At 33.7% G+C, this 72,089-nt stretch overlaps 2 protein-coding genes across 2 annotated transcripts; one reads left to right on the forward strand and one right to left on the reverse strand.

Moving 5' to 3' along the window:
- Positions 1-19,093: 19,093 nt before the first annotated feature.
- LOC149945843 (uncharacterized protein F54H12.2-like) lies at positions 19,094-19,921 on the reverse strand. Its single transcript, XM_090173416.1, has one exon. It carries the CDS (start codon positions 19,919-19,921, stop codon positions 19,094-19,096), a length of 828 nt encoding a protein of 275 aa, XP_090029542.1.
- Positions 19,922-61,046: 41,125 nt separating this feature from the next.
- LOC149945844 (ATP-dependent DNA helicase PIF1-like) lies at positions 61,047-62,069 on the forward strand. Its single transcript, XM_090173424.1, has 3 exons — positions 61,047-61,445; positions 61,501-61,633; positions 61,726-62,069. The coding sequence occupies exons 1-3, from the start codon at positions 61,047-61,049 to the stop codon at positions 62,067-62,069; spliced, it is 876 nt and encodes a 291-aa protein (XP_090029550.1).
- Positions 62,070-72,089: the final 10,020 nt, after the last annotated feature.

Raw genomic sequence — 72,089 nt, forward strand, 5'->3', positions numbered from 1 at the left:
ATTTTGTTAATCACATCTTGTGTTAATGAAATGGCTGTTTATTAAGAAATTTCAGGAACTACATTATGATGCGATGTATATCTAGATCCAAATTCTAAACCATTTGCTTCTTGAAGTGCGCATAAATTTGGAAATTGATTGAAGGAAGTACTAGACTTTTCATTATAATAGACTGTGCGAAATAATTTTTCTATTTTCATTTTTCATCCAATTTAAGAATAAGGTTTCTTATTTGTTTTTCTGGATTTTTCGAGAGTTTATCTTTTTCTGAATAGGTTTGGTCGCCAGAAGTTAGTTCGTGTCGTTTGAAAGTAGAAATTCGGTAGTTTTTGCTGCTTTTGACCATGGTACTGACTTTTTCTTCCGGTGTAGTATCGTTTTTTTGACAAACTTTACAAATTATATTACCGTTTTCGAGGCAATCTACCTCTTCCAGGATAACAATTTTTTTTCTCTTCTTTATATCCAATTTGTCTGAGTTTGATACATTTAAAGCTAATGCTGAGGTAGAAGCCGTAGCACTTGGTACACCTTCAACTTCAAACTTGTCGGTTGAAACGCAAGTTGCCATATTCTTGTTGATTTTATCAAATCCAGAAGTTGAAGTTGAATTATTTTTTCAAGATCTTCGTTATTTGAAGCGACGAAATTTTCTTTTTCTATTTCGGTAGATTTCGATCCTTTAAGCAACGTTTTCAATTACGATATTTTTCAGGCTTTTCGCTTTTGCTTTTTTGAATCGCTTTTATTTCAAAATAAGCCTATATCAAATCCAATTAGACAAAAAAGCCGATAGAAAAGGTTCTCGTGGTTGGTTTTGACGCAAAAGCGTGATTTTTGTTCGGAAAAATCGTGATTGATTTATCACATTGATTATACCAGATATCGAGTTTCATCAGGGTTTATTAAGTGAGAAACCGGAAGAAATATTTGATAGTTCTATAAATAACTTGCTCGTTCTCGACGATCTATCTCAAAGTTGTTTAAATAACGCGTACGTTTCGGAATTATTTCGTGTTGGTAGTCACCACTTAAATTTAACTATATTATTCTTAACCCAAAATGTTTTTGGTCAAGGTCGAGCGGCTCGCGATATTAGCTTGAACTCATCCTATATCGTTCTATTTAAGAGTCCGCGTGATCCTAGTCAGATTAAATGTCTCAGTCGACAAGTATTTCCTAATAACCCAAATTTTCTAAGTACTGTGTACAATAATGTAACTGCTTACCGACCCTATTCTAATATTGTTTTAGATTTAAATCAAGAAACACCAGAACAAAGTGCGAACAAATTGCTTATTTGAAGAGGGCCCAATGATAACTTTTCTAGAGTAATGGTGACGGGTTTAAAAATAATGTTTAAAAAAAAATTTAATCTGTTAAATATATTCTATAAAAAATATGTGAAAATGTTTTCATTGTATAAATTCTGTGTGTTTTTGAATAAATTTGAATGTATTTATAAAATTGTTTCATTACGTAAGATGACTTGGCCACGAGCGATACGGGAACATAAACCTTATTTAACGCTCATTAAAAAAGGCTTCCCCCAGTCAGCGCAAATTTTTAATTAAAAACGCTAGTCCCGAACAATTAAACTCTATTTCTAATATTTGTCTTAATATTACCCGGGGGGCGCTACCTGTAGGCGCAAATAGGAAAAAAATATTACAGCGCTATAAAGCGTGCATCAGAAAACTTGCTCGTAAAAATTTAACCGACTTAAACCGTCGAAAAATTCTAATATCTCAGCGAGGCGGATTCTGGGGTGCAATTCTCGGTTCATTAATTCCCGTGTTTCTTAACCGTATTATTAATCGATGAAAAAATTCGTTTTAGTCCCCGCTGATAGCTATTTTAGCGATACGGCCAAATTAATAGACATTATTCAAAATCAAATGAAAAGTATCATAAATAAACCGATTAAAGTAGGGAGTAAGGAGGATACGTTACGAGAGTATTTAACTATGCTTCAAAGGTACTTTAAAATTAAAGAATTTCAAGGAGTTCCCGCCGTTCGTTTAGAGCCCCCACCGATGCCTCCTCCATCGAATACATTAGCTCCTCTTCTCGCAACGGCGCAGATTATACGGCCCGTGGCCCCTCTTCTCGCACCGGCGCAGATGATACGACCCGTAGCTACACCAACAAATTCTCCGAGAAATGTCTCTCGCGGTTCCCCCGTTTCACCCAGTACTACGTTGATTTCTCCCGATCCGATTCCCGTTTATCTACACGCGGAACCGAGACCCTCTCTTCGACCTACTCCCCCAGTCCCGGCGTTTCTACCGGATCATTTGATAGCGGAGTCAACACCGAATATTCCCGAAGCCGTCCACGAAGCACTCCGTCGCGAGTTTGATCCTCTTTCAAGTAGTACACCACGCCGTTCCGAAAGTACCAGTAACATAAGGAACCTCTTCAATACGTCTGAAGGCGCGAGGGGTACTACACGAGACAGCGACGCAACGTACAGGCCATCCTCTGAAAGCGTGGAGAATTTATCGGAGGCTGTGTCTCTACCATTTTCGGATAAAGATTTACAAACGAATGAAAGGCACGTGAAGAGGAGACTAAATGTTCGCAAACCTTATCCGACACCTAAAAACAGACGTCGCGCATTAAGCCCTCTCAAAAAATGGAAAGATTGATACAATAAAAATGTATTGATTACAATATTTATTTTCGTGATTCATTAAATGCAGACACATATTCCATAACGAGATTATGTCATTGATATATAGAGTATCATTATACATATCTAATATTTCTCTATAAGTTTACCCCGTACATTTACATACGATATAAAATAAACAATGCGCACCGCATGTTTCCGAGTCAATCGATTGGATAATATTTTTATTATATACCCACTTTTTAGCTAAATGACCCAAGTTAAAATTGTACGTAACAGGTGAATTTCCAAACGAACAGAAAAATTCTCCCTTTCCCGATTCAATAAACACAGCGACCCAATGAGAACCTGGTTCCGTCGAATCGTCCGTATTTATAATAAAACAATACGTTTTCTGTTTCGGCGGTTTTTTGGGAATCGCGTCTTTGGAAATTGTACCAATATAAAATGGGCGCGTTCTATAATCACATTTCAAAAATTCATCAAGCTGATTAGTATTCATGATAGAATCTTTTGTAGTTCTTCGGGATAGAATGAACCCAAGATGACTTGTTTATTTTGATCTTGTATGACGTAAACAGGACGAGGTCTATTAATCACTCTCTTAATAGTAAACACTTCCTTCAACCAGTATCCCTTGTAGCCTTTAGTAAACGCTTTCGGGGCTTTTGTTAATCGAACACGTTCACCGACTTTGAATTTGGCTTTTTCCCTAATTGATTTTTTACCGTAAAGATTTTTCCAAACTAAATGCTCATTATCAACCGTTACTTCACACGGTTTGAACCCGGTCGACCTGTGTACACTGTTATTATACGATCTAACAATTTTCGGTAAATTCTCAATAAAATTTGGTTTCTTAGTTTTAGTAATTAAACGATATATTTTGTTCTCGAGAGTTCTATTAGCGCGTTCTACGATTCCGCATTTTATGTCCCCGTAACTTACAAAATGTTTTATATCGTTCTTTTTTAAATAATCCTGTACGGTCTTATTAAGAAATTCCTTCCCTTGATCCGTATTAATTTTCATGGGTTTATTAACTTTGTGAATTTTTTAGCGCCTGTAGAACGTCTTTCCCGCTCTTTGTTTTCAAAGGTAACGCGGATAAAAAGCTTGATAAAACGTCAATGTTAACTAAAATATAATTATAATCCGGTTTCAACTCGTCCAAAACTATTAAATCCATTTGATGAATTTCATTCAGTGACGTCACATATGTTGGTGTACGAGCAAATTTAAGCTTTCGGTCTCTATGCAACGTATAGGAGTAGAATATAACTAAATATGAACCATTTTTTCCAAGATGGCCGCCAAAACAACCCCCCCCCCATCCCCCCAAAATATTTTCAAAAACAAAAATCGAAAAACATATTTTTCTTTTCAATCTCAAATTTCACCTTGAAGATGATCTTTGACCTCGACGCCTGACACCTGTCCACAACCACTAAGCCTCGGTCTATCTAATCAACAAGTTTGGTCACGATCGGACAAGGTCGGCCCGAGATATGGGTGGTAATATGTGATCCCCCCGATTACGTCAACTTATTTACTTTTGGTGTCATTTTTTTCGTTTTTTCGTTTTTTCGCCGTTTAAAATGCTAATTAGTTATTTGCGAGATGCAGAAACCTTCGCTTTATATCCTTGGCAACGTTTGGCCACACCCAATCACGTGATATCCAACTTACCCCTGTTGAAAATTAAACTTTATTTACTTTTTGGAAATAAATAAATAAACAATCAATACATAGTTTGCATCCCTACGTCATCAATGACGCAGTTCCAAGTATAGATATAAGAACCAAGAATAAATATTTAATTTGAGCTAGAATGAACTATACCTCCATTTTGCCTGTGTAGATTTCTTAGTAAAACGGGAGGGTTAACAGTTTCAATCGTCTGTTTGCGGATTTTAATTATTTTCAAATGATTAGGAAATTAGTTTCACGTTAAAAATGGTTATCTGCCTGGTTAAAAATTGTTCGAGTAGTTCAATTACCAAGGGAGAGCGAAAATTGTTTATTTGATAGCGAAGGTAATTGTAAAAAGGATGACCGCAAAGGCCTAACTTTGATAAGCCCTTATGTATAACCCCGGTCGAAATAAAATACAATTTAACTTACCCTGTCGAAATAAAATACATATTTTAAAACACAACAAATAGGCCTGATTGTTCAATATCCACCCAATAACTTATGTTTTACCCCTGTTGAAATGAAACTTTATTTACTTTTGGAGATAAATAAATAATACAATAACGACATAATAAACAATCAATACATATTTTAAAAACACAGCAAATTACAATGAATAAAAGCGGTATTTATTTAAGTAATTGTTTGTTTTTATTTAAATAATAGGCTTATTCACTTTCAATTATTTAAACATTTTGCAATTTTTATTAAACTATTGGTTATTTAAATAAATATTGAAATATAGCCGAGCTTATTTTATTCATGGATTAATCTACTGCCGAGCACTAACTTTTGCAACTCGAAAGGCTATAATTTTACACAAATGGAGGCTGGTTAATTTTTAATAGTAGAATAATATATTCTAAAGTTGGAAAAACATTTTTAAGTTACATAATCAATAAGAATTCCAAAACCATTTATATAAAATAAATAAAAAATAATTAACTTTTTAAATTAAAAATAGCAACATTGTAGATAGAATTTTCTCTGACTATACACAGTAAACGAACGGCCGATTATTGGTGACTATATTAAAATAAAATTAAGTTTATTAATTTGAATTATTTTCAAAATTAAACATTACTTACATTGATTGATAATTTTAACTTTCTGCTGAAACACGTTACCAGAAACACGGTCTATGAAATTCTGCCGGATTGAGAGCTATATCTTTAAATTCGTAAATAAAAAACTACCTCTAGGATATAACTGGTTCAACATTGTAACCTTGTAGAAGTAATTTGATACCCACCCTTTAATTATTTTTACGTGTAAATGTTATCAACTACAATTACAGCCTTCTAAAACTAGTTTGGATTTTTCAACAATTTTCTAACAAACGATAAAATTATAAACGCAGATCACGTTTCACAAGGAAACATTCAACAGAGCCAGTGAGAAGAAAAAACTGGTTTTTACAAACAAATGCTAGATATTAATAAAATATCAATTTATAAATCCTCTAATTTGAAAAAAATTGTAAATAAAAATGAATGTTTTTAAAAACAAAGCTTATTGACAATTTACTTTTTGAAGATAATTGTTTATATTACTTAACAACTATTAATAATAATAGTAATAATAATAATAATGCTTCTTTCGCAAAAGACTAAATGTATTGGCTACCAGGATATTGCAATAAGATAAAAAAATTTACACCAATAAAATTATTTTTTAAACAATTGCAAATTAAATTATAAAATTAATAAGCATTTTAAAAATAAGACAATCTCAAAATATGTACAAACTAGCCTATTTAATTAAGAGATAATTAGTAATATGAAAAAAATTAAAGGTTGTAAAAATAGAACATTAAAAAAATTATAAATATTATAAGGATACAATTAAATATATTTATATTTACCTTAATCCGTAGAAGATATTTCTTTACTACGAAATTAGGTATCAGGTTTGAAATTCGGGCTAAAACTTGTAATTGTTAACTAGTATAATTAAATAAATATAATGATAAATATTAACTAACAAATTATTTGATATTATGCTGTTGTAATGTGTTTACGTTGTTAAAAGAGCGGTTTTATGCTGAATTTCCCTACACATTTGAACAACAGCATCATTGCTAATAATGGAATGGATTTGGTTTTGAATATAAAAATGTTTTTAAATTTAATTGTTTTCTTAATTTTACATTAACTGTGGAATTCAAAATAGAAATATTAATTGCAGAAGCATGTTCCTTAAAAAAGAGGATATTTAAATCTATTTTTTTAATTTTAAACCTTAATTAACGTGTCATTATTAATTCTGTTTAATTCACAATGCGCTTCTGATTTGATCTGTCTGTTTTAAAATTTAAATATTCAGTTTTTCATGTTTGCAGATTGAATTTCGTCAAATAAAATTAAAAAAATACTGGTAGAGATAAAAATATTAAATTAAAATTGATAAAAAGTAAATTAAATCTTATAAAGAATCTGGAGACTTTAGTTGATTGAAGAGTAGGTTGGTTTCTTCGTAGTACACCTCTGACAGGTGGCTCAAAAGTTCTTCCTCTTCTAGCAAAACGTATTCAATTAATATTTCACACATGTTTTCAATATTAATATAAAATTACTCTTTCGTGTTTATAATTTCAATTCTTAAATTACACAACTTAACAATAAAGAACCGATATCATATTAGTGTTCTTTTCGGAAATGTGGTACTGTAGAACTCAGGATTAAACTTTTTAAAGGCTTAGACTACACTACAGTAAAACCCAAAATTTATTAATAGGGCGTGAATCACCAGATATTATCTATCACACAGATAACACTTCTATTTTTTCGAGTTAAAAGTATAAGAAATAAAAGGTAATTGTCATGGTACATACATACGTCTTATTTTATTTATTATTTATTTATTTATGGTTATTTACTGTTTATTGCTTTGGAAAGCAAGTTTTCTAAAACCACCTCAATTTGTCAACCATTGGATAAAATATTTATTTGAACCGTGTTGTATTTAATAACATTTTTACATAATTTCACCGCTAGGTTTAATTATGGATTCATATTGTACCCGATTAATGTTTTTATTGCATTTATCAGAATTACGTTAACATAACATGAAATATTTGACTTGATTTCATATTGTCTCGGATATATTTTAGAATAAAATGTTTTAATTTTTATTAATTTTGTGTAAATCATTATGGATTCATATTTTACCCGATTAATGTTTTATTGCATTTATAACATGAAATATTTGACTTTATTCCATATTGTCTTCACGCGTACGGATATTTTTTTAGTATAACAAATTTGTATTTGTATTATTTTTGTTTTAAACATTTGCAGTTAAGGATATAAAAACAGATATAATTGGATTGAAAATATTGCAAGATAGTTGGAAGAGAGCAGAAAACTAGAAAGCGTGTTTACAAAAGGTTCTTTTAAACGTAACTTAGTACATTAATTAAGTATTTTTAAATATTTGAATATCGGAATTGTATTTTGTTGCATTAAAAGTAGAGTTTAGATGTTTTTCTAGTATTTTTCTATGTATTTGGATATCTGAAATATATTTTAACCGATTTAAAGTAGAGTTAAGACATTTTTGTAATAATTTCTATGTATTTGCGTATTGGAAAAGTATTTTAACGTATTAAACGCCAAATTTAGGTGTTTTTGTACTATTGTTCCACCTATATTTGCGCATTGAAATATATTCTAACGTGATGAACGTAGAGCATTTTCCGACCTTTATTTACACATTGGAAAGTTAATTTATCGTATTAAAGTTGATTAAAGAGTTTTTATAGTATCTTTCTGACTATATTTGTGTGTAAAAATTTAATTTTACCGTATTTAAAATATAGATAAGTAGTTTTTGTCTTATTTTTATAAATATATTTACATATTAAACATTTTTTTAATTTTAATTTTCCTATTTACAACACTATCTTTAATATATAAGTTTATTCCTAAATTTATAAGCTTGTTACAATTGACATATCATTTTCGACTAATCTTACAAAAATTCTTTAAGAAATAATATTTGTAATAGGAAAATCGTGGATGTTAAATTACTTGAAATACCGTAAGCCTATGTAGTATTTTTCTACCTATATTGGCATTTCGGAAATATATTTTAACGTATTGAATGTAGAGTATAGAGATTGTTGCAGTATTTTTCTTCCTACGTGACTACACCAGAAACGTCAATGTTATTCTCCTTATTAATCAAGCCGACACTGAACATATGTTTTACACTTTGTTCTACGACGTTTTAACATAAACCATTTCAATACATTCTTAACTTATTCCATACGCTATTTAAAACACATGAGATAAAGATAACGAGGAAACAAGTTGACTCTGAACAAATATGTTTTACTCTACGGGAAGGATGTTGTAAGATTAAATTCATAATGGTTAATGTGAAGTATTTTTCTACCTTTTTTGGTATTTCTTTATCTATATATGTGTATCGGAAATGTGTTTTAAAGAATCGAACGTAGAGTAAAGAGTTTTTTTAGTATTTTCTGTCTATATTTGCGTATCGGAGTTGTGTTATGTAGAAGAAGAAGGAATTTTTATATTATTATTCTACCTATTAACATATCGGAAATTTATTTTATCAAATTTAAAAAGGGATTTTAGTAGTATTTTTCTATTTATATTTTAATATTTGAAATGTATTTTAAAGTATTAAAAGCAGAATAAAGTTCCATAAGAATTAATCTTTCTCACAAGTCTTACCCATCATACATACATCTAATCTGGAATTTATGTTTAACAAATGGATGAATTCGTGTTTACAAAAGGTTCTTTTAAACGTAACTTAGTGCATTAATTAAGTATTTTTTTAAATTTGAATATCAGAGTTTTTTTTTATTTTAAAGTGTAATACCTAGAAGGATGTAAGACAATTTTTCCGAAAAAATAATATCAATTTTACAAGTATATTTAATTTCAGCTTCCGAGTTGAAAATTATCTTATAACTGTATTATTCATTTTGAATTTTTGTTTAAAAACAAAATTTGGAAAAAAGTTATGTTATCAATTTTATTCAAATAAGCAACACTCGTTAGTTGTAAACTAGATTAAGTGTTAAAAACTAAAACCCAAAATTTGTTAGTAAACCATGATTTCCAAAAATTTTCCGGTTGCTTTTTAAACGAAATACCAACAAATACCTAACTAGCGTTATATTTTGACCAACGTGTGAACAGCTCTAAAAGGAACTGCACCGAGTGTCTATATTTTACTTAAATGAATACGGCATATAATTGTACGTCTTTCAAAACTTAATGATATTTTGTAGTTTAAATTGTTTGCTCTATCAAGCGAGGATAATTTCAGAAACAGAAGAAGGGCATTAGAAAACTCACGAATCGAGCCGAATCGTTACGTTTAAGGATAAAATTAGTTCACATGGTTCGTGAGGCGGTAATTTAGAACGTTTAATTGCTTTTTAGGTCTTCAACTTTTTGTAATGGCCCGAAATTGTGGGATCCTAAACATTTCAACCTTGGCAGTAGTTTGAAGAACGTTTATATGTTTAGAAAATGACGTCTTATCGGAGACGCTTCCTATCATTATATCGATTAACACAATTTTATGGGATTTTAATCAAAATATAAAAAAACAATATTTGAATTGTTCTAATATTATTGTAATTCACACAATATTATTCGAATATACAAATAAAAAAATTCAAATAACCCAAATATAATTAGAATCTAATAAAAATATAAATATAATCAACTTTTTATTTACTTATCTTTATATCAATTGACACAATACTATTGGAATTTACTCAAAACTGTTTAAATGTTAACTAGAATATTTGAATCGACCAAGTATTATTTGAATTTATTCAATATTAATCAAATATACAAAATATTTTTTATATTTAGCCAAGATACAAGAATTTACCTAAATGTATTCTAAATTTCACAATTTAATACGAATTCAAGTAAAAAATATTTAAGTTAATTCAATAATATAAGAAGTTACTCAATATTATTTTAATTTGCCCAAATGTATTCAAATTTACTCGTTTAATATGAATTTGACATAATTTTTAATAACAATGATAATATCGAATTTATCACACAAAGAGATACATTAATATGCGCTTATTTGCAAAACGAAACAAGATTTCTTTCCAAATAAATAGGATTTTTTTAATCGGTCAGATAATTAAACATTGTTATTTTCCCATGTTATTTTACGTTGAACTTTTCTTTTAAGTTGTCAGAAGCATTTTTTTTTGGTTTCCATAACAAAACGGAAGCCTAGCGTAATTTTCCCTTTATTGTTTTCGTGTTACATTTCGGACTTTATTCCCCAACATTGAAGAAAATCAGTGAGAAACACCTCGGGTTGTCTCGTTGTATGTGAAAAAATATTATTTACAAAAATATTATTAAACTGGGACTAAAAGAAATAGATTTTTAATAAAACAAGTAAAACCTGGAAGATTTATAAAACAATCTATATTCCAAACATTATTTAAAATAATCAAAGTTGTGTTAGTGTTAAAGTAGTTGTAATAACTAAAAAATTATTTCACGTGGAATAAAATTTAATAATCACATTTGCAACAACATAACCTATAATATCAAATTGATAGTTTTATATTGATAATTGCATATTCCATTAAAAACTCACTCTATGAAAATGTTTCTTAATGCGATATTTTATTATAATTTTCATTAAAAAACACTAAAAATAATTATATCATCTTTCAAAGATTTCAACTCTATGTAATATATAATATGTCAAATCTGATTAATTGGAAAAGTTATAATAAAGTTTATATTTTTAAATTAAATAAAATATTTAAACTTTGACCATTTATCTAAGGGTGTTTTTGACTTAGAAATATTTTACCTAGGACACCATTTTTAATAAAATTTAAAGCATTAATAACTTATCGCTGTAAAGTGTATGTCAAATCAATCTCCCGGAATAAATAAAACATATCGTAATCATTGTAGTAATTATAACAGTAGCCAACAATCAAGACGACGGTCAATAAATCCTATTTAAGCGTATAGGAGTTAAATGTTAACGTTGAATAACGGACCATAAAAATAATACATTAATAATCGCCTAATACCAAGGTGGACAGAATCGGCCACCCACTAACCTCACAGTATTACCAAAGGCTTGATTGGCTCCATTTCCATCACTCTTACTCTCAGGTAAAAATGACAAGAAGTCAATTACGTTTCCTTAATAGTACAGCCCTTGGCTAGAATGCGCTTTGTTTTCTCCGGGGTAAATGTCGCTTAGTCTTTCCTTGTTACGTTTAAAATATTTTACGAATTAAAGTATTTAAAGTTTGAAATAACCATAATCATCTCGATAACGATTAATTCTTATACGTATTATTCAAACGGTTAATTCATAATCCATCTAAACATGATTTAGTAGAAATTATACTAATATTTTCGTATAAGTGTTAAATTTCTTGTCCTATAATAATCAGACAATTAGTATTTTAAAACAGATCAAATAAATAAACAGGTACTGTATACGAAAAATGTGTTACAATGCAAAAAATAGTAGCCCGAAACCACAAGAAATTTTTTAAATGTTTGCGTAATATTAGAAACGTTTGCCCCGAAGATAGATACAACATTTTATTTTTTTGCTTAAAATGTAGATGTTTCATTTCTTAATATTTTATATTTTTTTTTAAATTTCGTGACGAAGATTTTGCGGTTTGATAAAATCTCATTACGAGATTAGCGGAGGTAAAATATTATTTAAAGGTTTTATTGCATTATTTTGGATATTTTTTCTTTATAATAAATATCATGAAAAACTAAATTAATTGAAATTTAAAAAATGGAGTCGATACATGTAAGCGATCATACAAATTACCAAGCGAACAATTTAACTATCCGAAACACCTTTATTTTGTAGGATTTATAATAACTTTTAAATCAATCGATTTTATGACTCTCTTTACTGTCTGATAAGCTTAGCATTCTGTGAGGTTGATATGAAAATTTTTGGAAATCATGGTTTACTAACAAATTTTGGGTTTTAGTTTTTAACACTTAATCTAGTTTACAACTAACGAGTGTTGCTTATTTGAATAAAATTGATAACATAACTTTTTTCCAAATTTTGTTTTTAAACAAAAATTCAAAATGAATAATACAGTTATAAGATAATTTTCAACTCGGAAGCTGAAATTAAATATACTTGTAAAATTGATATTATTTTTTCGGAAAAATTGTCTTACATCCTTCTAGGTATTACACTTTAAAATAAAAAAAAACTCTGATATTCAAATTTAAAAAAATACTTAATTAATGCACTAAGTTACGTTTAAAAGAACCTTTTGTAAACACGAATTCATACATTTGTTAAACATAAATTCCAGATTAGATGTATGTATGATGGGTAAGACTTGTGAGAAAGATTAATTCTTATGGAACTTTATTCTGCTTTTAATACTTTAAAATACATTTCAAATATTAAAATATAAATAGAAAAATACTACTAAAATCCCTTTTTAAATTTGATAAAATAAATTTCCGATATGTTAATAGGTAGAATAATAATATAAAAATTCCTTCTTCTTCTACATAACACAACTCCGATACGCAAATATAGACAGAAAATACTAAAAAAACTCTTTACTCTACGTTCGATTCTTTAAAACACATTTCCGATACACATATATAGATAAAGAAATACCAAAAAAGGTAGAAAAATACTTCACATTAACCATTATGAATTTAATCTTACAACATCCTTCCCGTAGAGTAAAACATATTCGTTCAGAGTCAACTTGTTTCCTCGTTATCTTTATCTCATGTGTTTTAAATAGCGTATGGTATAAGTTAAGAATGTATTGAAATGGTTTATGTTAAAACGTCGTAGAACAAAGTGTAAAACATATGTTCAGTGTCGGCTTGATTAATAAGGAGAATAACATTGACGTTTCTGGTGTAGTCACGTAGGAAGAAAAATACTGCAACAATCTCTATACTCTACATTCAATACGTTAAAATATATTTCCGAAATGCCAATATAGGTAGAAAAATACTACATAGGCTTACGGTATTTCAAGTAATTTAACATCCACGATTTTCCTATTACAAATATTATTTCTTAAAGAATTTTTGTAAGATTAGTCGAAAATGATATGTCAATTGTAACAAGCTTATAAATTTAGGAATAAACTTATATATTAAAGATAGTGTTGTAAATAGGAAAATTAAAATTAAAAAAATGTTTAATATGTAAATATATTTATAAAAATAAGACAAAAACTACTTATCTATATTTTAAATACGGTAAAATTAAATTTTTACACACAAATATAGTCAGAAAGATACTATAAAAACTCTTTAATCAACTTTAATACGATAAATTAACTTTCCAATGTGTAAATAAAGGTCGGAAAATGCTCTACGTTCATCACGTTAGAATATATTTCAATGCGCAAATATAGGTGGAACAATAGTACAAAAACACCTAAATTTGGCGTTTAATACGTTAAAATACTTTTCCAATACGCAAATACATAGAAATTATTACAAAAATGTCTTAACTCTACTTTAAATCGGTTAAAATATATTTCAGATATCCAAATACATAGAAAAATACTAGAAAAACATCTAAACTCTACTTTTAATGCAACAAAATACAATTCCGATATTCAAATATTTAAAAATACTTAATTAATGTACTAAGTTACGTTTAAAAGAACCTTTTGTAAACACGCTTTCTAGTTTTCTGCTCTCTTCCAACTATCTTGCAATATTTTCAATCCAATTATATCTGTTTTTATATCCTTAACTGCAAATGTTTTAAACAAAAATAATACAAATACAAATTTGTTATACTAAAAAAATATCCGTACGCGTGAAGACAATATGGAATAAAGTCAAATATTTCATGTTATAAATGCAATAAAACATTAATCGGGTAAAATATGAATCCATAATGATTTACACAAAATTAATAAAAATTAAAACATTTTATTCTAAAATATATCCGAGACAATATGAAATCAAGTCAAATATTTCATGTTATGTTAACGTAATTCTGATAAATGCAATAAAAACATTAATCGGGTACAATATGAATCCATAATTAAACCTAGCGGTGAAATTATGTAAAAATGTTATTAAATACAACACGGTTCAAATAAATATTTTATCCAATGGTTGACAAATTGAGGTGGTTTTAGAAAACTTGCTTTCCAAAGCAATAAACAGTAAATAACCATAAATAAATAAATAATAAATAAAATAAGACGTATGTATGTACCATGGCAATTACCTTTTATTTCTTATACTTTTAACTCGAAAAAATAGAAGTGTTATCTGTGTGATAGATAATATCTGGTGATTCACGCCCTATTAATAAATTTTGGGTTTTACTGTAGTGTAGTCTAAGCCTTTAAAAAGTTTAATCCTGAGTTCTACAGTACCACATTTCCGAAAAGAACACTAATATGATATCGGTTCTTTATTGTTAAGTTGTGTAATTTAAGAATTGAAATTATAAACACGAAAGAGTAATTTTATATTAATATTGAAAACATGTGTGAAATATTAATTGAATACGTTTTGCTAGAAGAGGAAGAACTTTTGAGCCACCTGTCAGAGGTGTACTACGAAGAAACCAACCTACTCTTCAATCAACTAAAGTCTCCAGATTCTTTATAAGATTTAATTTACTTTTTATCAATTTTAATTTAATATTTTTATCTCTACCAGTATTTTTTTAATTTTATTTGACGAAATTCAATCTGCAAACATGAAAAACTGAATATTTAAATTTTAAAACAGACAGATCAAATCAGAAGCGCATTGTGAATTAAACAGAATTAATAATGACACGTTAATTAAGGTTTAAAATTAAAAAAATAGATTTAAATATCCTCTTTTTTAAGGAACATGCTTCTGCAATTAATATTTCTATTTTGAATTCCACAGTTAATGTAAAATTAAGAAAACAATTAAATTTAAAAACATTTTTATATTCAAAACCAAATCCATTCCATTATTAGCAATGATGCTGTTGTTCAAATGTGTAGGGAAATTCAGCATAAAACCGCTCTTTTAACAACGTAAACACATTACAACAGCATAATATCAAATAATTTGTTAGTTAATATTTATCATTATATTTATTTAATTATACTAGTTAACAATTACAAGTTTTAGCCCGAATTTCAAACCTGATACCTAATTTCGTAGTAAAGAAATATCTTCTACGGATTAAGGTAAATATAAATATATTTAATTGTATCCTTATAATATTTATAATTTTTTTAATGTTCTATTTTTACAACCTTTAATTTTTTTCATATTACTAATTAGCTCTTAATTAAATAGGCTAGTTTGTACATATTTTGAGATTGTCTTATTTTTAAAATGCTTATTAATTTTATAATTTAATTTGCAATTGTTTAAAAAATAATTTTATTGGTGTAAATTTTTTTATCTTATTTATTGCAATATCCTGGTAGCCAATACATTTAGTCTTTTGCGAAAGAAGTATTATTATTATTATTACTATTATTATTAATAGTTGTTAAGTAATATAAACAATTATCTTCAAAAAGTAAATTGTCAATAAGCTTTGTTCAAATTAGAGGATTTATAAATTGATATTTTATTAATATCTAGCATTTGTTTGTAAAAACCAGTTTTTTCTTCTCACTGGCTCTGTTGAATGTTTCCTTGTGAAACGTGATCTGCGTTTATAATTTTATCGTTTGTTAGAAAATTGTTGAAAAATCCAAACTAGTTTTAGAAGGCTGTAATTGTAGTTGATAACATTTACACGTAAAAATAATTAAAGGGTGGGTATCAAATTACTTCTACAAGGTTACAATGTTGAACGAGTTATATCCTAGAGGTAGTTTTTTATTTATGAATTTAAAGATATAGCTCTCAATCCGGCAGAATTTCATAGACCGTGTTTCTGGTAACGTGTTTCAGCAGAAAGTTAAAATTATCAATCAATGTAAGTAATGTTTAATTTTGAAAATAATTCAAATTAATAAACTTAAATTTTATTTTAATATAGTCACCAATAATCGGCCGTTCGTTTACTGTGTATAGTCAGAGAAAATTCTATCTACAATGTTGCTATTTTTAATTTAAAAAGTTAATTATTTTTTATTTATTTTATATAAATGGTTTTGGAATTCTTATTGATTATGTAGCTTAAAAATGTTTTTCCAACTTTAGAATATATTATTCTACTATTAAAAATTAACCAGCCATCCATTTGTGTAAAATTATAGCCTTTCGAGTTGCAAAAGTTAAGTGCTCGGCAGTAGATTAATCCATGAATAAAATAAGCTCGGCTATATTTCAATATTTATTTAAATAACCAATAGTTTAATAAAAATTGCAAAATGTTTAAATAATTGAAAGTGAATAAGCCTATTATTTAAATAAAAACAAACAATTACTTAAATAAATACCGCTTTTATTCATTGTAATTTGCTGTGTTTTTAAAATATGTATTGATTGTTTATTATGTCGTTATTGTATTATTTATTTATCTCCAAAAGTAAATAAAGTTTCATTTCAACAGGGGTAAAACATAAGTTATTGGGTGGATATTGAACAATCAGGCCTATTTGTTGTGTTTTAAAATATGTATTTTATTTCGACAGGGTAAGTTAAATTGTATTTTATTTCGACCGGGGTTATACATAAGGGGCTTATCAAAGTTAGGCCTTTGCGGTCATCCTTTTTACAATTACCTTCGCTATCAAATAAACAATTTTCGCTCTCCCTTGGTAATTGAACTACTCGAACAATTTTTAACCAGGCAGATAACCATTTTTAACGTGAAACTAATTTCCTAATCATTTGAAAATAATTAAAATCCGCAAACAGACGATTGAAACTGTTAACCCTCCCGTTTTACTAAGAAATCTACACAGGCAAAATGGAGGCATAGTTCATTCTAGCTCAAATTAAATATTTATTCTTGGTTCTTATATCTATACTTGGAACTGCGTCATTGATGACGTAGGGATGCAAACTATGTATTGATTGTTTATTTATTTATTTCCAAAAAGTAAATAAAGTTTAATTTTCAACAGGGGTAAGTTGGATATCACGTGATTGGGTGTGGCCAAACGTTGCCAAGGGTATAAAGCGAAGGTTTCTGCATCTCGCAAATAACTAATTAGCATTTTAAACGGCGAAAAAACGAAAAAACGAAAAAAATGACACCAAAAGTAAATAAGTTGACGTAATCGGGGGGGTCACATATTACCACCCATATCTCGGGCCGACCTTGTCCGATCGTCACCAAACTTGTTGATTAGATAGACCGAGGCTTAGTGGTTGTGGACAGGTGTCAGGCGTCGAGGTCAAAGATCATCTTCAAGGTGAAATTTGAGATTGAAAACAAAAATAGGTTTTTCGATTTTTCCAAGGACAAAAATTTTTGTTTTTGAAAATATTTTGGGGGGATGGGGGGGGTTGTTTTGGCGGCCATCTTGGAAAAAATGGTTCATATTTAGTTATATTCTACTTATAGGGGTCTTGCGTTAACAACCATTTTTTTAATTTTGGTCTTTGGAACTAAGGGCAAACTTTTTTCTAATTGCTTGACACCGCCTAATCCCCCTGGATTTTCAGTATCGTAATAGACTTTCTCTATGGTTTTATTCATGGCCGCGCGCTTTGACCTTTTAACTTGTAATAAAAATTAAAAAACCATATTCTTATATTTATACCATTTATTAAAACAAAAATTCTGTAATAATTTCATTTACATCGTGAACCATTGCATGAAATAAATTATGTATGTTTAAAGAACAATGTGGGTAGTTTTCGTTAAAATTATTTAGAGTCTTTTGATAATTGACCAGAGAAAGAGCTCTTTTCACATTAGCCTCAAGCCTTTCAGACCAATGCGAAGCTACGGGAAGGCACGTAATGTCATGAGCCAATTGAAAGTGGCAAGCTGTATTTTCACAGGATCCCGTTAACGACATTAGAATCTCGGTTAATTCGTCTATAATACATTTCTTCATACACTGGTAATAGTTTTTTCTCTCCTGAATTTCCGTAATAAGACTTAAACGAATAATTTTTAACCGCTCCCAGCTTGTTTTACACATTGCAAAACCGTTTGAAGTCGAGTACAAGACATTATACTTGTCATTAGCTCCGCGGACGTGCGAACGCAAATCAATAAATTTACCTCTTTGACATATAAATCCTTCGAGTTTTACGTAATCGGTTAGCCAACTATGAAATCGGGTTGGGGGTTTTGTCAAGTCAAAGAATTTGGCAATTTCATCGGAAAATGTCCATAAGTTTTCCCAAACGTTAAGAATAAATGAAACATATTTTCTATGCCCTTGGCGTGTAATTTTAAGATCGGTACCCGGAATGTCATTTGAAAGAAAAATTTCCAGTTTATCGGAGAGATAATGAGCGCGTGACATGGTTGAACGATTGCGCGCGAGGAACTGTTAAACGGCTTAAGGTAAAGTGCTTTAAATGGGTTTTATTCGGCGTTATAAATTACTTTGCGATCGCGTGTTATCAAAATCTCATTATCGAATTCAAAATACATTATACATGTCACATTATGGGTTAATGCGTCGAGTCGTAAACTACCGTCCTTTCTAAGAGACATATAATCCCCACTAGCGTTGTTGTCACTTGTAAGATCGAACAGAAACATGTTTTACCCGTATTTAAAATTTTTAAAACTTATGAAATTACCACGGTCAGCCCCATCGATCCCCATCGCTGAAAATAAACTCTGATAAGGTAAACAATAATTCCCTTCGTCTTAGTCCATTTGGAACCCATCGGGAGGATAACGATCAGGACCCACCGAGAGGGACAAATCGGTCACGTTTAAATGTTCAAATTGTAAACTATTACTATTCAATGACCCGATAAACGCATCTTCCTTGACAAAAACCACAATAGCTCGTTTCGGTAATCTACCTAAAATGATGTTATCGCGGTTTATACTCGTTAGGCCTCTCGCTACGCTGAAATTTTTAACAATCGTTTGCGTTAAGGTATAGATAGCTGGAATATCTGATTCTAGCATTTTTGCATGCGCCAATACGATTGAAGGATTAACTTTAACTTTTGTCACGTACAAGTACGCTTGGTCTATAACTAATTTATAATCCTTGCCAGCTTCCATAGACATGACGGTAGTTAGACGCGGGCTTCTAACTAAACGAAATCGTACCGGAACTTGGTTTAACATAAACTTATTAATTTTGCAAATATCAACAGACAAAGGCCCCATTATTTCAAAGGATTGCCATTCTTTTGATCTTGAGCCTCTCTTCAGGGCCCCGTTGGACTCTGACTTGAACGTATCTAACCACATTTCCGTTGGTTTGGTCGTAGAGTCCATATAAAAAAGGCCATTTTGGAGTTGCGAATTTTTTGCATCTTCTCCATAGTTGACTAATTTTTCAATGTACGAACTGTAAGCGTAGCAGTTGTTCGCGGACTGGGTAGAAGTATCCCCGAGATAACAATCGCATTGACTAAAAAGCGACCCTATAAGATTATTCGTTGGTGCCACTTTCGTTTCAACGGCGGGGACATTCGATCCATCGTTATGTAAAAGTCTCAGTTTCAATTTTAACATAGTTTTTGATAAATCCATATATAAATCTTCCGACGCGGGAATAAAAAATTCCAGAGGGCCATTGTCCGATAAATTGTTTGTTGGTAATTACATTAGTATTGACCAATGGGCGTTGAAAAATATCAAGCTGACTTAGCATTCCCTCGTAAACCGCCATTATTATCCTAAAAAGTCAAGTTTGGTTCTTTTTGTAACTCTCCGTTTGGACACTTTTTTCGTTTCCTAATGGGGCCCGTTCGTCGTTTACGGCAGCCGCTGCCAGACTGATTTCTCGTTAATCGATCAGCCGCTTTATGTAATAAATTGCTACCGGCGATTCTTAAATTGTTCTTTAACGTTTCTTTAGGGTCATGTCCTTGTTTTAAATCTTGCCACCATCTCTTGCCTACTCCAAAAGCCTCATTGGTCACGGGTTTGATAATGGGTGTTATATATTTTATCAGCTTTTTAAAAAATCCGCCCACGCCTCTTCCCCGTTGATAAACAGGTCCGGCAAAAAATGGTCCGCCACCATATTGTTTGAAATAACTTTCACTGTCGGCCATTTCGTCTCAAATGAAGTCTAACGACACTTTTACCATTTATAAAGGCTATTGTTTCGCCAAAATCCGTTTTCATGTCAATGTCAACTATTTCTGTATTATTTGTTCTCAAAGGATAGTAATCAATTTTGTCAAAAATAATAGATTTTTCAAACGGTTTATCATTTCCAGCTAGCGGTATTATTTTCATCAAAGGGGCAAACGTATCGCCTACATATTGAGGGTATATTAAATTTGAATATATATATAGTGTTCTGGCTCCCATTGATAAATCAGCAGCGTAGAGACTGTTTGTATTAGCCAAGAGTTCACTAAAGCGCGTAAAGCCTAGCATTTCACCGAGACCTTTCTCAGATGAATGAAATATAATTGCAAACCCCGCCGCGGCTCCAATGTGAACGGATCCATTATGGTTATTGGTTAATTTAAATTTATCCATTATTTCCTCATCCAAGGTTAAAATCATTGCGTCTAAAATGTCTTGGTCACTCGAGTAAGCACCAGTCGGTATTTGATAATCGATTCGAGTTTCGACTCTAAACGCGGCGTCTTGTACATTATCACTTCTAATTTCAATGTAATTAAAGCTATTTAACGACAATTACTTTATATAACCAGCAAAAGGTTTTCGTACAAAAATATGACCCAATATGAAATCAGTCTTTCTGATATGGATTTATGTTAGGTTCAAAATCGAGAAGCTCTTTAATTGGTCCATTGGGAATTCTAATATGGTAGTTATTGGTGGTTATCAAATTCCAACAGAGCCCGTTTGGAGTTCAATTTTAATTTCATGATCAAGCCCGAATTCTTTTAAACTTTCATTAAGCGCTGCAATAAGTTTTCGCACGACACTATATCGAAGGATATTTCCATTCTGGTCTTTCTCCGCTTCAATTTTACCCACTTTCACTAATATTTTAAAGTATGTAAACGGTTGCACGTTTTTAACGGTTCTCGTGGAAACTGCTAAAAATGACCGTTTTTTTTTCTGTAATATTTTCCCATGTTGGCGGTAATATAATTTCGCTAATTCGAACTTCCAAATTTGAAGGTACATTTAAAGGTCGTCCTAAATTTACTTTATAAGTAGACGCTATATTTTCCGGGTATAAATCGCTCGAAGCGTTACTCGGTAATGTTAAAAATAGATCGTCCATTGCAAAAATAGTATGGCCATTAGCCTGAACCACCACGTAAACTTTAATTAGATACGATATTAACAACCGGTTATATACTATGACATTCCTTTCTAATTTATAGGGCTATTCACCTCTAGTTATCGATAACCTGATTCTGATTTCCAGTTTTTCCTGGATTTACTGATACAAAAGGACGGGAATTTGTCCATGTATTCTCACAATTCGTTAATGTTTCTGATAAAAAGTCTTACGTTCCTTATGAAAAATCAACAATCTACTAGTAGCTGGGATCCCTCTCGACATGGTAATATACTTATAATAGCCTTCAAATTATTTTAAAATATTCCACCAAAAATGTGTGTAAAGCTAGTCTTAAAACAACTTAATGTTTCCCCGATATACGTTCTAAAACGCCTCACTTGGTGGCGCTGGAGAAACTTTTTGACGGGGCCTCGTACCCAGTTTAACCCACCCGACCTCCCATAAATCTTTCTATCATACACCTTATTTAAATTGAATAATACAATATATATATATATAATATATATATATATATATATATATAAACTAGCTTAAAATTATAGTTTTTTACCTTGTCAAATGACAATGATGAGTCCGTTACTGTTCGTTGAGCTTTACCAATGGCCGTTAGTAATGGCGTACATCCTAGAACGTTAAAATATTTTAAAAAATGTTCATTTATAAGCCTAAAAGTTTACCTGGAAAGTATGCGGCCAATATAATTCCTAGAAATCTAAAAAAAATTTTAAAGTTACGCGGTTAGATACTTAGCACAATTTAGTTCCCATTAGCAATAACTAGAGTGCCCGAAATCCTATTTAAAACGTTCAAAACTTTAAACATTATCTTAACAATACTCCTGGCTTAACTTTCTTTTGGAGAATGGCTATTTCGACCGCGTTGCTTAAGATGCTGTGTGAAGATGCTGGGTGAAGAAAGTGGCGCCATCTTACTTAAATATTATATATATAAAAAATATAGTAATTGATAAAGTGTTATTAATATCGGTATATAATAAACAAATTAGACTGATATTTATGCTATATATTTTAAAAAGTTTTTGTTCGAAAATATATTTCTATGCTAATCTTGCAACGTAATACATAGATGCCGCTATTGCGCTTGGAAAGGAGAGATTTTGGCAATTTTTCGGGAGGCGAGTTGCTTAAAATTATCGGTTAGGTTAAATGTTATATTATATTAATTATAAAGTGTTATTAATATTGGTATATATTAAAAAAATTTAGTCTGATATTTATTTTATATATATTTAACAGCCCGAAAATATATTTTTATGGTAGTGATTTAGTACAATAGATGGCGCTAGTGCACTTGGAAAGTAGGGATTTTCGTGGAGGCGCGGTAAATTCGAAATGTCAATATAAAATGTTAAGTTATTTATCGTTAACTTTATTGTTATGCTTTGTATAATAGGAATAAAGGTCATCTGGTATAATGAATTCAATACGAGTTCTATGGGAGTCCAAAGAGTTTCAGCAACTAAATATTTGGACACTGATAATCCTGGACTATGGACATCTGAAGAAGTCTTAAATTTCGAATTAGAGGATGAAGGTCAAAAAGAGTTTCAGCAACTAAATATTTGGACACTGCTCATCCTGGACTCTGGACATCTGAAGAAGTCTTATATTTAGAGATATATGGTTCGGTGTTGGTCAAACCGAAAATGTTCAATAATTGTACATTAATACACCTTTTCAAAGAGTTTAACCACGCGGCGCTTTGGAATAATGGCCACCTGGTATATTAAGCTCATTAGGCATTCATAACTGAGTATAGAGTTTGTGGTGACTAGACATAAAAAATGGTGTATGGTTTCTCTTTATATTTCTGAAGTTGAGAACAAAAATTTATATTCATGTCAGACATTAATAAACCTAAAGAGTTTAACCACTTGTTAATCGACGCTTACAATTTCCCGCGCTTTTCTAACCGAAACACATGTTAAATTCCCGCCAAAACTTTAACAGTTCAACCATATAGCTACCAGGTCAATTACCCCTAACGGTTAATTATAAAGGTACAAACTTTAGCCATATATTAATATTCATGTCAAACATAAGTGTACATTAATAAACCTAAAGAGTTTAACCACTTGTTGATTTTATACACGCGACGCTTACACTTTCCCGCCAAAAATTAATATTCAAACATATAATAAACAAGTGTAACTACTTGTTGATCCTAAACACATGTTACTATACTATCCATATAACAGGTCAATGACCCCTAACGGTAATCCACCTAGTTAATCAATACCACGCTCATTAATATTCACCCTTTGGACCTTGAACAGGTTGATTGACAGGTCGACTAACTAGGCTAATTAATTAACACCTGTTCATCTCATTAATTATTCAGGTCACGCGCGCGTGATACGCGCCCGAGGGGGGGGTCGGCAACGCGATTCCCCGCTTCATACCCCCCGTCACGCAGATGGGGACGCGGTAGCCATGCCCCCGCTTAGCTAGCAATAGGGTACATAACTACTAACGTGTATTTTGGATGGCCTAAAATCCATGTTCTCCACAATCGTAGAAAAAAAACCACATACCAAATATTATAGATTCGTTCTGTTGCTTTAACGTCTTTTTTCTCGTATGCTTCTCGGGCTTTTTGCATCAGACAAAGGTATTGAATTGTTCCCTCACTTTGTGGGATTTCTTTTAATAAATTTATTACCTTGTCGTCACAAATCTTTTCTACTGAATCAGAATTCATTTTGTCTTTTGGTTCAATATCGGAATTTGTTAGACAGTGAAGGTCTTTTGGATAATCAGACAAGAGCATGTGCAAGTGGCTTACCGATACGAGTTTATTCCCAAATGGCATAAATTTGTGGTTCTTCAAGAGCCGTGAGCGCATTTTTGTTCCAATGTGAATTGTATCCTGTACACATATTACAGTTGGGTCAATATTTCCTTGAAACCAAAATCTTTCTTTCTCAGTATTTTTTGATGGAATATCCCCAATAGTTCGCATAGCTTTTAAGAGTTTACTGTCACCATCGGAAGAAAAACCGATAATCTCAATACCGTGCTGCTTTGCTATTTCCAAAATATATTCTATTCTGGCGATTACGTTTGCAGAAGTAAACTTATTATTTGTCCCATAAACAAAGCTACTGCGCTCCTCTTTTAGTATTATATACCACCTGCCTTTGGCTTCATCCTTATTGATAACTTAACCGGACTATAGTTGAAGAAAAACGTGGTAAGAAAGAATTCGGCTTACGGGTATTTCCCTCGCTATTTCCATCTCTCGAGTCGGAAGCCAACAATAGCGAACAGAACGAGAGAACCACTTGAACGAACTAAGGCGAGGTCGGTGGGGTAGATTAAATTTTTTTCGTATTACTATCGATTTTTTGGATTATTTTTGATTTTTCCAGATTATTCTAGATTATTTTAATGATTTGGGATTTTTTCGATTTTTTTAAAATTTAGTGATTTTTTTAAACAGGTAAGATTTTTTAAATCACTAATGATTTTTTTTTATTACCCTTGATTTTTTCGAGATTTTTTTATTTTTTTTATGGATTTCGTGATTTTTAGTAATCCGATTATTGATTTTTTTAAATGTACACCTGATTTCTCAAGTGACAGACCCCTCGCTCTATAGGCCTAGGGCAAGCTTTTTGGATAAATTAATCCCAGGTGTCAAGTAGCTTCAAGTAGGCTTGTTTTTTAAGCCTTAATTGAACCTATAAAAACCCAAAAGAAGGTTGTTTCTACGATCGCAACCTTTTATACTTCAATGACTCCTGTCCTTTCTGGTCACCTTCCTTTACAGTCGTTTGAAAGGTCGGACTTATGCTCTGTTAATGTCGTCCGTCCCTATGATATGATAATACACCCTTAATTGGCTTGGCAATTGAAATGTGCGATAATTAAAAAATATTCGTGGACATATGCGTTGGAAGGTATCATATTTTATTTATTTCTCATACAGATTTTTACCGATACAGCAAATCGGAAATTGTCATGATTTTTCTGATGCATTCCTATTTCATTTGCTTATTGACCAGATATGATATTTTTGGTATTGGATTCAATAATATCTGGAAATTATAACATAAATTTGGATTATTAAATAAGATGTTTCAAAATTTTTACAAAGTACGGTGGCAGATTTTATCCATTTGTGTTATTAGCAAGATTTTGGATCATATTTGGAACTACTGTTGATCCTTATGAATATCCCACCAAATGGGTTGGCGAAAGAAGCTGTCTGTGTTATATAAAGTTAAAAGTGTGATAGAATAAATGGTACTTTTTATTTTATTTGGTATCACGAAAATTTTGCCATCCAACACTGCAGTCGTTGTAGTTATGAAATGCACAATTTTACTGTAAAACCAAGACGATAATAGTTACAGTTTTCTTCGCCTATTTTCTACTTTCATTGCTTCCATTATCGTATCTTTTCCTATACAATATTAATTGTTGTTGAAACGTTCTGCATTATCGGGGGAATGCCACAGCTGATATTTGGCGTCTTTTTAGTTTTTCCCAAATGGAATCGGAAATTGCAACCGGCTATAGCTCCTCAACCGTGGGCGGTAGAGCAATGACAGTGACACTTTCTCCATATGAATCGACCACCCTGAATCCGAAAATGCTGGTTTCAAGGGCGTAACTCCACTATTTAAAACGTTGTCAAAAAAGACATCTGGCGTTTCCGCCGTAACTATTATCGCTTTGTAAAATACGACAACTCCACGTGAAAAGAAATAAAAAAGTATTAAAAATTGCTTCTGGTTTCATTTTTCTATCGTTTACACGTTTCGAGAAAATTTAAGATAAATGCAAAAACTCTCTTTGTCGAAGACTTTTGTAACAGACTGTACAACAGCTATAATTGTAGACGCTTTTGACAACATTTTAATAAATAAAAGCGTCATCTGTTATTCTTAATTTTTTGAGATTCCGCATGTTAAAGCTGTTTTAGCCACTCGTAAGAAAGGCTAAGAATCATACATAATTTTAATTTTTTTACTGCAAACGAGATTTATTTAAGCTCACATACTAATTAAAACTTAGCTTTATAGAGAATAAAACAAATTTGTATAGGTTTATTTATCTTAATGTAGGCATGGGGGAATAGTAGAGGAGGGGAAATTAAAGAAGGCGCTAAATCCGACAGCGTAGTGCCAGTAAAGGGGGATGTAGAAACGGGGGGGTCGAGGTAGACTTTTTAAAGAATTCACATCCTAACCGGTAGATGGCGCCATGATCGCGCTGCCTTTGTTGGAATGTATGAATAGATAAAAGTCTACCTCGACATACCCCCCCGTTTCTACATCCCCCTTTACGCGATTTCTGAAGAGGAATGTCAGTGCTTAGCCCAATCAGAACTATCAATACCACTCCAGGGCTATTCCTCTATGGAGTAGGAAGCTATTGGCTTGCAAGGCATTAAGGGGTTCCTACCACCGACGTACGTTGTTTAACCCAGCCACCCACAATATTTATTAAAAAGGCCCTTGGCGATTTTGGAAAGGGTTGATGCCAGACAATTAAAATTGTAATTGAAATATTTCCAAATGTTGGTAAGCTTGACATTTATAAACTTTTTTCGGTCTATATAAATTAAGTTCATAGTCAGGGACAGTAAAATGGTTTTTCAACGAAAAATAATTGGCAAAATTCATTTCAGGGAAATTTAAGACACATGATTAGAAGAAGTATTGAAAAGTAAATTATCGGATAACCTTACCCAATTAAATTAAACCTATTTAACTGTTTTAAGTGGGGTGGCGGAGAGGTTAGCACTTTCGCCTCGCAGCAAGAGGAGCCGGGTTTTGTCGGAACAATTTCTCGAACAATTCCTTGTGCGTTGAGTTGGCAAGTTCTCTCCCCATTGGTTTAAGGGGTTTTCCCCCAGCTCATCGGTTTCCCCTTCAAATAAAAACTTGTATAGGATAACGGTAATAGTTGGTGTTGGGAGCTGTTTGCTTGAGTGGCACGAAGGGATTGCCCCCACCCTCCTACGTATTTAACCCGGCCAACTGAATTAATGGCTTTAAAAGACGCTTGATGACCTAGGCCAACAGTTATACATATGTTACAAACATTAAAAAGGTTCTTTTCTAGGAGGTGGCGTTATTTGGAAACCAAACAGTCTACTCTACAGGATCGGTTGATGCTTAAAGACCGATTTCCAGCTCTTAAATATATGGATCATCAAATTGCTACTTTTAAGGAGATCAAAATGGCGTTTCTGATGGCGATATTCCAAGTCTGGTTATGTGGAATTGGAATTTCAGTCGCATCGCTTTTACTCGACATCGTGTACTATTACTATTCCTAACAAACCTCACGTGCAACAAAAAAAATGCAAGATATACTTTTAAACGATTGCACAGTGTTCCAAAAGCCCGATTTTTTGGCCAAAATTCAAGAGTACCTATCATAAATAGTTTTACATATTTCGTTTATTCAGAATACCTGGATTTGTCAAATCTACAAAAAAAATTCATGCGACCCCTAGCGGCCAAGTTAGCTTCCTATTGCGTTTTTGAAAATTTTGACCTTTACATTGGATAGATTAAGCTATTCATATCATGTAGTATTTTTGGATAGCGATGTCTCGTATATAAATAACGAAACGAAACGAAAACCATCTCAAAATGCACAAAATCAGTCATCTTTGACTGGCTCTAACTCCAAACGATGCTAGCCAATTTCGTAAATCTTTTCACTATGGGTAGATAAGATTTGGCCGGTTTTTGGGCTGGAAAAATTAAATGTTTTAAAAAAAATCCGAAACTTAAATTTGCCCACAAAATGGTCTTTATTTTGGAATAATATTTTTAGTCTATATTATTGAAATTTTGGTTATGTTTTAACTTTTGCTTTGCTTTGTTTTACACAACCGTTGAAGTAGGCCTCCAAAAGCAGGCGATACGATTGTTTTCAGTTATGAATAAATTGTAGTTGATGGTCCACTAGGTCAACTCAGACACGGAAACTTACTAATATGGCTGAATACACTATTGAAAATAAACAGGTGCAACTGGAACCGATTATCTCCATAAAGAAGTCCGATTTAGTCGATATATTTAAATCCGAAAAAGATATCAACGTGTGTGCCCAGAAAACACTTTCTTTGCTAGGAGACAAATTAAAAGGTAATTGTTCAACTGATAACTTTGAAATACTTAAAATATCTTTGCGAAAGGAAAAGTGTTGCTTTGATAAGTGGTGGAAAGACGCTTCCAGATGGATTCGGACTATACCATTCCTAAAGAAATACTGAAAGCACCAAGAAATCAACCAATATTTGATGTACCAGGAACCTCTTCGAATGTAGAATCTGCAAATGCTGGGAGGCCAGAAATAGACTACGATTCGGCGTCGTCTAGAACGAAAAGGCGAAGAGTTAGTGATCTAGCGACAGTGGTAGCGGGAAACTCAACAGAAGAAATTGTAAAATCCACGGAACTCGTTTTAAAATATCAAGTCGAAAACCAGTTGTCCCACGTCTTGAAAGAATTATTGAAAAGTCCAAATAGGTTTAAAAGAATTCAGTAGCTTACTAAAAATCCGAATCAGAGCCCAACTTGTACTGCTGAACAAGCTTTAGCCCTAATGATAGATGGAAATTTATCTGTTTCAACTTATAAAATGTTACGCCAAACAGCCACATCCCACGGATCTATTCTATTTCCTCCTTATTATAAAGTCGTCGAAGCCAAGTCACTTTGTAGACCAAAATCGATCGTGGTGTCAGAAACTACTGCGTCAGGTTTATTACAAGATCTTTTGGATCACACTACTCTACGAATTCTGAAGCTTCAAAGTGAAGTTTTACAAAGCTACGCCGAAACTTTTAATATTAAAAACCTGGATCTTACTATGATCGCGTCGTGGGGTTTCGATGGAAGCACCGCCCAATCTATGTACAAGCAAAAATTCGACAGTTTAGAAGATTTATCAGACGCGGCCTTATTTGTGACAACAGTGATTCCTTTACGAATTTGTTCGAGTGTGGGACATACCATTTGGAATAATCCATCTCCACAGTCTATTAGATATTGCAGGCCCCTGAGAAATTCATTTTTTATAAGAATGCAAAGACTCCATTTTGAACGAAAAGGTGAGGGGTGAACCACAGATTGAAGATATTCAGTCGCTTAATTCACAATTTCAAACAATCTACATGTATCGATCAAATATAGTCTCTATTTGACGGTAATTGATAGAAAGGTTTTTAAGTATCATTTCTGGAGCAAACCTGTTCGATATGCGACAATTTAATCAAATAAACCTCCAAACAAGACATCACGTAAACGATAGTCAACTTAATTACGGAATTAGTCCACTTCACGCCTGCAGGATTAGATTTTTTGAATTTTGCCATTATTTGGGCAATCGTAACGTTGAAGGTTTAAAAACATGGCGAATTTAAGGCGGTGTAAACAATCCAGTCTTCATCCAAAGAAAACAAAGAATCCAAACTATAATGTGGGAAAAACTATCGCTAAGAGTTGATTATCCGAATCCAGGTGGCGCCGGGAAAAGTAATGATGGGAATACCGCTAGAAGAGTCTTTTCGCCAGAGAATCAGGAAGTTGTATCGGATATTCTCGGAATAGAAAAATTGTTAATTCAAAATTTACACGTCATTCTTTCCGTCATTTCGTCGGTGCTTCCCGTAGACGCAACCAAATTTGGACAATTCTATCGATGTCTTGCTGAAAGATATGTGGAGGTGTACAAACGGTTCTATATGCCTGTTACTCTTCACAAGATTCTCGTTCATGGATAAGCTATTTTAAAAGCATCAGCATTACCGGTATCTAAACGATATTATCGGTCGAGCTCTTGATTCCTCAGATGCAATCGTGTCAAACTACTCTCTAAGTAGAAGATTTGACAGGCGTTATCGTCTAATCCTTCCGAAAGAAGCAATTGATTTACTCCAAGAACCGGAAATTTCAAATATTAATAGTTCGTTTAATTAACCTTGCGACGATGAGGAATCCGAGGACGAACAATCAATTACAGATTGGCAAAACGTAAATTTGTGTAATGAATTAACAATGTAAAATGTGTAATTAAATCATATAATTCCCAAAAACGCCGATTTAAATTGTTTCGAACAGGTGTGAACTCAGCCTTTCTTTATCTTGCATAGGTTGCTATTCTAATAAAAAAAAACAAAACAAAACCATTTTGAGAGCAAATTTAAGTTTCGGATTTTTTTTAAAACCATTAATTTTTCCAGCCCAAAATCCGCCCAAATCTTGGCTAGCTTTGGGCTATATTAAAGAATTTTTTGTAAAATAGATAAACGACAATGGTTGCCGAACTAACAGAGATCGCAACGATTTTTCACCGTAATTATATTATATGACTTCTTGTCTACCCATAGTGAAAAGATCTACGAAATTAACTAGCATCGTTTGGAGTTAGAGCCAGTCAAAAATGATTGATTTTGTGCATTTTGAGATGGTTTTCGTTTCGTATCTTTATTTATATACGAGACATCACTAGCCCAAAAATACTACATGATATGAATAGCTTAATATATCCAATCTAAGGTCAATGTTGTCAAAAACTCACTAGGAAGCTAACTTGGCCGCTAGGGGTCGCATGAAAAAAATTGTACATTTGACAAATCCAGGTATTCTGAATAAACGAAATATGTAAAACTATTTATGGTAGGTACTCTCTAGAGGCCCACGAGGGGTCGGAGTGTGCAATAGCTGGTGGCTTTACCGGGGAGTGAGGTCCGGCTCTTGTAACCCAGCACGGGCGGTGGCGCACTGGGAGGTGTTAGCTCCGTTTAAATGGTCCTATCTCCACCTCCGACTTCAGTCCGGTGTGGGATGGTAACTGGGCTTCGGCCCAGGCTAACGGAGAGGGGCCGGGAAAACTGGCTGTTTCGGCGGATTGGGTTGCCTGCTTTGGGGCTGCGGGCCTCCGTATGAGGGCACGGCGGACCCATCTCCCGGCCTTTTGGAGTTCCACCGGGATATCCGGTGCAAGCTGCGCCGGGTTATGCGGGCTGCTGTGTGCCCGCCGTTCCCCTTTAGGCGCTCTTTCCAAGGTCTTGGCTCTCTACCTTTCTAGGTAGGGTGTCGGCTGGCGTTGAGAGAGCATCCGCTCTTATTCCCACTGCTGTGTGCGATGTGGCGCGTTGGCTGTCCCATTGCTGCACCTTCTGCTGGGCTGAGTTGTTTGCGTCGAAGTTGCGACTATCAGTAGTAGGGGTCTGCTACCCATGCTGGTTTTGTCACCTGTCCGGGCGTGTGGACGCTGGCGTAGGGCATTTGATGATGGACCTCCGGTGGTGTGGTTTCAATATTACCGGTACACCGGGGTATAAATCTGATGCAAGTCCAGGTACTCTCTAGAATTTTGTCCAAAAAATCGGGCTTTTGGAACACTGTGCATGGTCACATATTCTACCGACAATTTCAAACACGTCGCCCCCATTGATGTCACTCGTAGGCAACCAATGAGATTTTGCGCTAATTTAGTACCAAACCTCTCAGTTACGCCATAGTGGAAGTTAGTTAAATCGCTTTTAATCACCTTGACAATGTCATCCGTCCTAATAATAGTGAAGAATATTCTAGCTCTCGTTAAAATCAGTCGACACACGGACAATGTGAGAATATGCCATGTCCCTTTTCCTAAGTATGATCTTTGGCGTGACCTCAACCCTGATTAATCGCATAGAAGTTAGCGAGTTCTTAACACTGTCCCATTTACCCTGAAAAAACCTAAATATTTTGTCTGGATTATTTTAATTTTAATTTTTATAGAGGTTAGGCAATCGAGATAATCAACCTTTAAAATAAAAAAAGATTAGGAGTACTTTCGAAGGGGTGCATTATAATCTTCCTAATTTGTACAGGGATTTTCTAAATAAATTTATGTTGTCGAAGTGGTTTCTCATGCTTTCAGTTTTTATGGTTATATATATATATATATATATATATATATACAGGGTCTTTTTTTGCTCGGAAAAGTGTTTTTTTTTCAAAAACTATTTATAGTACCGATTTCAAATTTGGAAGGTCAATTCTCTATACCGGGGGACATCAGTTTGAGAAATTTGAGCGTTTTCGGTAATGTTTTTCACCAATTTTGAAAAATTATTTTTCGACCACTAGGTGCGAGATAAAAAATTTCTATTATAAAGTTGTAGGCCGTCATCGAAAACCCTTAAAAATTGTTCACTCGACGAAAAACAACTTATTTATCAGTGAAAATTCGAGCTTGAAAAATTTACAAGTTGGTGAAGCCAAATTACGATTGTTTGAAACGATAATTGAAAAGGGAACAAGTCTAATACAAACGTAGTAGAGTTTTCACACTTGAAAAAATGTACACGTTTGGTTTTTAAATGCAGATATTTTATTCACATAAATTTTTACAAAACATTTTCAATAATATCACCATTGGCTGCAACACAGGTTTGTGCGCGGACAATTAAGTTCTCAAACGCTTTCTCTACCATTTCTGGTGTGACGTCTCGGCAAGCACTGATTATTCGTCTAATGAGTTCCTCCCTAGTTTCAATGGGCGTGGCGTATACCTTTGCTTTAACGAATCCCCAGAGAAAATAATCCAGCGGTGTTAGGTCAGGTGACCTTGCTGGCCAATGCACTGGACCATTTCTCCCTATCCACCTTTCAGGAAACTCGTTGTTGAGGTGCTCAGTTACTTGCCGGGAAAAATGCGGAGGGGCGCCATCTTGCTGAAACCACAACTGACGTCTTTCAGCCAATGGAAGGTCGTCGATTGCGTCACTCAGTTCGTTCTGTAGAAAATGTAAATACCTTTGGCCGTTGAGGTTCGTCGGCAGGAAAAAGGGACCAATCAAACGGTTTCCAACAAGTCCAACCCAAACATTGACCCGTTCAAATTGAACCTGGTGATGATATTCAAAACCCCAATGTGGGTTGATGTCAGACCAAAGATGGCTGTTTTGATGATTAAAGGGCCCATCTCTAGAAAATGACGCTTCGTCGGAGAACAAAACATGGCGCAAAAATTGTCTATCTTCTTGGACAGCATTTAGTAACCAGTTGCTAAATTCATAACGTCTTTGATGGTCTCCGTCAATTAGTCCTTGGTGGAGCGTAGCTCTGTATGGGTGATAGCGATTCTTACCAAGAATTTTCCACACACGATTTGCAGAACAACACAAATCAGCAGCGGCGTTAGCGCAACTGTGACGAGGATATGCCACAAAGTAAGCGAGTACATTGTTCTCGAAGTCTAAATCCGGTTGACCCAATCCGCGAAACCTAGGTTGCAAGTTACCAAATTGATTGAAATCGTGAATTGCTCGTCTTACTGTATTTACAGATGGTGCTCCATTTGGATGTCTTTCTGCGAAGATTTCAGTCACTCTTCTAAGGTTTTGCGCTGCTTCTCCATAGTAAATGGCAACTATCTCGGTACGCTCAGCTACTGAATAACGAGGCATTGTTCGAAATATTATCAAACACTAATAATAATCTCCCAAAGTTTTCCTTTAAATACCCAATGCATGTTTAGGATTGACCTATAGCCTCGTGTTTTTTAAATCCGGTCGTTTTTTTAACCAAAGATTCAACTGGATTAGGTAATTCGGTTTCAATTATCGTTTCAAACAATCGTAATTTGGCTTCACCAACTTGTAAATTTTTCAAGCTCGAATTTTCACTGATAAATAAATTGTTTTCCGTCGAGTGAACAATTTTTAAGGGTTTTCGATGACGGCCTACAACTTTATAATATAAATTTTTTATCTCGCACCTAGTGGTCGAAAAATAATTTTTCAAAATTGGTGAAAAACATTACCGAAAACGCTCAAATTTCTCAAACTGATGTCCCCCGGTATAGAGAATTGACCTTCCAAATTTGAAATCGGTACTATAAATAGTTTTTGAAAAAAACCACTTTTCCGAGCAAAAAAAAAGACCCTGTATATATATATATATATATATATATATAAGAAATACTGTTCCACAAAAAGTTCCTTATTAGAGTGAATCAAGCGAGATTTAAATTTGAAATAGAAAAAACAGTTAACGTATCAGTTATTACATTACACTTTTAAGACACCATGAAACCTTTTTTAATTCAGATTTCGCACTATCACTGAGAATTACTTATGAAATGTTTCGTTTAGAGTTGTTTAAAGGCGTAACACACAATTTTTCTAATTGATAAGCCGTTTCCCTAGTAGCACGAACAGTACGTTTTTCGAATGGTAAAGAGTCGGCGAGTTGGTAGACAGTCGCAGTTGGCGAAGTGATATATAAATTACAAAGCCCAACTCATTCGGAATTTTCGCCGACTATAGAACAACATACATCCCGACTTTTAATTTTATATTATTTTACACTTAATTAAACTTACCAAAATTTAAATAACTAATAAAAGCATGATATATTTAATAATTATTTATTAAATTACTTAGAAATAAATATGATTATGAGGTTAAAATAATTATCTTTATGACGTCGACGTTTTGTAGTTGGCCAACACATGGCCTACAGCAATTGCACTTTTTTAATTTACTTCAAATTTAAGTGATAGCTCGTTACTATTTATGAACGAAAATTCACATCATATTTAATTTTAATAAATTTATTAAGTAAAGAAAATTTTAATTTGAAATTTACTAAAATAGTAGCTTCATGATAGCTATATATATTACGTCATTTAACAGATATGTCTCTTAACGCGTCGTTTTTAAATTTAAAATAGTAAAAATTATTAACTTTCAAAATAATTGTATAGTGATAAAACTTTTGATTTTCAAACAAAATAATATTTTTCTACCTTACAAATTGAAAACTCATAATTATTTTATTATAACGGTATAGATGGCATCAGCTGTTCATTCTCCCGGGTATTTTTTCAAAGTAACATCAGTCCCAAAAATTTCCATATCTCTCGGAATACTTTCACCGAAAGACAACCAGTTATCTCTCGGAGCAAATGTTAGGCCTAACTAGAGCCTCGTGGTTAAACATTTTTCAACTTAAGCCTAACTACAACCTCGTGGTTTTGCATTTTCAATTTATTTTATTCATTTTAAGATTAAATTTAAAAGGAAAACAACAAAATTAAAGGTAAACAAATATTTATATCATTTAAGGTTTGAAATTATTCAATGGCTGATTTGGCTAAGGCTTTGTCACTTTGGACAAAACAATTATTGAATTTATTTTAATTATTACATTTAATTTATTTCTGATTTATTTCGCTAAAATTATACAAAATCTGTTGTCTCTAAATTAAGGTTTCTTACTTTTCAATTCCAGTTTACTGCTCTAGTTTTGAACCCAGAAAGTAAAATTAAATTTTAATTTGATAAACATAGACTTAAGTTTTGGAAATTTCATAATACTTTTTTATTTTATAGATCAAAATGGTTGTGATCATTCAGTCCCCGAAGGAGTAAAGAATCTAGAAGTTCATACATGTATTGGAACAAAAAATTTCCAGATCACTTTTTTGAGAACACTTTTAAAGAGGTATTGCTAAATTTGTTCAATTGTTATAATTCCAATTTTTTTTAGATCAACATTTTCACATGACCATAGAAAATAGTTTGCGTCAGTCCTTCAAACAATATCACTCCGCTGTGGAGTGCACAGACAAAAACTGCAGTTCGTACTTCCATAATTGATAACTCTAATGTTGGAGATTCTTCAGACATGGAAGGTAATTTAAAAAATGATAATATCAAATTATTAACTTGTTAATATACCTATATTTTAAGTAGATCAAAATATTACACCATGTGATAATTTTATTGGCTAGGTACCAATGGAAAATACTCATTTAAAAGTCTCAAGTTAAATGATTGTTGGTAAGAAATAAAGTAATTATTAATTTATTATATAATTTCTGTTTTCAGGCGCTGTTTAAGAAATTATCTAGCGGATCAAAAATTTTTAAATAATTAAAATTTAAAATTGAGTGAAATATGCAAAAGATAGAGAAAGAGGCTGAGAGAAAAGTAACAAATAATCAAATGCATTTGATGAACTAATTTAATTGTATTTAATAAAATAAAACTTGTTTTTAAATATCAATTTGTTTAAATTATTATTGTTAAGCATAAATCATGTTAATTTAAAATATTCATGTTGGGCAAATATTCAAATCGATGGTATCCCAACTAATAACCATAAGTCGGCCAACTGTTGATAAATCCTAAAAAACAGTCGTTTTTAGTCATCTCTAACGGATAACCGACTGCATTTCGACTATTTATCCTATAATTGGCCAACATCATTTACCGAACTGTTTTACCGGCAGTCGGCCAGGTGCGACATTTTTACGCTAAAATCACTGGTTTCCCGACTGTGTCGGCCAACTGTTTTTCCAACACAGTCGGGCCAGTGGTTTTGTGCTACTAGGGTTATTTGTAAAATTTCCATGTTTAATGATGTTTTAATGTTAGTTTTGTTATATCGGATGACTCTACTTAAAAAATATGGTATAAAAGTAAATAATTCAGATCAATTGTCACTCTTAACAACTAAAATGCGTTTTTGTTAAAAATATATTTAAATATATATATATATTGAATTGCGCGGAAATTAACACAATTATGGATAGTTTATTTCCAATGCGCGTAAGAATTCCTTGATGAAAATGAAAGTTCTTAAATTTTGTTTGTTTAATTATAGTGGGTTTACTTAAAGGATACTCAAAATTTTTAATAAGATGAGTGTATAAAAATTTAAAATACTCATGAACTATTTAGATGAAGGTGTAAGACAAGTTAATTTACTTCTGGATTAGTTGTAGAAGCACAATCCCAAATTAAATGAAAAATTAATTTGAGTTATTCTCTAGGCAGGTACAATAATAAGCAATCAATACTTTATCTACGTGTATATTGGTATATTATGTTGTTGTATACACGTTTTACACCACCAATAAACGACACATAAATATGTCATAGCTTCATTTCACAAGTCGATAGACTTTATTATTCAAGGTTTTTTTATTTTATATCAATATCGAAAAGGTTTATTAAAGCATACTTTATATAATAAACCTATTCGTTGTATTATCGTCTGACCACTATATGGATATGTCACATTTGGTACTACTGTTTATTTTTCATTTTGATGAATGTAAACAGCGGGAGCATGCCTCTCGTTCTCTACTAACGGTATTGTTTATTTTTAACTGAGACCAGCGTTGTCTCAGTATTCTGTTATTCCAGTCAGAGTACAATCCCGGACAAAGGTTTCTCGACACTTTGTTCTTCAAATGTTTCAAAAACCGTTCACAGAAGAAAGTTGAATGTACCTTTTCGGAAAGTTTAAAAAACGGAGAAAGTTTCTGCTATTTTAAATTTTCAAATATTCAAAAAGTATTCGACCGAGGTCTAATAAACCGTAACATCGCCTTTTCAACCAATAGACCTGAATATGCCTCTGTATTAGACGGCAACACTAGTCGTGCGCTCTGTATAGCGTATTATTTTTAATTTTTATGTAAAAAAATTTACTGTGTAATTAAAGTAGTTTTTATAAGGTATTATTATTTACGAAAATGAAGATTTAGTCCTGGGTACAAACATTACCACGACTAGAAACTACCCTTAACTATCACTTTAAGGGCTTTCATTTCTTTCAACTTATTTCTTCGGTTATATTATTCTAAGTGACGAAGACTTCCATTTCCATTTCCGAGAACAACTAACATTTAACTCTCACTATACGGGGCTAACAAGTAATTTTCGGGACCAACATTTTCCTGGATTTTTTAGTTCCGGGATCAACACTTGCCGGTATTAATCATTTCTCGGACTAAAACTTCCTGGAATCAATAATTTCCGGAAAAATCTCTTCCCGAGATAAATAATTGCGAGGACCAACACAACGCTCCCCAAGATTTTGTGATGCGGTTTCCTTAAATGAGGAACACAAAACCCCGGTTACAGTTCGTTAGATTTCAAAACTCGTCGCATCACCTACTTTTTAAAGAAATAACCCGGCAACCTCAATTTATAACTTTAAGTCGCTGGATGACTTAGGCCTACGGTGGTGCTTTGGGTATGAGCCTAGCTGAATATTTATCTTAGATGGTACCTTTCTTGCTCAGAAAGGCTACCTGCATTCATCGTGCATTGACGTAACCAAAAACTCTAGGTATCCTTATGCAGGCCTTCGTATGAAAAAACGTAGTGGTCAAGTATTTCGGTGTAAGATACTGATGAGCGGTCAAGTCTACCTCATTCAGTTTGAAGCAAGCGGTTAATGTTTTGTTTTTATTTTGCTTCTTGAAAAATACAAGTAGCATTTGTGTCATAGACTTTTGATGCATTTTAAATCCATTCAATCTTCATAATGCTTCTGGGGTGCTAATGTGCAGTGAATGAATTAAATATTTTTTCTCAGCGTATCTTTTCCGAATCTCGATGTTGGCACAATCGCAACCTTTGTAAATGTTTATGTTAAGGTATTTGTTCTTTTCATCGAAGCGCCAATCTCTACGTTTATATGGCAGTTATATTTTTTTGTGGTAAAAAAGGTTTGCACGGAACAACCTTATTGTTCTCCACAACTGTAAGCCTGGTCACTCTTAAATTTAAATGTTCGACAAAACCACTATACTGTTCGACGTGAAGTTGTCTTTGATAGTTCCTGATAAAATTCAGCTTATTCACTTCAGTCTTATTAAAGGTGTAAACTTCTAACTGCTGCGTTTGTCTCCCAGCCGAAACAAATGGATTGAACTCACCTTTAATTGCTAGTTTATGAGAATAGTTATCCACTTCAGACATTTTATAGGCGGATACTCTACTGGGTAATTTTGCGTTCCGACCATCGCAACCGAACGGAAACAGTATCGGATAAGTCATAAGGTCGCATTTCACGTGAACCAAGGAGATTTGTTGAGTATAAAACAACTTCTCTGGTCTTCTTTTGCGTATTTGCAGAAAGAGAGAGATATATATATTTAAAGACGGAAGCCTTTTTCTTTCAGGGTCAATCTCATTTCCGCCTTCGGAAAGCATTTTGTTATAAATTGCTAAAAGATTGCAATGAGCGATAAAAACAAAAAAGGTTTCCGTGGTTCAACGGTTGCATTGTTTATTCTGAGGAGAATACATAAAAATACGCACTCCCAAACTGAAAAAGACTTGCAATGTTACATAACAAACGACAACGTGGAACTAGTTTACATCTGCCCCAATACTAGTTTTGGGTGACGTAGGGTACACGACGATTGTATTAATAGTTGTAGACTAGACTAATGCTTGTTTCAATAGAAAACAGGTTATTTAAAAACGGATCAGCTACCAAAGAGCGAGAAATGGCTTGTTTCACTAGAAAACAGAGTAATTAAATACGGAATAACTACAAAAGCAACACATTTCTTATTTCAATGAAAAACAGGGAATGTACATTCGGAGAAGCTACAAAGAGCCAACGATGACTGGTTTCAATGGATAACAAGGTAATTAATTACGAATCAGCGACAAAAGAACCTGAAATTGCTAACGTAACCTAACCTAACTTAACAATGACAAATATAAAACATTTTATATGATAATAAGAAACTAAAATCTTAGTTTAGTCTAAAACTATTAATACAATCGTCGCGTACCGTACGTCACCCAAAAATAGTATTGGGGCAAATGTAAACTACAGTCGACAACGGTAACAATAGACACGCAATAATGTGTTGTCGGTTTTTAAACAGCAGCAATAGTTTCGGCGGAAACGCCAGATGTCGTTTTTACAACTTTTAATATAATGGAGTTACGGCCCTGAAACTGGAAATTTTGAATTCAGGGTGTTAGATTCGTATTTTGAAAAGATCACTGTTATCGGTCTATGACCAACCGTTGTGGAGCTATAGCCAGTTGCACTTTTGGCATTAGCTTTATTGATTTGGGGCCTTTTAAGTTTTAACAACAATTATTATTTAAAAGGAACGTTTTAGGATTAGAAATCGATGATAATGGAAATAATGAAAATAAAAAAGGTTGCCACCATTTCATCCCCAAAACCGATTCCGGCGAGTACGTTTTTACCACAAGTTACAAAATATCTATAAGTATATGACACTTTCCATTGTTTCAAAGTTAAACCATTTAGTCACTGTGTTAATCAAAACTATGCAAAATAGCCATTCACTCGACGACTTACGCCAATATTTAAGGGACCAGTGGCAGATTTAGGCTTATCAGTAGTTTACCCCCCTCTTTCTAGCCAAGCGCGGGGGGCGCAGCGTGCTTTCCCCCACACGTCCACAGCTGCGTGACGGGGGGAATGAAGCGGGGAATCGCGATTCCGCCCCCCATCGGGCGCGTGTCACGCGTGCACTCGTGCGTAACGAGCACAGGTGTTAATTAATTAGCCTAGTTAGTCGACCTGTTCAAGGTCAAAAGGGTGAATATTAATGAGCGTGGTATTGTTTAACTAGGTGGATTACCGTTAGGGGTCATTGACCTGTTATATGGATAGTATAGTAACATGTGTTTGGTAAGCGCGAAAAGGATCAATGAACAAGTGGAGGGGAGGTAAAGTTTGTATTTACTAGTTATAAAGTTTGTACCTTTATAATTAACCGTTAGGGGTATTTGATCTGGTAGCTATTTGGTTAACAACTCATTAGCATTTTTTGCGTTAATTTAACATGTGTTTTGGGAAAGCGACGCGAGGATCAGTGAACATGTGGTTAAACTCTGTAGGTCTATTACATGTTTGACATGATTTTGGCTGGGAAACGGGTATAGTTTGTACTCTATAGGTCTATTACATGTTTGTACCTTTATAATTAACCGTTAGGGGTAATTGACCTGGTTGCTATATGGTTGAACTGTTAAAGTTTTGGCGGGGATTTAACATGCGTTTATGATGATGTAAGTGCGAAAAGGATCAATGAACAAGTGGAGGGGGGTAAAGTTTGTATTTACTAGTATAAACGTTTGCATGGTTTAATCACCTGAAGACGGTTAGGAAGCGTCTTAAGTAATCTTAAGAAGTAAATATTAATGAGTTTTATTAGCTGTATTTTAACGTTAGGAAGCGCGGTAAAAATGATTCATATTTACGCTAACAACACATAACGGGGTAAAGTTTGTAGGCTGGTTTCGAGTGGTCTCTCTTTTAGCGGTTGTTATAAGAACTCTTAGTCATTTTTGACTTGAAAATTCTTTAACATGTGAAATGATTAGGGAGAAAATGTATCGACCAATTAACAAGTGGTGTCTTGGTTGAACTCTTAGGAAGAAATTGAGAGTTAAAGGTATAATTAAAGGTTACATCATAATAAGCTGTGTTGTAATAACGGTTAGGAAGCGTGGTAAAAATGATTCACTTTTAATGACTGAACATAACGGGATAAAGCTTGTATCGTGTTATAACCTGTCATTCGTGGTCATCTTTATAGTGTCCCACCAGGGGTGCCTCATTGGGTAACAAGTTGTCACTATATGGTTCGTTAATGATTATGGCCGCGTCACGTGACACGCACCATCTTATTTACGGTAATTGAAATGGGTCTTCCATAAAGATTGCTGGTGAAAGTTTAACATTTGTCAATGCTTCACCACTAGACTGGTATCTTTGGATTCGGGTAGAAGTTTCAAATATAAGTCACCCCTAATACGGGCACCTTTTTAACGGTTTTTAGGTTATTAATCTAACAATGTCTTTATGCACATAAAAAGTATAGACTCTTAAACGCACCTCCCCGAAGCGCGGTAAAAATGATTCATATTTACGCTAACAACACATAACGGGGTAAAGTTTGTAGGCTGGTTTCGAGTGGTCTCTCTTTTAGCGGTTGTTAGTCATTTTGGGCTGGAAAATTCATGTGTTTTGGCCGCCATCTTTAATGACTCATATTCAAACGGGTTCTGTGTATTGAAAAGGGTGGCTATCTTTGTTATTACTTAGGAAATTTGCATATTTACTTTATATCATGTTCAAGCTTGTTTTTAAACAAGTTGTCCCTAAAGGATTTTTATATTTATATATTAACATAAAACGTCGCATTAAAAGTTGGTAGATGGCTTGGGCCTAGCTGATTATTATTATGACATTGTAAATGCATCAAAAACTATATATTACCGGCATTTAACCTTTAATAAGGACGCAGGGGTAAAGTTTGTAGGTAGCCTGGCCATCGTAAATAATAAGCCTAAAATTTATGAAATTTAAACTGTGTATTCAAGGTTATTTTGGGGTGAAGAAATATTTACTTTACGTCATGTTCAAGCTTGTGTTTAACAAGTTGTTGCTAACAATTTTTTATATATATTAACATAAAATGTCGCATTAAAAGTCGGTAGATGGCTTGGGCCTAGCTGATAAATATTATGACAATGCATCATGTATTAATTTCATATTACCGTTAATGAGGACACGCGAGAAACATTGTGCATTACGTGGTAAAGTTTTATTGTTAAGCCTGGCCATCGTAAATAATAAGCCTAAAATTTATGAAATGTAAACTGTGTATTCAAGGTTATTTTGGGGTGAAGAAAATAGGGAGTTTTTTATTGGATATTTCAAGTTTTTAACATAGTCAATACGATAATAACGGGGTAAAGATAGTATATCCTGTCGTCCGTTAGGAAGCGTGTTTGGGGTCATCTAACGTAAACATGTGTTGAAAATGGGGAATTACATAATGCCAAAAGACATTTCAAGAACACGTTTTTCCCTATATGGTTCGATCAAAAAGCCGCGTCACGTGATCATCTGATTTACGGTTATTGAAAGGGGTCTTCCATAAATTAAATTATTATAATCATGCAATGCTGCCATTTTTCGCCACTAGGCTGGTATATACGGATTCGGGTACATGTTTTCAAATATAAGTCACCCCTAATAGGGGTCCCTTTTAAAGATTTTATAGGTTATTAATCTAACATTGTCTTTAAGCACATAATTCGTTTTGTCTTACACAGTGTATTCAAGGGTATTTTTGGGGTGAAGAAATTAACTAGGGAGTTAAAGTTTTTAGTGGCCATCTTGGATATTTCAAGTTTTTAACATAGTCAATGCGTTAATGGCGTCTTACATAACGGGGTAAAATTTGTATTACTTGTCGAGCGTGGTCATCGTGAATAATATTTTTAATAAGCCTTAGAAAACTAAGTTCAATGTTAAATTCGTTAACCTCGCAGTTTGAAACAAGTTGTCCCTATATTAAGAATAAGCTTGGTCTTATTAACAACGTCTGCAGCTCTGGCCTTATAAATCATATAATAAACTAAGTATTTACTCTTAGGATTAGCCAATACTTTAAGGGCGCGGGGTCAAGACTTTTGTTATTATCTCGATATGTTACTATTGAAACATTAACGATTCTTTATAAATCCGTGTAAATATAATGAATGTATAAGTTCGTGTATACAAATTATATATAATGCATTTATAAGTTTCTGTATACAAGTTATAGTATTTTTAACATGCAATGCTAGGCTGGTATCGAATAGAAACCGTTACTTAAACAAGTCGCCCCTATATGAACTTTTAAACGGTTATTCGTGTTAAACGTGTACATTGCATAAAACATTTACGACAACATATAACCAGTCGAACATGTCTGCGATTCTTTATAATTTTGCGTTAGTTTATCAATAATATCGTGTATATAAATTATAGAATTAAGAACTATACTTGTATTGAGCCGTTATAAATGTAGTAAAAATCTTTAATATTTAAATCTATCGTATACTACATGTATATTATTCCGTGTTTACCAAGCGGCACGAGGAATGTTTACGTAGCGGTTTAATAGACTTTAACATGTACGGTCCGTTAATTTTCGTAAGTGGTAGCGAAATTATGGGAGGGGCCACTACGTGAAAGAACGCTCATTCAAATTTTGTGAACATTTAAAATGATTAATAGTTTTATTAAATGGGTAGCAGATATGGGCTTATAGTAAAATTTACAGATTCTATTTAGATTTTAGAGTGGCATTGCCATTTCTCACCACTAGGGGTAAATTGAACTCTTATAAACGTAACAAATAACGAACGTTACTTAATTCGTTGACCGAGGGTATTAAAGAGCATTATAGTTTCACCACCAGGGGTAAATTAAGAACTTAGTGGCAGCACACACTACCCTGATTGTAACGACTGCATTATTAATGTAAGCAATGTTTAAATACTTGACCAACGAATGTTCCTGTATGTTAGTTTAATGTTGATATTTCGGTTTATATTGCAGTAAAAAGCTAAGCCTAACAAATACGTTGTCGTCAAAACTCGGACCAAAGCTATAACTTCTTTTTCTGTTATAATCTCCCGCGTATTAATTTGGTAATAATAATGGTTAAACGTATTTTATAGCGTCATATGAAATAACGGGCGGAAATAACTTACTAGCAGGTGTTTTCGGTAACGAGTGTGGCGGCTGAAAGGGCAATTTTGGACTCTTTGGTACTGTTTGAGAGGCGGTATTATTGAACTATACTTTATAAGTTTTAATAAAGTTTAACATATTGGAAGAAATGCCTTTCTTAGAAGAGTACCCTTTAATAACGCTCGTCTGTTTAACTTTATATTTGTTTTTTTTTCTTGTGCCAGGTGTTTTGAAAACCATAACCACTAGATAGCGGTTTTTAAGTTACCGCTAGGTGACGCCAGTTACAATTTACCGCTAGGTGACGACAGTGGCCGCTACGTGACGCCGGTTACATTTTACGCGAGCTAAATTATTAACCAGCTTTAAATACGTAAAAATGCACTTTGAAAGAAAAATAATAGAGAGTTTCAACTCAAAATTTTCGGCAACCTTTTTAAATGTAAACGAGTTGGCAAACGCTGGCTTTTTTTACGTTGGGAATAAAAATATTGTCATGTGTTTCTGTTGTGATGGTTTGGTTAACGATTGGAAAGAGGGGAATGTACCCTTACTAATTCACATCCAACGGTTCCCGAATTGCAAATTTGTTCAGGATGAAACTACGGATAACATTCCCGTGCTACGCGAAACGAACGATTTTTGGAATTTAGGACCTATGCGATCTGAATTTCTGAGATTACAGTCGTTTAAGGATTTCCCGATTGATTATATAGACGTGAGAGATTTAGCACACGCAGGTCTCTACTACACGTATAACCAAGATTGTGTCAAATGCTTCTGTTGTGCTGGAGAGCTATTGGTTTGGGAACAGAACGATATTCCGATGGAAGAGCACGCTAAATATTACCCGAGATGTAAATTCGTTTTAACCAGAACTGCGGTAATATACCATACGAGTATGATTCAAACCAAGCGCCCTATTCAAGCACTAACGAGAAGGCTCTGGTCTATAGCTTAATTACTCATGTCATTGAAATTTCTAGATCGGAAGAAATCTAGACCACTTTGTAGCATTTTATAATTTTCAACCAGAAACAATGAGTATTAAAATATAGACGTTAAATCAATAAAACTTTGTGAGCGAGTGTCTTTCCCCTCGTTTTCAACATATTAAAACTGATATACGAAAAGACTATTCTGAACGCGTTGGTAAGGAAATTTTAAATGATGTACAAATAAAATAAGCTATTTTCGTACGTTACGCATCGTCGCTAGTAGCGCCTGTCCTGAGGAGGCTTTTTTGAAAATATACTGAAACTATTATTATCATGGTTCCTCGTGTATATATTTTGCTAGTGTACACTAATTTTTCGTATGGTATAATAACAAAGAACACATTTACTAATAAAAAATTTATTTATAAACTGTTTTTCAAATATATTACATCATTTAAACAATGATCAATCAAATCCCTTACGTCAAATGGACAATAACCTATAAATTGTTCCAAAAAATCTTTTTCCACTTGGTGATCCTGAGGAATACGAAAGGCGGCGTAAATTTCTATAAAGGCTCAGGGAATTTGTCGCTTCTGTAATGGTTTATAAACCGCTTGAAATTTCGAAAAATTGTCGACCAAAACACTAAACATTAGGTCTATAACCGGTGCGCTTTGTTTTAACAGACTTAACTGTTCATCTATAAACACTTTAATTTCATTTAAAGCCAGCACTTGCGCTCTACTAAGTGATAGACTGGCTGATAAGTTTATTTCGTATTCCAAATATTTTTGAGTAAACGGCATTAAATTCCATGAAAATCTTCCTCCCGAACAAGAAACTTCGAAATTGTGTTCAAAAGTACAATCGGAATAAGGTGCGACGGTCGGAAATGGTAGATAAATCTTTTTTTTTGTTGCTGAGTTTAGATTTTCAATGACTGAAGACCAGTCTTTTGTAAGGGCGTCCCATGTTTCTAAGGAAATGTCCGTACTTTGGGTTCCATTAGAAATATAAATACCTGGCTCTTTGTTAAATATTGATACGGTCACTACCAATTGAGTGGGTGACTGTAACGTCAGAGAAACTAAAATAAAATACGTGTTAAATAAAATTAAAGTTTAAAAAGTTTTAACGTACCCTTTTTAAAGGACATTGTATGAATAATCCACTTTTTGTTATCGAATCAATACAACTATAACATTTAGTCCTTGTATAAAACGTGCAGGAATTTTTTATTAGCTCGCGGTCTAGCTTCCTCGGCAAAAAAAAACTTTCTCTTTCAGCGAAACTCTCTCTCTCTCTCTCTCTCGACGTCGCGCTTATCGGGGAACCTCGCTTCTTCGGCGAAACACACTCTCTCTGCGCTTTTCGGGGAACCTCGGTGAATCGCTCTCTCTCTCCACGGCGGTGTGGCGCGCGTTTTTCTCTCACGCCGAGATAACCAGCTGGTGAAACTCCGCCTGAATGAGGGAGGCGTGTAAATTTATACCAAACGCTTTTGGCCCAAGTCCTCATGCATATTTTTTAAAATGTTAAATAATTAGACATTTAAAATTTAGTGATACGTAACAATAAGTTTACCTCTTTTGATCAGTGTGTTGCTTTATTTTAATACAACCTATTATACAATTTTTTATACAATTTTGTATACATTTTTATACAATTTTTTAAACAATTTTTTTATACAAAACGTGTTATAAGATAATTTTTAACTCGGAACCTAGAAATGGAAAATGGTATTAGAATTGTAATTATTTTTTCGGAACCTAATGTTTTACCTCCTTGTACGACGATAGTGATTCCCGGAGCTGTAATTAATATTTAAAATTAAAAATGAGAAACATGATAGTTTTGTTTTATAATTACCATTTCGAAGATTAAGCTCCCTAGGTTTGTTCGCTGGAGGTTCCGGGTTTTTCGGAGATGTGGCTGGTGGCGATTCGGTCGGGTCGTCCTGTTTCTCGGCATATATTTCTAGGGTATTACCCTCTATACTTTTTACATAATGGGCCACTTGCCTCGCCTTTTCATAGGCGCACACATTTCTGTAAAATAAGAAATACTATATATTTTCCCCGACAAAAGATGGTGGTCATTGATTCATACCGCGTATGGTCGTTGTTAAAATGGTGGTGAAATTCTCCCGGCTGTAGCTCTAATTCGGGGAAATTAGGACACTCGAATCTCGTGGCCACAATTATTCGATCTAAGTCGATAAAGTTTCCCAGGTACTCTTTCGTTTGCCTTTCTTTGACAATAACGTATTCGGCCAGTCGCGTTATATTTAAAACATGGCGATCGACGGCCTCAATATCGTATTGTCCCTGAGCCCTGGGAAGCTTATTGACATGGTTGCTAATCGCGTTCATTTTGCGGTTTGTATCCCCCGAATAATTTTGAGCAGCCGGTGTTCGAAAAACAATGAGGTCTTCGCGACCATCTGAAGTTTTGTATCCAATCTGTAAGATTTATATGGAACTTTAAATATAATAATAATAATAATAATCAACTAGGCTAATACCGAAGGCACCACCATAGACCGAAGTCACCAAACGACTTTTGAAGCCATTAATTTAGGTGGCCGGGTTACACGCCCTGCCAACAGCTCCCTACACTAACTATTACAATAAATACTATACTAATTACTATATAAAACATTAAAAAATACCTCTTTTACTAAAAATCGTTTTGATGACGTATATTTATTTTTAGGCCAAATCATGGCAAAAAGAATGTGTACGGCTACAAACGATTCCCTAGAAGAAATAACTAAGTATTTGTAACAATAAAAAAACACCTATAGAAACTTACATTTTTGTTACTCCGGGGAGGCTCACTAGGGTCAGGATTCCTAGATTCGGTGAACTTAAGGATATATATATACTACCTAAAACCCCCTAGGGGGACGCGTTGGTTTTAATAATAATGTGCAGGTGGTTAATTTTATTAAGCTAACGTAACTGAAAGTGTAAATGTAACTACTCTGACATTTTATAACCCCTAGCGGGACGCGTTGGAAACTCTAGCAGCTGTTTCTATTTCGTTGCAAACCATTTTGGTTTAATTTTCGTAACGTGTTTTAATGTGCAGGTGGTTAATTTTATTAATCTAACGTAACTAAAGATGGCGGCGTTATCCAAGCATCCTAGCAATTACCAAACTCGGGATCACACTTTGAAATAAAAATTGATAATTTACTATCGCCGTCGCTATGAAAGTAGCTAATTCGTCGCCTTAAAGTACCCAGTATTTCCAAAAGCATTTCGTGACTCCATTGGAAAATCCATTTCGAGATTTAGTTTCAGGTTTTTCAATTCTGTAGGCTTCCTTCAGCTTTCAACTTTTTTTCAACAGATCACGTGATATAAACTACGTCACAAGTCGTAAATGATTTCATAGATGCGTTGTTGTTTTCATAAGCCAGCCGCTATGGGAAAGAGATAGACGTCTCCGCTTAGGGTACCAAAGAAATGCTGGATATGTGAGGAACGATACCAGTCCGTGAGAGGTTTCAAACAACATTTAATGACTCATTTATCTTGTAATAAAATAAAAGAAGAATCGGATCTGGCGTGTGATTGTGAGGCGAGTGAATCTCTCCATTATACCGAGCAAGAGGAAATGTCAGATGATAAAATTATCGATTATCTTAACGAACTTATTGTGGCATATAAAAAGCGCGATGAAAGAATTGAATCATACGAGTCAACAAAAACTACATCTAACGTGGTTTTTCCCGCCGAATTCAAATTGCCGACTGAAAAGCAAATGGATGCTCTGATTTATTTTCAAGAATATTGTAAAACTAATCAAATTCCTAATATTAAAACCGTTGTAAAGAAATTGTGAATAAACGTTCTTTCTATTGAATTCATTGTTATTTTTTAATAACATTTTAAAGGGACCGTATAAAGTACTTTTTAATTAAAGTAAACTAACAATGATTTTTTAGAACACTTACAGTTTAACACTTAAAATTTAATGTAAAGGCGGTATTAAAAAACTCGGATACATATTTTTTTTACATTGATACTTTATTATAATATTTTTCGTTACACTTTGAAATTAAAAATATGTTTACGACTTTTGTAATATTGTTACATTTCCAACTTGGCATCCTCGAATAAATGGACACAATGGAATTGAACGACAATGAACAATTAACGGTATGTCTTCATCTTTCCATTCCTCAACCACCATTGCGCAAAAAGGGCATTTGACACTCGAGTCGTTCTTGAGCGAATAAAATCCCCAGGCGGCCAACTCTTCGGTTCCATATTTAACCCAGTTTTTAAAACTTAATAATCTTTCTTGTTCCGAAAACATTTTTAAAGACTCGTACGAATGCTCCTTTCGTATCGTAGGAAGGACACTTTCAAGTTCTATTCTCGCTGCTATATATTCCGCTTGAAGTTTCCGTTTCTTTTTTTTTCAATATATTTATACTTTTTAATAGTCCCGTACACGGTTCGTTATTTTCCTTATCACTCATTATCCAACTGTCGTCCAATTTTGTTCCGTAAAATGAAATATGTAATTCTTGCTTCGTAGGGTTCACCCTAAACTCGTTACCGAAAACACCTGCTAGTAAGTTATTTCCGCCCGTTATTTCATATGACGCTATAAAATACGTTTAACCATTATTATTACCAAATTATTACGCGGGAGATTATAACAGAAAAACAAGTTATAGCTTTGGTCCGAGTTTTGACGACAACGTATTTGTTAGGCTTAGCTTTTTACTGCAATATTAACCGAAATATCAACATTAAACTAACATACAGGAACATTCGTTGGTCAAGTATTTAAACATTGCTTACATTAATAATGCAGTCGTTACAATCAGGGTAGTGTGTGCTGCCACTAAGTTCTTAATTTACCCCTGGTGGTGAAACTATAATGCTCTTTAATACCCTCGGTCAACGAATTAAGTAACGTTCGTTATTTGTTACGTTTATAAGAGTTCAATTTACCCCTAGTGGTGAGAAATGGCAATACTATAATGTCCTTTAATAAACAACGAACGTTTATAAGAGTTCAATTTACCCCTGGTGGTGAGAAATGGCAATGCCACTCTAAAATCTAAATAGAATCTGTAAATATTACTATAAGCCCATATCTGCTACCCATTTAATAAAACTATTAATCATTTTAAAGGTTCACAAATTGAATGAGCGTTCTTTCACGTAGTGGCCCCTCCCATAATTTCGCTACCACTTACGAAAATTAACGGACCGTACATGTTAAAGTATATGAAACCGCTACGTAAACATTCCTCGTGCCGCTTGGTAAACACGGAATAATATACATGTAGTATACGATAGATTTAAATATTAAAGATTTTTACGACATTTATAACGGCTCAATACAAGTATAGTTCTTAATTCTATAATTTATATACACGATATTATTGATAAACTAACGCAAAATTATAAAGAATCGCAGACATGTTCGACTGGTTATATGTTGTCGTAAATGTTTTATGCAATGTACACGTTTAACACGAATAACCGTTTAAAAGTTCATATAGGGGCGACTTGTTTAAGTAACGGTTTCTATTCAATACCAGCCTAGCATTGCATGTTAAAAATACTATAACTTGTATACAGAAACTTATAAATGCATTTTATATAATTTGTATACACGAACTTATACATTCATTATATTTACACGGATTTATAAAGAATCGTTAATGTTTCAATAGTAACATATCGAGATAATAACAAAAGTCTTGACCCCGCGCCCTTAAAGTATTGGCTAATCCTAAGAGTAAATACTTAGTTTATTATATGATTTATAAGGCCAGAGCTGCAGACGTTGTTAATAAGACCAAGCTTTTTCTTAATATAGCGACAACTTGTTTCAAACTGCGAGGTTAACGAATTTAACATTGAACTTAGTTTTCTAAGGCTTATTAAAAATATTATTCACGATGACCACGCTCTACAAGTAATACAAATTTTACCCTGTTATGTAAGACGCCATTAACGCATTGACTATGTTAAAAACTTGAAATATCCAAGATGGCCACTAAAAACTTTAACTCCCTAGTTAATTTCTTCACCCCAAAAATACCCTTGAATACACTGTGTAAGACAAAACGAATTATGTGCTTAAAGACAATGTTAGATTAATAACCTATAAAATCTTTAAAAGGGACCCCTATTAGGGGTGACTTATATTTGAAAACATGTACCCGAATCCATATATACCAGCCTAGTGGCGAAAAATGGCTGCATTGCATGATTATAATAATTTAATTTATGGAAGACCCCTTTCAATAACCGTAAATCAGATGATCACGTGACGCGGCTTTTTGATCGAACCATATAGGGAAAAACGTGTTCTTGAAATGTCTTTTGGCATTATGTAATTCCCCATTTTCAACACATGTTTACGTGAGATGACCCCAAACACGCTTCCTAACGGACGACAGGATATACTATCTTTACCCCGTTATTATCGTATTGACTATGTTAAAAACTTGAAATATCCAATAAAAAACTCCCTATTTTCTTCACCCCAAAATAACCTTGAATACACAGTTTACATTTCATAAATTTTAGGCTTATTATTTACGATGGCCAGGCTTAACAATAAAACTTTACCACGTAATGCACAATGTTTCTCGCGTGTCCTCATTAACGGTAATATGAAATTAATACATGATGCATTGTCATAATATTTATCAGCTAGGCCCAAGCCATCTACCGACTTTTAATGCGACATTTTATGTTAATATATATAAAAAATTGTTAGCAACAACTTGTTAAACACAAGCTTGAACATGATATAAAGTAAATATTTCTTAACCCCAAAATAACCTTGAATACACAGTTTACATTTCATAAATTTTAGGCTTATTATTTACGATGGCCAGGCTACCTACAAACTTTACCCCTGCGTCCTTATTAAAGGTTAAATGCCGGTAATATATAGTTTTTGATGCATTTACAATGTCATAATAATAATCAGCTAGGCCCAAGCCATCTACCGACTTTTAATGCGACGTTTTATGTTAATATATAAATATCAAAATCCTTTAGGGACAACTTGTTTAAAAACAAGCTTGAACATGATATAAAGTAAATATGCAAATTTCCTAAGTAATAACAAAGATAGCCACCCTATTCAATACACAGAACCCGTTTGAATATGAATCATTAAAGATGGCGGCCAAAACACATGAATTTTCCAGCCCAAAATGACTAACAACCGCTAAAAGAGAGACCACTCGAAACCAGCCTACAAACTTTACCCCGTAATGTGTTGTTAGCGTAAATATGAATCATTTTTACCGCGCTTCGGGGACGTGCGTTTAAGAGTCTATACTTTTTATGTGTATAAAGACATTGTTAGATTAATAACCTAAAAACCGTTAAAAAGGTGCCCGTATTAGGGGTGACTTATATTTGAAACTTCTACCCGAATCCAAAGATACCAGTCTAGTGGTGAAGCATTGACAAATGTTAAACTTTCACCAGCAATCTTTATGGAAGACCCATTTCAATTACCGTAAATAAGATGGTGCGTGTCACGTGACGCGGCTATAATCATTAACGAACCATATAGGGACAACTTGTTACCCAATGAGGCACCCCTGGTGGGACACTATAAAGATGACCACGAATGACAGGTTATAACACGATACAAGCTTTATCCCGTTATGTTCAGTCATTAAAAGTGAATCATTTTTACCACGCTTCCTAACCGTTATTACAACACAGCTTATTATGATGTAACCTTTTATTATACCTTTAACTCTCAATTTCTTCCTAAGAGTTCAACCAAGACACCACTTGTTAATTGGTCGATACATTTTCTCCCTAATCATTTCACATGTTAAAGAATTTTCAAGTCAAAAATGACTAAGAGTTCTTATAACAACCGCTAAAAGAGAGACCTCTCGAAACCAGCCTACAAACTTTACCCCGTTATGTGTTGTTAGCGTAAATATGAATCATTTTTACCGCGCTTCCTAACGTTAAAATACAGCTTATAAAACTCATTAATATTTACTTCTTAAGATTACTTAAGACGCTTCCTAACCGTCTTCAGGTGATTAAACCATGCAAACGTTTATACTAGTAAATACAAACTTTACCCCCTCCACTTGTTCATTGATCCTTTTCGCACTTACATCATCATAAACGCATGTTAAATCCCCGCCAAAACTTTAACAGTTCAACCATATAGCAACCATGTCAATTACCCCTAACGGTTAATTATAAAGGTACAAACATGTAATAGACCTATAGAGTACAAACTATACCCGTTTCCCAGCCAAAATCATGTCAAACATGTATTAGACCTATAGAGTTTAACCACTTGTTCACTGATCCTCGCGTCGCTTTCCCAAAACACATGTTAAATTAACGAAAAAAATGCTAATGAGTTGTTAACCAAATAGCTACCAGATCAAATACCCCTAACGGTTAATTATAAAGGTACAAACTTTATAACTAGTAAATACAAACTTTACCTCCCCTCAACTTGTTCATTGATCCTTTTCGCGCTTACCAAACACATGTTACTATACTATCCATATAACAGGTCAATGACCCCTAACGGTAATCCACCTAGTTAAACAATACCACGCTCATTAATATTCACCCTTTTGACCTTGAACAGGTCGACTAACTAGGCTAATTAATTAACACCTGTGCTCGTTACGCACGAGTGCACGCGTGACACGCACCCGAGGGGGGGGGCGGAATCGCGATTCCCCGCTTCATTCCCCCCATCACGCAGCTGTGGACGCGTGGGGGAAAGCACGCTGCGCCCCCCGCGCTTGGCTAGAAAGAGGGGGTAAACTACTCTTATCTGAGGGAATAAATTAGGTTGCAAGACGTACCAAGTCCGACTCCGAATCAACCCGGCCGTGTTGCACGGAGTTAAAATCTGCATGAAATACCGTCAGACCCACTGCTCAGGAAAATTTAAGAATTATAAATGCGCATGGTTTGAACGAGGTCGACATGCAATAATTTGTAACTGGCGTTAGCTGAGAGAGCTAAATTAAGGAAACCAGCCGACTGAAAAGCCTATTACCTTTGCGACTTTAGATATTGTCGTGTGAATTTCTAAAACTACTTGTTTGCGAACTTTATTTAATTTTATTTAATTTTACGAGTTTTAATTTACGTTGCCCATTTGAGGTTTACTAACAACTTTTCTCCATTTGGGAGTAACAATTTCCTGCCTCCTTCCGAGGTTTCTAAATTTCGAGGGTCTTAATTGACAAAGATTTCCTACGGCTCCCTTCGAGAGAGGGGGAAGCGATGGAGATTTCTTAGAATAGTCACGAAGCTCCGACCTTGAAGGTCAGAGTTCGTCCTTGGTACGTTTAGGACAATATGTGCCCGGTACGATATCCAACTCTCTCGAAGAAGACCGTTTTACAAAAGGATGGGAGGGAATTTCCTCCCGCAACATTCTTTTAGCTCTATTTCTCCGAATGTGACCTACTTAAAGGGTATAGAGCATGGTTAAATTTTCTTTAGATGGTTACAAGATTTTACAATACAATTTCATTTAATCAATTACAGTGATACAGTTAATTTAATTTCAAGAACGCAAAGTTTTAATTTCATATAGGAAAGAATTAATAAACAAAAACAAACAAATATACACTTATTTTCTATCTTTTTAACAGTACCCAAGTACTCTTATAAGCTGCCTGTGGACTTTGGGTAATCGACTACTTGCTGCTTCACTGATCATGTCAATTATTAAACTTTACAACTTCACTTGATTGAATGGAAGTCCACAGGTCATGGTGTGATTACCCAAAGAATTACGCATTTGTTAAACAGGGGCGCTATTCTGAGACGTTCGTTCAATCTAACGAAAAAATCGTAACGAATGGTCTACCGAAAATCTGGTAACGAAAATATTTCCTCGGTCGAAAAAGGAGCAATTCTAAACGCACCTCTTGCGCCGTTCGTTACCTCTCCTATCGGTGGCGAAGGAATCGCACTTTGCGGTATGGTTTTTTTCCCTCTACACGAAACTCGGGTTTTTGAGCACGTGGCTGATCACGAGGACGAAGTATATCGCAATATTTTTCTCTGAGACTACGCTTTCCTAAAGTTTCGTATATTTTTCGATATTCAATTTAATTATCCAAGATATTTCAAATCATTTATATTTATTTTGTTGGTAAGTTTTCAATATCGTGGTAGTTTTTAATATAATTCAGCTTTGATATTAATTATTCGGTTGTAGAATTTAGTTGCATTTCCGAAGAAGCATAGAGAAATAATGGCTCCCCATGGAACAAAAATTTCGGAGAGGCAGCGATTAAGTTTAGTAGACTTTTTTGAATCACACCCTGAATTAGTTTCTGGGAAATAAACTGCCTCTTTTACCAAAGTGGCCCAAGACCGTCTATGGGCGGAATTAACAGAGATATTAAATGCTGATGGACTAGGTGCGGTGAAAGACTTTAAAAAGTGGAAGAAGGTTGGTAACGTTGTTTTTATATAATAATTGTATGTTGGTTTTATAAGTGGTTATTTTCAGTCGTGGGCTGATTGGAAATCAGACACAAAATGAAAATCTGCCGCAATTAAAAATGCTGCTCGTGGCACTGGTGGTGGAAGTAAATGTCCTACTGAGTTAACGGAGATGGAAAAGCGTTTACTTAGCATCATTCGAGAAATGTGTGTGGAAGGAAATTCTGAGGTAACATAATTAGGGTTAAACTTACAAAATGTTCAAGAGGCGAGGTTTTATATATCTTTATTATTTACATAACAGTTAAAACATGACGAGACGATCAAAACTTAATAAAATTTCACAATTGAACCCTGTTCAACAGGTTGCGGGACCTTCCAGAGATTTCAGCGGCTCTACTGCCAATATAGTTGGCCAATATGCCCATTCAATGGCTGATTTAATTGCAGAAAACCCCAGCTTTCAAATGGATTTGCCCTCATGTTCAACTGACGCAAACTTAGGAGAATAAATTTTAAGGAACAACCAAGCTACCGCAAATACAAGTTCAACAGTAGGTATGGTTGATAGTTGTTGCACCTCAGAAAACAATGGTATGTGATTTTTCAAAGATAATTAATATGGTACATGATAATTCTTCCACGGTAATTAGTTTTAAGTATCATTAATCAGTATCAAGTATCGTTCACAGGTGATGTCCAAGAAAACCCAAGTGATTCAATTAGGCAAACTAAGAAAATAAGTTATTTTTTTTAGTATTCTCTTAATACTACTAACTAACTAAATAAATTTATTAATAGAAAGGAACCAAAGAACTGAGACAAACGAAAACTACGATTAAACCATAGAAACTCTAAAAGATATGGAAAGATAAAATTTTTTATTAATAATTGAGAAAAATTCCGTGCTGCAAGGGATTAAAACAGCTTTGGAGCAACGAAATGAAATTGAGCGTGAAAAGTCTAAATCCATGGAAAAACAGGCTTCGGCATTAGCAGCTATTGCTAATTATTTTCAAACCCAAACACAGTTTGTGGGTAAGTAAGTTTTAAATAAATATTTTAGACGTATTAAAATAAAATTATCCTTTTACTTCAATCTATAATTACACAAAATTAATCCACAATCTCACAAAACGGAAACAATGCTATAGCTAAATTTAAAAAAAAGTTCATATGCTGGTGGTTCTCCTCTGAGTGAGGTTTTGGAATAGCGCAATAGTATTGAGTGTGAAATAGGACAAAAAAAGGTTTATATCATTTTCATTAAATACGAATAACGTTTAGCACTTACCAAAAACAAATTTGATGAGTATTGCCCCCTTCATTCATAACACTTTCGCACTGGTTACCATCCTGGGGGCCAAGATTCCCTAAATTTACGTTGAAGAGCAAAATTAATAAAACCAAATTGCTTCGTTACTTTTATTGACGAAAAAAATTTAAAACACTTACCTATCGAAATCTTCGTACAAGATTGTTGCGCACTGCTTGTCCACCTCGAAGCCAAGTTCCATTTGGTGTAGGTACGTACTCCGGTACTTCCAACACCAAGGTTCTCCTTCCTCTTCTCACTTGGCTCCTCCTCAGTCTTAAACGCCTTGCCGCTGTCCCCTCTTCGTCTGTTTCACTGTTTCTAGATGACTCTGTTTCGGTAAAGACATCATCAGCTTCCCGATGTTCTTTATCTCTGCGCATGTTGTGAAGCGTACAACAAGCGGAAACTATTTTTGCAGCAGCAGATGGATGGTAATGGAGCGTCCTATGAAGAAGTAGGACCTTGTCAAATCTTTCCTCTGGAGATCCTCGCTGTGTGTGTAATTGGCGTAATTAGCCACGGCTTCAGTGGGTAACCACTATCTCCTGAGAAAATAAGGTTGAATTTGATGCATAATTAAATTAAATTTAATATAATTAAACTAAGCTTACCTATTAGCCACCAATCCTTTTCTTATTAACGTAAGATTTTTCTAAATGACTTGAAATTTCTGACATTTTAAAAACATGCGAATCGTGCGCTGACCCAGGAAACTTGGCGTTGCAATTGTTTATTTGCATTTTGGCATCGCAAATCTATTTTATTTTAAATATTTAAACTTTATCATAATATTTCATTTGTAATAATTTTTAAAGCATCTCTGAGTAAATAAATTTTAAATAATCTTACAATCTGAACATTTAGGGCATGAAACCCTTTACGATTAACGTAAAGGTACTCTCTGAAATATTCATCGTTGACTGATGGAGCAACAATCGCAATTTGTGTTTCATCAACTGCTCCAATTATCCCAGGAAAATCTGCTAATTCGACAAATCTAGGGAAAATTTTAATTAGAATTGAAAGACGACAGTGTTAGACAATCTTAATAAATACCCTATCTTCTTGGTCAAAATTTGCGCATCAGTGACTGGAAATTGGATGTATTCGGATGCGAAAACCTCTACAATAGCTTCACTTACGCCTCTAACAGATCGACTAACCGTTGACTGACTTACAACGAGATATAAGTCTTAGCCTATCGCTAATTGATAGGAACCAACAGCGTAAAATCGCAAGGCTATCAAAATCTAAATAAAAAATGTTACTTTTAATATAACCTTAGTTCATATCTATAATTTAGTTCTATTCCATTTAAATCCACAGTTTACTTACTTTAATACTTGGGGGTACCCCAAAGAATTTTGAGACGAGAGTCTCTCCTCAGGCCTATCACAAAGAACAAAAGCTTGTGCTTTTTTAATTCTAAAAAGCCTTTTCAACCTAAATTCTTCAAACTCAAACGCATTCGCACGATCTCTAAGAATTCTTTGTCGTCTTTAATCTCTTTGAGGTAATCCGTCTGCAATTAACATTAATCGATAAATTTCACGTGATATCAAATCGGTCACCATTTTAAAAAGAACTTTCTTGAATGCGGTCAAAATGTTCGGTAGAAGCTCTTACCGACAGGGAAACCCCTTTCGTTCGGGTAACCAACATTTTCGATCCCCCTCACCGAAAAAATATATACCGAACGTCTCAGAATCGCTACTTTGCGCTCCAACGAAAATATTTGGTCGTACCGAAAAATGTTTGTCGGTAGGGGACGTAACGAACGTCTCAGAATAGCGCCCCTGGAGAAGCATCGCAAGCCATTATTACTTCCTGGGTGACTTCGTAGTGGACTAATATGTTGGAGGTTTTTAGTGTGTTTTTAGCTGCTTGAAAGGCATTATCTTGGTTTTGACCCCAACTCCATTTAGTAGTCTTCTGTAGTTGCGTATACCAAGGCGCTAATTTTGTAGTATTCTTTGGTAGGAATCTACCATAATAATTTAGTAGCCCGAGAAATGAGCGTAAGGTTTCCAAGTTGATGGGTGTAGGTGCATTAATAATCAGCTAGGATAATACACAAGGAACCACCTTAGGCCTAAGTCATCAAGCGACGTTTGAAGCCATTAATTCAGGTGGCCGGGTTACAATGCGTAGGAGGGTTATGACAAGCCCTGCATGCCACGCGTTCGAACCAACAGCTCCCTACACTATCTATTACCGTTAACCTCAACAAGTTTTTATGAAAGGGGAAACCGAAGATCTCGCGGGAAAACCCCTTAAACCAGTAGGGAGATAACTTGCAAAGTCTACGCAGAAGGAGTTGTTGCGAGTTTTCACTCAGTGCCACAAGCTGGTATCGAACCGGGCCCCTCTTGCTGCGAGGCAAAAAAGCTAACCACTCCGCCACCCCACCTTCCATTCATTATAGCCTTTATCTTAGACTCTTGCGGATGCAATCCAGTTGCATCTAGGGCATGTCCTTGGAAATCTACTTTTGTCTCGAGGAATTTACTTTTGATTTCGGAGGGTGGTTAGTGTTTCGTCCGATTTTGAAATAAGATCTGTTTTTGTTGCGCCTCCAATTAAAATGTCGTCTTGAAAGGGCAAAGCCTGTTTAATTTTAGCCAAGATTTGTTCCATGATCCTTTGGAAAATAGCTGAAGAGGCAGCAACTCCTTGAGTTAAACGTGAAAATCAAAAAAGTCCAATAGGCGTGTTTATAACTACGTACTAATAGGTTAATTAGACTTGTTAATAAATATACTGAGCAAATGCTTTATACATGTCTGCCTCGCCAGAGATCTGGATAAGGAATACCCCATCCCTTCCATAAATGGGGTAGCATTAGTTCTTTCCAATTTTTACAGGTGATAGGCTTATGGCACCCTCTATTGTTAGTCAGTCATAGATTTGCATGCATATACAACAGTATGTTAATGCTATTCTTACCTTGGAGGGAAGAAACTTCTTTATTAAGTAATTATACATCTTTTAAAGACTCTTTTGAAGCTAATTTGCCAAAGTTGAAAGACATGATGAAGTATCATGAAAAGTTAAGTGCTTTACTTAAAGCCGAAAAATCTTTGGAAAAAGCGTTAGCTAAAAATACACCGCATGTTGCTGAAAATAAATTTATGTTAGATGCTGCCGATCACACTATTGAAGGTAGAAAAGTGATAGAAGCCGAAAATGCAATGGAAGAAATTTAAGCAGCTCTTAATGAAATTTTGATACTAACTCCCGAAAGTCTAGTCAGTGAGCTTATAGCTTTGCAAGAAGATCAAAGATTTATACTTGAGAACGGATCGGCACACTTCTGCGGTGCAAATCCTTCTGATGAAGGCTAATTTGTGTTTGTAAGTGGAAATGGTGGCACTGGAAAAAGTTAGTTGCAATCATTTTAAAAACAATTTAGCTGTAGCTTTAACAGCACCAACCGGGTTGACTGCATGTGATATAGAAGGTGTAACTTTGCACATATTTCTAATGTTACCCGTGCAACAAGGGAAAATAGCACAATATCATAAGTTGGGTTCTGAAAGTTTGCAAGGAATGCGAAACACATTCAGCCTTGTGAAATTGTTAATAATTGATGAAATATCAATGGTATCTTCGGCTTTGTTGAGCTATATTCATTTGAGACTTTGTGAAGTAACGGGCGAAGAGAAACTATTTGGTGGTATTTCAATCTTAACTTTAGGAGATTTGTTACAATTACAGCCTGTCAAGGTTAACCCAGTTTTTTCTTCGCTAAGTCACCAAGAGGCGAGAAAACTTATTGGCTCAGTTGGCGAATTTAATTTATTCAAAATATTTTAAGTTCAATGAATTGACAGTTAACAAGCGGCAAAAAAGTAACCACGCTTATGGAGAAAAGCTTGCTAGAATACGCGTGGGTGTACTTAAAGAACCAGATGTCAAAGTGTTGAACACACGTTTAATTCCCGAAGCAAGTAATGTGGAAAATATTGCAAAATATTATGATAAGATACGCCAAGAAAGAAAAAGACCGGTTTTTTGTTACCAACCAATAAAATGTGGAAAGCTATTAACAACATAATGCTTCGAAAATGTAACGATCCTATTTTTGAAATACTGAGTGTCGATAAAGTCCATGGACAAAAAGAAATGCAAAAACGCGTTAAAGATCAGTTAAAGAAATTGGAGAAAAATGTTTCTGCTACAGCAGCTGGATTGGAGTTAAGACTTTTGCTTTCTATTGATGCTCGAATAATGTTAAGAAGAAACCTAAATATAGAGAAAGGTCATGTTAATGGAACCATGGGTACGATGAAAAGCTTTATGGAGAACGCAATTGGCGTTATTTCAGAGTTAATGTTTTGTTTGATGCCCATGCTGTTCAAGAGAAAATTGAAAGAGTTAATGTGAAGTTTGAAATTGTCACAAACTTTTTTGACAAAGATTTCAATTTCCTGTGATTTAAGCGTATGGAGTTACTTTACAGAGTTAAGGTATGAGCACAGATTGTGCTTTGGTAAACATAGAAACAAGTGTTTTGTACCCTTCCAAAATATACGCCGACTGGTAAGCTTTAACAGAATATAATCGACTAAGAATTGAATTTAAGAAAGATTTGCCTCAAATTAAGTTGATACATAGGAACAAAAACCATCAAATGTTCCAGCATTAATAGCTGTTTTAGCTGAAATAATCAATGAAACTGATAAGTGTAGTGAAGCCTTCGATATGAAAGAATTCTTTAAGTATTCAGAATGAAATAATGCCTATTACAGTGAAAGGCTTTCTAAATAATGATAATTCATGCTACGCTATATGCATTTTCAAGAAAAAGTCATATCTCCGGGGCCAACAACTTGCGCATTGAAAGATTTATTATTTGGACGATTAAATACCAATTTTCCTCATTTGCAAACTATTAATGTTAGAAGAACGCTTGACAATCGATTTCATGGCATCAACCAAGAGGATCCTGTGGAATTTTTAATTGATATTCTACAGAAATTTAAAAATGAAAACGTCCCCATTGAAAATTTATTTTGAAATCGCATTCAATACCAAGACAGATGTCCAAATTGTTCTTCAGATGTTTTTCTGAAACACACCCTTGAAGATAGTTTTGTATACATCGTGAATGTACTTGCCGACAGATCCAATTTAACATTTCACGATTTTTGAGCCATTGGGAGTTGTTTGTGATAAAATGGGTTCATTGCCAAAATGAATCGAAAGCACGTCGCTCGATTTTACATTTTTCTAGTAAGTACCTTTTCGTAAATTTTGTAAGGTTTTTTTATAGAGGTACTGAACGGTTTAAAATTCACACTCCAAATAAAGGATTCGTTACTGCCAAAAAAAATTAATAGCATAAGTTTTAAAACCAAAGCTGCCGTAGATCATTTGGGATATAATTGCGACGGTAATCATTATATTAATGCTTTAAAGAACCAGGGACTGGATCTGGATGGACATTGTGGGACGACAAAAAAATAACTCAAATAAAAAGGTTTTTTAGTAATTTAATTGACGTGTATTGTTTACTTTTATAAAAAGTGTTTTTAAGAAAAACAATTTTCTTTAAGTTTAAGAAATCAATCACAATACAATTATATGTACGGATAAAAGGTTATATTTCCTAATGAAGGTTTAAGACATTAATTATATGATTTTGTTTTATTAAAACGGTAGAACGGGTGGCAATGTAAAATATCAAGTTAAATCATGAAGTGTTTTAACTCTATATCTATAATATATCATTTAAATTACCCGCCTAAGAGATTCCTAGACAGCGCCATTAAGTGTAATCAATATTACCATCACAAAACTTTACAGATCATTAGTAAAATCATGTCGAAAGTTATGTATTAGTACAAAATGAATTGTAAATAATTTATTAACGAATTTGAAAATTGGGGGTAATCGTTTAGTAAGCTATATCTTGTTTCGAGATATAATTCACTCAGTTAGAAAAATAACATATACTATTATAGTAATTTTCAACAAGCTCTCTATAGTTTAATTATTTTTTGACTATCATTTTCTGGAATTCGTCGAAAATATGCACACTGCGGGCGATACTAAATCGTATACTACATACAAGTTTTCTCACAAAAGCGAGCTTGCTATCGCTACTAGCGACAAAAAAAAGGAAAAACGTAATCCTTCATAACCATTCTTGGTACGCACTCCCTTTAAATTATTTTAAATTATTTCTTCCGACAGAATTCGGCAGAGACCGCGAAAGAATTATCTTGATCGGAAAAGTGGCGTATTCCTTAACTATCGTAGAACAATCTGGAGCCCAAGGACAAGAACTAACTTGAAATATTGTTTTCATCAAGAGGTCAACGAAAGAAACCAAACAGTCATGCGGCTGTGGGGGACCAAAGATTTCGTCAGAGGCCACGAAAGAAATCTCTTGGTCGGAATAATGGCGTATTCCTTAACTATCGTAGAACAATCTGGAGCCCAATGACAAGAACTAACTTGATATATTGTTTTCGTCAAGAGGTCAACGATAGAAACCAAACAGTCATGCGGCTGTGGGGGCCCAAAGACTTCGTCAGAGACCACGAAAGATTTATCTTGGTCGGAATAGTGGCGTATTCCTTAAGTTTTGTAAAACGATCTGCAGCACAAAGACAAGAACTAACTTGACATATTGTTTTCGCCAAGAGGTAGTCTCTTTGAAAAGTAACAGAACGATCACTGTGGCCCATTACATTTTATTATTTTTCACTCTCAGTCAAGGTGGGATAATTTATTGAAATGCATTAATAAATAAATATATAGCGTTCAAAATTAAAATAGCAGAAAATATGTATGGTTTGCAATATTTATTTTGTAATTCACAATTACATGTATTTCATATTTTAAATTATTAAATAACATTGCACTGAAAATTTTAAATTTACTGTGAAGAAATTATTTTTAATTCATATTAAATAGCTGTTTCTAGTTCAGTTTCTGTTATATATGTATTTATACAGTGATTTCAGTGTCACGTGATACGACGTCACCCATGCTTTTTGAGTGAAACTACTCTATGTGTGTATATAGAAGTGAAATGCTGTCATTTTACACGTAATCCTTTACAATTAAAAATGTTCACAGTTTACTGATACAGTTTCAAGGCTCAAATTTAAGGGAATGGTTTTAAAATATTTAAAGGTGAGGAAAATTGATGGAAATTATTTTAGAAATATATTTCGCTTTTGAAAATTCGATAAACTAAACTCTTTAAACCAAAAACATTTTCAATATCTGCGCCTATATAGATCTCAACTACTCCCCCTTAATTCAACCTTTCAACTGTTTGATAAAATCATTTTTTATTTAATAGCTGTCCCTTTGCTCTGCCTCACAGGGCATATTTTGCTTAAAATTTATGTTTGTAAAAGAAAGCCCTAAGTTGGAAAATAAAAAGTTTTATTTTTATAAACTTTTAGATAAAACAGATCAATACTTTGCTGTAGGATATTTTACTATATTATTGGATTTAATTAACGGTTTTTTAAAATATATTAAATATGTTATACTAAACAATGTATAATTGTTTTATGTCAAATTGACTTCTAATTGTCCATTAGGGTTTAGATAACAAGCTATAGGTGTATAAATGGCTCTATGCTAATTTTTTTCAGACAACTTGTTAACTTTTGAAAAAAGGTATTGGAGTCTGTTGATTCGTTGAGTACCACCAAAAATTTATAGAAAAACCATGGTTTTTATATTTATTTTTGGTACCAGTGAAAGACACAAATCTCAGAAAACTGCTCTTGATTTCCCAGGGGAAAATTTTATTAAATCTAATGCGAAACTTTTTATTTAACATCCCCATTAAAATCGACCCAGCATTAGATTATCTGGAATCGCCAATTGTTGAATTTCACAGATTGAATCCTCGGAATGTAGTTGGTTATTTTTGCATAAGGTCATTTATATTGAAATTGAAAGACAAAGCTACTTGGATAGGTTTTTTTATTTAATTGACAATATTTTGACATTTACATTTTGTATTTATAGCATTTTGGTATTTGATGGATGTGATTATGTAATATGAAATCTGAACAAGGGAAAACATAATTACAGATCAGTTTCGTAACGTAATATTGATTAAAAATAGAGAAATAATACCCTCGCAAGAATTCTTATCTAATAATTACCATTTATGTACAATAGTTTATTTCGATAACAATGATGTGACAGAAAGCTTGTAAAATTTTATTACAATGATGCGGAAAAGCTTGTAAAAATAATTTATCCAAGATACAAGCAGGCCAGCGAAATATTTCTTTCTTAAACCCACATCTCTACCAAGCAAACACAAAATCGTCATTTGGACATCCGATTGACGTCACACTCGGATCTTTCCTTCGTCCGTAGGACGCCCTTAAATATGCGGTTGACGTCGGTAGGACGTTAACAGACCCCCAAATGTCCTGTTTATCTAGGGCCTATGGACATCCCTAGCCTCTAGGACGATCATAGGGATGTGACGGATGTCAGCTGGATTTTTAATAGTTCATCTGAGGTTTTATTTTTGATTAATTTTGCGCCAGCAACGACGTCTCAGGGACGTTAATTACTATTTAATATTAATTAAAAATAATTTCTTCACAGTAAATTTCAAATTTTCAGTGAAACTTTATTTAATAATTTAAAATATGAAATACATACAATTGTGAATAACAAAATAAATATTGCAAACCATATATATTTTCTGCTATTTTAATATTGTAAGCTATATATTAATTTATTAATGCGTTTCAATAAATCATCGCTTTTTAAATTTGAGCTGTAAGTGAAACCTTGACTGAGAGTGAAAAATAATAAAATGTTATGGGCCACAGTGATCGTTCTGTTACTTTTCCAAGAGACTACCCCAAAACTTACTTTTTGAGTTACAATTTGACTAAATAAACTACTGCTTTATGAATTACGGTTTTAAGTGAACCCTTGAATGAGATTGAACAATAATACAACCTAAAAGCAAAATAATAAAAAGTTATGGGCCAAAATTTACTTTGAAAACAGCGAATCATCCGTTCCTTTGAAAGACACCACCCCAAAACTTACTTTTGGAGTTACAATTTCACTAAATAAACTACTACTACTTCTTTTTGGTTGGGATTATTGAAAGTAGCTCTTTCAAACACTACATTCTTACTTACCAGAAAATATCCAGAAAATCTATAAGGCGCGTTATTTAGAATATTATTATATATTGTTATTTAATATAAATGTTCATAAATATCACACTTTCCATAACTCAAATCGGAAGTTTAGGAATATCATTTATTTTCATAAGTACAAACGTTTGAAAACTATCGAAAGTGAAAAAAACTAAATGGAAATTTTTGTGAAACTGATTTATAAATATTAATTAAAGAGTTCCAATGAATAAAAAGCACACATGGCCCCCTTGTCATCAGACAAGGTGGTCCTACATAAAGGTCGCCACTGCTCTGTACCTCTTCCTTGTTCTAAGGTCTATGAAATGATGTATCCAGGAGGGGCATACCAGGAGGCGTGCCTATCCCCGAAATGTATGGCCCATTAAATGAAATAAGAACTACTTTATTGATACGACTAATCAATTGCAGAAGCTCTAACCAAAATTATTAAAACACCGTCTTAGACGGGTGTATACACCGTAAAATATAAGGTGAAAAAGCTTAGGCTTCTTAAGGTTCTTATTTATATTATTCTATAGAAAAGAATAACAACCTTACCAACAATGAGTCGATATCATTGATGAAGCGTTCGAGCCTAGTTTTGAAAATGGCCATATATAGTTTGGGAAAGAGCTATCCAACGGTACGAGTCAAAATCTTGATCGTCTTTTCCTCCTCCTTTAAAAATTTATTTTACTTCTTTGAAATTCCAAGAATCTTTAATGCAATTTTCATCTAGTACACTATTAAATTGAATACAGAGAGCCTCAAGAGATTCATCGCCAAGACCTTTTATCAATTCGTTTTGAATTTCATCCTGTCCAGCTGCCTTCCCTACCAGTAAGACCTTTACGGCGACCCTCAATGGCACCAACGAAATTCTTTCCATTAGTGAGTTCTGGGTGTTGTTTTCCGTTATATCGGGAATTTGCATCGCTACAGATCTATGTCGTGACTGAAATTAAGGTTCGTCTCGCGCAACATAGCTAGAGATACGAATCGGTAATTTACCCTGGTAATTTACAATTTTCTCAGGTAAATTACGAAAATGGTATTTACCAGGATAATTTACCATCGTATTCGTGTTTCACTGTTTCTCAATTTTTTTGATCTTTCGGGCTAAAATGTAACTAAAATACGTCGTACAAGATTACAAAACTCAAAACTTTTTTAGTGTATTTTGCATCGTTTAATAATTTAATTTTACTCCAGCAAACACTAGATCATAGACGTAACGCACTAACTCGAAGAGCTAGGCACCGCTGCGCCACCTAGATTCGTTTTGGTAGCGAATTTACATGAATTCGAAGGCCGTGTTATAATAGTTTGATACTTATGTCTAGCCCTGTTTAAGAAAAATCACATTCATGATTCATCTGTCGTCTGCTTCAATGTTAGTTTTATTTTCACTTGGTTATTCCGTAATCATCCTTAGATTAGCGTTATTTCGAAGTAGTCCATCGATAGAATATAGTATTCTTTCAATAAGTTAATAGTTTTATTTGGTAAAAATGGGTAAAAAAAAGTGGAGCTATTTATTTAGAAATATCTTGAGCAACAAACGGTGAAGCCCGGTAAATGCGATTTGCTTATCCGATATAGGGTTTCTTCTTGGTGTTCCTTGTTTTAATCGTAAAAAAATATGGTTATTTACCGCAACAGGTGAATTATCGCGTAATTCACTGATTTCTTAAATTACGGTAATTTCAACATGGCTAGTGAACAAATAGGCTGGTCGAACCTACTTTGTCCTTCAATGTTTTTGAGCACGGGTGGCGGCTTCCCCCGATTACGATCGTGGAAGAGTGACAGCAGCATTTCGTATTTTTACTTTCCAGATTGATTTCTTTAATTTTTAATGTGACGCAACTCTTTACCTCTAACCCATGTAGCATGGCGACGGTTTACCGACGATGTCGGCCCGTGGTCCCTACCATTATAGTTGGCGCAGCGGACATTTGAGGGTCGAAATGTCCGCCTAAAATATCGTCGGCCCAACGAATATTCCTCAACGTTCTTCCGTCTTTAAAATTAGTACTTGCAAACTCTAAAACAGCAAGACGACGGTTTACTTACGGTGTCGACCAATGGTTGGCCCGTGGAGCAGACATTTAAGGGTCGAATTTCTAGCAAAAGTATCGTCGGCCCAACGGATATTCCCCGACGGATGTTCGACAGAAAAACCATATACTGGCGAACTCTAAAACTACTGAAACATATGTAGGCTGACCAGCTATCCCAAAAACAGCCGTTCATGTATTTTTATTTAAAATATTTGATCTTCAACAGAAAATAGCTGTATTCTAAGCTAATTACCACATTACAGGTTTTACAAAAGTAAAAAATAGCCCTATATTTTAAGCTTTATATCAAATTAAAGAGAGGTATTAGTATTGGGTATTTAACACAACAAAATTAGCCAAACTTTAAGCTAAATATCACAAGTTCTACAGCATGAAAAAACCATAATTCAAGATAAATTTAACTTTACAAGAGTAAAACACTAGCCTTAAAATTTTATCAATCAAAAAATTGATCTTGAAGCTATATGGTTAATACACAGTTCAGCATTATATCTTACATAACAATTTGTTATAGTAAGACGAAAAGCATATTTGGTTGTAACAATAATGACGGAGTATTTATTTGTAGTTTAAGAAAACATTTACACTATTTTTAAGTTAGTTATATATACCTGCATTGCCCATGGATTCAACGCAAGTGCTTTCGATATAATCACTTTCTTGACCCAAAAGATTCCAAAGGCTGTAGGTTTGCATTATATCCTAAAATTAAAAGTTTAAGATCAATTACAAAAACAAGTTAATTACTGCCATTTTTAACAATTTTTTTCCACTGTGGAAGCTTCTACACTAGTTTGGAGCAGTGGCGTAGCTGAGAACTCAGAGGCCCCAATTTTATTTTTTTTATGGTTAGTGGGGCTTCTCCTGAAGCTCGAGGCCCCCTGATGCTCGAGGCTCCCCCCCGCACCGCGGGCTCTGCGGACCATCAGTTACGCCACTGGTTTGGATGCTTTTTGGATCTGAAAAGGAGACAAATGGGGATTATATTACACTGTAGTTCAAGCGTTAAAAAACAATTGCTTAATTTATTACCATTTACTGCAGAAAAACAATTGCTTAATGAATTACCATTTGCTGCAGTTTTAGATATTGAGCTTCTCTTGGAAGAAATACTAGTGAGTATAGTTGGGATTATTTCGGCCTTATTTGTATTGGCGCTTTTGAATTTTGGTTTGACTTTGAATTTAAAATTAAACTGCGCATCTCTGATGTCGTGGTTTTTGTGCGATTCAGCAATGGAAATTGGAATGGTGTTGGTTTTGGCAAAGTAATAAGAGCAGTGTTTTTAGGATGTGTTCCATTCTTTTTGTTACCTACTTAACCTCGTGTATAACATAAATTCAATATTAATTGATTTCTTAAGTTAAGTATTTTAATCAGCAAAAAAAAGTAATTACGATTAACGATTGGCGAATCACAACTATCATCAGAAATGTCACTAATTAATTTAAAGGTTGACTTCCTTCTGCGTTTTTTTCTTTGAACAATCAATTGCACTTCACAAATCCGAGGTATCTTCTGCCCTAATGCTAAGTGATCCTGCTTTTCCATAAGTCCCTAGATATTAATAATTTATAACTAAAAGTAAAGTAAAAAACTGCTCAATAATATTATTGATAAAATAACCAGATCTGGCCAAAACAAATATGCCTAAGTCAGACGATTGAAAAGGATAGTTAAACAAATTCCGAACCAATTTGCATATTTTTGCGCAAATAAAAATGTTATCGTGTTCATCTTTGAAAATTTCTCTAACTACGGCAGTTTCTCCAGTTTCTAGCAAAAAAAATTTGTGTCCCCATTAAAAACCGAAATTGAAAACTTAGGGGTTTCTAGTTTCATGTATGATGGGGCATTTAGAGGAACACAATCGTGATTGCTTCGGCATGGTCTTTTAAGATTAAACGCATTCTTAATATGAGACGAGCTTCCAATTAATCTGGACTCTCCCATTCTTTTCTGAAGTTGCTGTAAAGGCTTGTTCGGTGTTCTTAGTTGTCTCTTAATAAACTGCGGGTGATTTTCAAAAAGAAAAGCACATCCTTTGAAACATGAGTAAGTGCATGGACCTTCATTACACAAAATTCATTCCCATAAAACTGAGTAGACCTCGTAACGAAAAAAAAAAGAAAAGTTCATTTGCATATTGGGTATGGGATTTATGCAATGTTGGGTGACACAAAATGTAAACTGCACAAAGGAGAAATCTAAAATGGTTAAGAAAGTCTGGTCTGACTGTGCCAGCTAGAGCTATAGGACCTTTATATAACAAAAATTGTCTAAACTCTGTAGCTTTCCACAAAAATACATATGTAATCGATCGAGGTTTGCGAGCAAACTCACAGAGAATGTATTGCCGATAATGATAAAGTGTATTTGAATGTGTGTCAACCGGGTTACTACTTAGCCTAATTTTTAGCTTCCCACTTATCATTGCAAGTAACATTCTTCTCATCACCGCAATACAAAGTGCATGAAGTCAAGGGGGAATTGACGGATCATATCAATATTTAAGTGGCATATGGGTGACAAATCTCCAGCTTAATGATGAAATTGATCAACAGTGGTGTGATTCTGTCTCATTCCTCTAATGGTGCACTTATCACAAGAAGAATAGCCTGTGTGGCCTTTAGTTTTTTTAGTCCAAGCCCTAGCTGGAGTGTCTAATACAAAAGAAGATCCCTTAGGATTAAACTTGTAAACGCTATCTTTATAAAAGAAACCATTTGCATCTAATTCATTTACATTTTTAATAAGTGGACCTAAATTTCCAGGTTTTGATTCACCGTGCAAAATCCCTACTACAAAAGGTTTCCCTAGCATAGAAGTTTCAAAACTGAACACAGCAGCTAATATAGGCCCAAAATGTTAAAGGAATTTTTAAAAATGGGAAGTCCATCTTTATTTATAGCTTATGAAATGTCTTCGGTATAATCAGGGTTTTGCTCTAGAAAAGTTTGGAGACCATAAGAAAAACCTATATGCCAATATTCCCCATTTTGAATTTTGACTATATCCTTCGACTCTCGGTGTTTGCAATAACGTTCTAGCATCTTTAGGTAAGTTATGGCCATGCTACAAGAAGAAGATCATTTAAAGTTACATTACTAACATCACATCTAACTGTCCAGTTTTTAATGTCAGAACCAATGTCAAGTTCATTGTCTTCG

The sequence above is a fragment of the Leiobunum rupestre genome, chromosome 4, assembly GCF_980474605.1.
Source record: "Leiobunum rupestre chromosome 4, qqLeiRupe1.1.hap1, whole genome shotgun sequence".
In the NCBI taxonomy this organism is placed as follows: Eukaryota; Metazoa; Arthropoda; class Arachnida; order Opiliones; family Sclerosomatidae; genus Leiobunum; species Leiobunum rupestre.

Excerpts from the sequence above, each read along its gene's own strand:
- LOC149945843 (XM_090173416.1), bottom strand. The coding sequence starts at position 19,921 with ATGTTAAAATTGAAACTGAGACTTTTACATAACGATGGATCGAATGTC.
- LOC149945844 (XM_090173424.1), top strand. The coding sequence starts at position 61,047 with ATGGTGGCACTGGAAAAAGTTAGTTGCAATCATTTTAAAAACAATTTA. Across the intron at positions 61,446-61,500 it reads CTTCGCTAAGTCACCAAGAG|TTCAATGAATTGACAGTTAA; the intron begins GCGAGAAAACTT and ends AAATATTTTAAG. Across the intron at positions 61,634-61,725 it reads ACGTTTAATTCCCGAAGCAA|CTATTAACAACATAATGCTT; the intron begins GTAATGTGGAAA and ends AAATGTGGAAAG.